Consider the following 72,089-nt stretch of genomic DNA (forward strand, 5'->3'; position numbering starts at 1 on the left):
CCAATGGAACAGTACTGATTACTAATAAATTATGGAACAACGCTTAAAAACCATATACGCACACAGCACGCTTAAAGAGTAATCTGATCCAAATATCAATCTCAGTTAGAAGGAATACGACTGCATTTCAAAATAGAACAGCATCGTTCATCAATTCAACAATCGTAAAGAACATAACTCCCAAGATAAATTCTGTAACGTGAATGAACAGGTGCACAACACAAAAGCTCTGTAATGGGATAGTAACAGTATTCTGTTAAGACTAGTAATATTCAATCAACTCTAAAAGGAACATTAATATGATGGAAAGTCAATACAATAGTTCTTTCTATGGAAACCTTAATGAATTAAACATAACCGAGCATGTGATGTAAACTTATAAAACATATCAGATTACCAAATAACGACGATAAGCAAACCACGCAGAAGCCAAATCGTAATAATATAGGAGCAAGTGTCCTCCAGGGTCGGGCCCTTAGCCTTCAGGGGTGCACCGCTTTAGGTTAATCTAGACTCAGAGATGAAGTAATCACCAAGTTTGTATTAATGCATGAAGTAAGATTACAATGAACCAATTCTTATCGAGACTCGATGATCAAAGTTTTGATCTTAACAAAAATTACATAAAGGCATAATCATGTCTAAACTCCCTCTGAGCTAACAGTGTTGTCCCTTTTATAAGGGTGACGGCGGAGATGTCTAAGTATAAAAATAGATAAAACAGCAATCCCTCAGGATCAAGGATCCTGAGGGATTCGTTGAACCGTTAATCCTTAATCATCTCTTTTCTCTCCTACGCCGAGCTAGTGTCTCCACCTCCTTTTCAGGGCTGATTTGCTTTGATCTGCTTAGCCTTGTTTGCATTCGGTCTCCCGTCAAAGGGACAGCAGTTATCTCGTCCTTGTCCTTTCCTTTGGAACGGAAACTCCTTGTTTTCACTCCTTCCTTCATGAGGAAATGACAAGTGTCAGTGTTTTAGTCTTGCATATTTAACTCACATGTTTTGTTATAATTCTTTATCGTTTTCCAAGTTCATGATGCAAAAAGGTTTGCAAGTTCTACTGAAAATATACTAAAATGATCATCAAAAACATACCTTTTTAGTAATCCACACACCCCCCTGCTTACCCTATTTCATGCCCTCATGAAAACGTTGTAGTTGACATGCAAGGCAGTGAGAGAATAGGTTGGAGATGGAATCTCATGCGAAGGCCTACAGCCATGATGAGTAACTAGGTAGTCAAAGAAATGGCCTGTCTATCCCTCGGGCATCTCATACAGGGCTTGGTACCCGGGTGCAGGGTGCCAAATAATTGGACTCCGGAACCTATATCCTAACCAGGATGGCCCTGCTCTCAAAATGCTTTGGCCATAAAGGTGCAAACGATTGGTAACTAATTTAAAATTTTCATATTAAACGGTTCCCTGAGTTGGATATTCGGATTAGATATTTGATACCGAAATTTAGCTGCATCAATGGCAAGGTCTTTGATAGAAAGAAAGTATTCTAATCCCTGTCGAATGAGTGCCTCATGCATGGATCCTAATGTTTCAATGACACCCAAAGTCTTCATGAGGTTTCTATGTGCTTTCCACAACTGTACCGGGTTCCTAGGCTCAGCCCTTACCCACAAATCTAAGTCGTTTTCTTGCCTTTGGAAAGTATTATAGGCTTTGAGCCATTTAATCTGATTAACCCCAAATGAGATGAATGCCTGCAATTGGATGTCTGCAACAAAGGGGCCAGGGTTTAGCTCAGTCTCCTGGTCTAGTACAAGGTTATGTAAATAGAACTCACACAGTAGTCTCTGGACTTTTACCCCATAGTGCTTACAGCAGTCTATAAAATCATTGACGGTGTTAATTTGTATGGGAGAACCTGCTTTAACAGCTTTTATTTTTAATTGCAAACACTGTTCCAGTAAAAACAGGGCATAGTTTTTAGCAGGGGCTCTACATGCTAAGACGTCATTGTATAAAGAACACAAGGTATCCATCTGCTTGATAACAATATCTAGCCTACGAGTTACCTTTGCAACTTTCTCTTGTTCCTTCCACCAACCTTCAAAAGCCTGGCTTTCGGATTGATTGACGTTCCTAAGTTGCTGCTGTAGCTCTTCATACTTTTCGCGAGGGACCGTTTGCTCTCTAAGCTTTTCTGCTTCTTGCTAAGCTTGCTTCAACCCCTTGCGCAGGGTTACTATTTTTGGATCTCTTCTCCATGCAGCAGTGGAGGCCGGGAGTTTTACCTGAACTTTCTTATTGCGTTGCTTTGAGTTCAAAACCCTTATCACTCCTGAAAGTGGTGCCTCCATCTGAATTTCCTTATCACAGGTCATCATATCATCCATTTCTATTTTAACGTGAATATTAGTCTGTTGTTGTTCCTTTTCAAATGGAATAGCAGTCTGTTCCTCAGCATCATTTGGAATAGCAGCTGGGTTTTCGACAGGGTTCTGAACAGCAGGATGAATTCTGATCCTCTGCCCCTTTGCCTTGCAGGGTTTTGCTGGACTGGTCACCTTTTCCCTTCCTGAAGTCCTTTTTACCCTCTGCCTTGATTTCAGGATCCTAATTTGCTGGTGGAGCTAAACTATTATGTTCAATAATCTCTTTTGTTCCTTTCGCAATTCTTTAATTTCCAAAATTTCGTTAGAAGGAACAGCAGGCTGTTCACTATGGCCTGGACTATGACTAGTCCCTGGATCTTCCTTCTGGGGTGTTTCTTCATTGCTCTGCTCTGGCTGTTCTGGGGTAGGAACCCTAACTGGTTCTATCAATTCTTGGGCAACTTCTTTTTCTGCCCCTGCTTCCTCCAGAATTTCTTCCGGTGTCTTCTGGTTAGGAACGGATTGTTCCTGTTCAGTATCTCCTATTGTTTCTTTATCATGAACAGGTAGATTTTCTTCTTCTGCCTCCTTTGCATGTGGTTTTTCAGGTGCATTTTCCTCCTAGGGTTTGTCATGGAGGTCTGATGGACTAGAAGGTTGGCCATATTCACCCATATTGGCCAAGACTTCGGCCAATTCATCTTCTCCCACTGGGTCCTGCAATGGGATACCTTCCTGCTGTTCCATTTCCTCCTCCTGCTCAGATTGCTCGGCTTCTGTTTCAGAATGCTCAGCTTCTGTTTCAGACTGCTCGGCTCCTTCCTCATTTTCTTCTTCGGATTGCTCTGCCTCTTTTTCTGGCCGTGAGGGTTGCTCATCTTCAATTTCTACTGGTTGGCTGGTGTTTTCCTAGAGATTTTCCATCCTCCCTCGTATTCGTGCTAACTGGACCGATTTCCTGCATTTTTCTGGCTGTTTGGGTGTACCGGTGGCATGCTTACGCTTTGCCGATTCCTTGCGTTTTTCTGGATGCTCGGATGTACTAGTGACATGTTTCTATTTTGCTAATTCTCTGCGTTTTTCTGAACACTCAGGTGTACTAGTGGCACGCTTACATTTTGGGGATGGTGCTGTCAACCCCCCATTTATCATTGAAATTAACTCTTCCCAGCTACTCTGCTGTTGGGTGAGGCTATGACTGACAATTAACCGAATTAACCCATGATGACTAACAACTGACTCTACATGCTGTGCCTTTTTAAAGCTCCGTGCAACGTCATGAAGTAACGAATTCAAAAGTGCAGGTAAATTTACAGAGCATTTCTGCTTTAGAACAACTAAGAGTTTAAGATGTCGTGGTCTTACCACGTCTTTTCTACCTTCACAGGTGATGTAGCTTTGAACGGTCCTTGCCAATTCTGCCCAAGGCTCTCCTAATGTTGCTGGCAGAACTCCCTTTCCTTTAATTGCCAGGCTCTGGCCTTCGTCCTGGAAGATTTCTATAATCTTCTGTAATCTCTCCTTTTTTAACGTCCATACAGGTCCGGTGGCTGGTAGTCCCGAGACTTCTGCGATTATGTCATCGGTGACTGCTATATGTCTCCCCCTCACTGTGGAGTAATCCTCCTGCAAATTCTGCAGGAATTCAATTGCCACTGTCTCGTTAGACTCCTGCAAGCGGTTGAGATAAGTCAGCCACCCTGCTCTTGCCAGGATTTCCCAGGCAGCAGCAGAGACTGTCAACACCTGCGGTTCCCTCCAGATCGCTCCTCCTCCCATGGTTTCACTGTGAACTCTCAATGGAACGGCAGCTGTTCGTGCTATTTGAAACACAAAGAGGGTAATAGACGCAAGACTTGTTTGAAAAAACAAAGTATACAACAAAAATGGCTTATGAACAGCAATTCGTGCAGGAAAAATAAAAATACTATGCCGTTGATCCATGCCATACCCTAGTACACAATTTTCCCGAATAGTAAGCTGACACGTAATCTAGGTAATAATGAGGCTAACCTCCCCCCCCACAATGTGATAGGCTATCCCAGCCGTTAAATAAAGGAGCAGCGCCCGTTCTGAAACAGAGTCATAAAGGAACAACGTATAAAAATATGCCATGTTTAGAAAAACAACAAATTACCGAAATCGAGGCGTAGAGTTAGATCACTTATTACATAAGAGGCTGCTATGATATGATGTGAGGCTGAAAGGAGAGGACATCTGTTGTACTTTCTAAATCTCCTGCGGTCATTGTCAATTACTCTGCCATGATTGGTGATAATAGATTTGCATGCGCTATATAATTCGGGAAATGATATATGATTAATTACTAAGGTGTAAGAAACAAAAGGGTGTTAATAACTCACCTATTGGTGTAAATAATGTGACTTTGATACCATTAACAGTGCTCTGCTGCCGACAGGTGTCCATAACCTTGGCAGAGTTGTTTATTTCACCCATGGAACCATGATCCTTTGTGTATACTTAGGGAATGTTGTGTAATGTCAAAATGTAGGCCATTATGCTGGCTTGGTGACTAATTAACCATAATTCCATTCACGAGGAAGGAGCGAAAAGTGGGCAGGCCGGCTCGTGATGAGACCTCCTGTTCCAAGGGTTGTTTATTTGATATACCTTTTGGACCATATCCCTGGTGTGGTGGCCATAGTGGGAATGCCACTTCGCTTTCGTCCTCATGATCATGGTAGGTTGGCTCTTGATGAGACCCCCTATCCTGCATTTAACAACTTATAAGTCATGTTTACTTTTTTCTTTATTTTTCACAAAGTACCTTCCCTTTTTTATACACAAGTAGTGGTTCAACACTCCTTAAGAGTAGGAATGGTGGAAGAGGTCTTAACATCTCAATAGGAAGATATAAACCCTTTGCTCTTATTCCTAAATAATAATCAAATAGGATGAAAAAAGGGTCGTCATGATAAAGATGAACAATCATAGCAGAATTAGTAGAACAATGACAACAAAAGATGATAAATAAGTGTGTCCTTCCTTTTGTCCTCTTACCAATGCAGAGCCTTATAAAGATAGCGATTTATGATTAGCTGATTTCAGTATGTTGAGGTTTTGTATCCATTGCATAAATGCATAGTTGTATCCAAAAAGACTTGGAAGAACGGGAGCAATAGGCATCCTCAATTTAGATCAGCAAAAGGAACAAGCTATTTCATAGGGAGAGCAAAAGCATGCAAGTGATGTTCTTTTTGGAGAAAGGGCCAACAAGAGACCTCAAATAGCAAAAAAATGCAAATGTCATTCCTTTGGAAAAGGAACAGCAGAACACACAGATGTTGTTCCTTTGGAAAAGGAACAGCAGGACATTCCAATGTCGTTCCTTTGAAAAAGGAACAGCAAACACGCGGAAATGTCGTTCCTTTTGAAAAAGGAACAACAATAACTAAAAATGTTGTTCCTTTGAAAAAGGAACAGCAAAAAGACGCAAGAAATGCCGTTCCTTTAGAAAAGGAACAGCGGAAATCAAAAAATGTTGTTCCTTTGGAAAAGGAACAGCAAAACATGCAAACATGTCGTTCCTCTGGAGAAGGAACAACGGAAGTCGAAAATGTTGTTCCTTTGGAAAAGGAACAGCAAAACACGCAGATATGTCGTTCCTTTGAAAAAGGAACAGCAAAAATCAAGAATGTTGTTCCTTTGGAAAAGGAACAGCAGAAACACACAAATGCCATTCCTTTTGAAAAGGAACGACAAAAATCAAAAAAATGTTGTTCCTTTGGAAAAGGAATAGAAGAACGCACAAAAATAAAGGAAAAGATCCTAATTACAACGAAATGACGGCTGATCCAAAGGGATTTGATCTTTTGAAAAAGGAACAGCCGGAAGAAAATGTTGTTCTTTTTGAAAAAGGAACAGCAAAAATGACAGGAAAACATTAATTCAAAGATATGTACAAAAAATGATTCAAAGGAAAAGAACTTATGTACAAATTGTAAAAAGAAATGAATTCCTTAATGAATTACAGGTGAGGAAGACTTCTCTTCCTCTCCCAAAATCTCCATATCAGAGTCTCGGCGTAGCTGCTGGCAAAAGGACTCCCGAGTGAGTGGTTTACGATAGAGGCGAACTCGGTGGCCATTTGCCTTGAAGGCATATCCAGAACCATCAATAGTGATTAGAGTAAGGGTCCCATTGTCATGTACCTTCTGGATTTCGTATGGTCCCAACCAACGAGTCTGGAGTTTCCCAGGGAAGTCCTGAAACCTGGAGTCGTACAATAGAGCCCAGTCTCCCTCGTGGAAGACTTTGTTTTTAATGAGAGCATCATGCCATTTAGCTCGCTGCTGTTGGATCAGGGCAGTATTTTGAAGTGCATAGAGCCTAATTTCATCCAACTCATTGATCTGCTGCAATCGATTAATCTGTGCCTCGCTTAGATCTAAGCCAAATTCCTGTGTTGTCCGTAATGTTTGGATTTCGAATTCTATAGGGAAAATGGGTTGTTTTCCAAACACTAATTGATAAGGTGAGTAACCAGTGGTGCTTCTCCATGTTGTTCTGTAAGCCCAGAGTGCTTCAAGTAGTCTGGTAGCCCAATCTCGTCTATGTGATGCAATGGTTTTCGTTAGAATTGCTTCTATTATTTTATTGTTGCTTTCTACGTGTCCATTCGCCTGTGGGTGGTATGGAGTAGTGATTTTATGCTAGACATGATAGTTGTTGAGTGTTGCAGCTAATCTATTCCTAGCAAACTGTGGTCCACCGTCTGTAATTATTTCTCTTGGAAGGCCATAACGTACAAATAGATGGAACAGGAACTGTATGACAGAGTCCTCTGTAGCTCTAGGCAATGCTTCTGCTTCAACCCACTTGGTGACATATTCTGTTGCCACCAAAATATATGTTTTCTAGTTTGATGATGGGTTGATAGGTCCAACAAAATCAAGAGCCCATCTCTCAAATGGTTCAATGACTAACTGTGGTTTCAGAGGCATCTCATCAGACTGACCAGGGTGTCCTGCTCGCTAGCAGCTGTCACAGGCTTGGACAAATTTCTTTGCATCTTTGAAAATCGTGGGCCAATAATATCCTGTCTGCAACACCTTGTGTCCAGTTCTGCGCTCGGCAAAATGTCCACCACATGGTCCATCATGACAAGATTTCAAAATGTCAAAGATTTCATCTTCTCGAACGCATCTCCTGATATGCATGTCTGCCCCTGTGTGAAACAAATAGCCCCCGATCCACGAGAATAAAGCACTCTTCTGAACAATCTGCTTCCGCTCATTAGGGGTTAGATGTTTTGGTAGTTTACCTACTGCGAGGTAATTGGCAACATCAGCATACTAGGGTGTTTGAACAGCAACAGCAAACAGATGCTCGTCCGGAAATTGATCTTAAACTGTTGTTGCATCGATTGGCTTTGGCATTCTTGAGAGAAAATTGGCTACAGGGTTTTCTTTGCCAGGTCGATCCTTGATTGTGATATCAAATTCCTGCAATAAAATCGGCCATCTAGTTATTCTGCCATTTGTGACAGGCTTATTTGCTAAATATTTTATGGCAGAATGATCTGTATACAAGATAACAGGATATCCAGTAATGTAATGTCTAAACTTATTGACAGCATGTATTACAGCTAGGAATTCTTTTTCAGTAACAGTGTACTTTAATTTAGCAGGGGATAAATTTTTGCTGATGTAATAAATAGCATATGGTTTTTTATCCTCTTCCTACCCAAGGACTGCTCCAATGGCTGTGTTTGAGGCATCAGATGATATCTGGAATGGCAAATCCCAATTTGGTCCTCGAAGGACTGGGGCTGTGGATACGAGCTTCTTCAAATCCTTGAAAGCACGTTCACATTTTTCTGTCCAAAGAAAATCAACGTTACCAGTTACTGCATATAGAGGTGCAGCAATGTGCGAATAATGTTCTATAAATCGCCTATAACAATCAGAAAATCCAAGAAAACTGCGTACCTCTGTTTGAGTAGTAGAAGTGGGAATAAGCAAAAGTATTTGGATTTTGGCCGGGTCTACCTGAATGCCAGCTGCTGAAACATAGTGTCCTAGGATGAGTTCTTCAGTCTTCATCATATAACATTTTTCGTGGCTTAAGCAAAGCCTGGTAGCAATGCAGCGTTGTAGGACTTTTTCTAGGGTGTCCAATGCTGGATCAAAATCATCTCCATATGGTGTAAATTCATCCATGTATACTTCAAGTCCATCATTTATTAAATCTGTAAAAATACTAAGGATAGCCCTTTGGAATGTGGAAGGAGCATTGCATAAGCAAAAAGGTAGAACTCGATAGGCAAATGTTCCCCAAGGACAAGTAAAATTAGTTTTGTCTTGGTCTTCAAGGGCAATCTGAATCTGATTGTATCCACTGAAGCCATCCAGGAAAGAAAAGAATTTCTTTCCTGCTAAAGTATCTAATACTTGGTCTATGAATGGAAGAGGAAAGTGGTCTTTTTGTGTTGCTTTATTTAGTTCCCTGTAATCCACACAGATTCTCCATTTCCCATTCTTTTTTGGTACCACCACAAGCGGAGAGACCCATTTACTATCAGAGATAGGATAGATAAAATTGACATCTAAAATTTTTTGAAGTTCAACTTTTACCACATCTTTTAGATGAGGATTAAGTCTCCTTTGAGGTTGACGAATAGGTCTAGCATCCTTTTCTATATAAATGTGGTGTGTACATAATTGGGGGTCAATTCCTTTCATATCAGGGTAATCCCATGCAAACGCTTCTTTATATTTTGTTAGCAACTGGATGAGCTTCATTTCTTGTTCAGGTGTGAGGTTGGCATTAATATTTAAGGTTTTTCCCTGTTCAATTTCCACAATTTTACTATTTGCAATAGAAGTAACAGGTATTGTTTGATCATGTGTATCTTTCAGAGGATCTTCTTCTAATTCATTATCAAATGTTGCTTCTATCACGTGACACTGTGTGCAGGATCTAGATTCAGTTTGACTAATGAAATTATTAATGGCATCATCTTCCGTTTGGTCTTTAAAATCAAGTGCCTCTTGTATAGTTAATGGATATCTAATGTTATCAGTAAGGTATGATACAGGGTGCTTATTAGTTTTGATTATTGTGACACTTGGCTACGTTGGAGGATATAGAACTAAATTCTTGATATTTGATCCTTTGGTTATGGTCATATTTCCTTGCCAGCAGCCAGTGTAAGCATCGGCAGTGGCAAGCCAAGGTCTACCTAAAATCAGCGGGTTTCCATCAAGTCGGGTTTTTGGATTTATTATCAGGAAATCGGTTGGATATTCCCAAGAATCAACAGAGACCATGACATCATGTAAAGTACCCTCCGACCTAACCACAGATCGGTCAGCCAACTCTAGCAGGGTAGAGGCGGGCTCTACAGATGTAATGCCCAGCTTTTGGCAAGTAGTGGTTGTTAAGATATTAATTGCAGCTCCTAGATCAACTAAGGCATTAGACAGGGTCTGACCATAAATTTGGAGAGTTACAATTGGATTTCCTGGGTCTTCATATTTAATGGGTGTTTCTTTCCCTGATAGTAATTCAGATAAAGTGCCGACTACTTGGACTCTTGGATTATTTGTTATATTCCTCCTTGGTTTCTTTATGCACAATTATTTGATAGTTTTTGCATATATGGGGATGTCTTGAATGGCTTGGAGGAATGGAATTTTTATGTACAGGTTTTGTAATTCTCCCAGAATTTCAAAATCAGGATATTGTATAGGTCGAGATATGACTAATTGTTCTGGGAATGGAGGAGAGGATGTGGTTGCTTGATTATGAGTTTGTTGTTTATTCACATCCTCTTGTTGTGACAGATGTTCTCTGGGTAACTGATCTTCAATCTGAATTGTCTTATCTCCCTCGGTTTCAATAATACGCCCAGATCTTAACTGAAGATCATTACACTCCTTCAGGTCGGGTCCTATTTCTGGTGATTCTATAATTTGGAGAGATTGGACCGGTCTGTTATTTGGATTGGGGTTGGGTTGGGCTGGGAGTTGTGGTCTCAAATTAGACTGGGGATTTTGTTGTAAGGCTGGCAGTGTAGGTTGAGGGAGCGGAATAGTTCCTACTGGCTGATGCATCGGTCTCTGCCAGTTTGTCTGCCAGGCTGAACTTTGTGAAGTAGGGGGAGTCCATTGCGGAGGATATGGGTTACCTTGCCAATATGGTGGAGTATAAGGAAAATTCGGCCAACCAGATTGGCTTACCTGATTCAGCCACAGGTTTGAAGAAGGAAACGACTGTGGTGACCAGTTTGAAAACGGGGGTTGGGACTAACTTTGCCACATACTATATTGTTGAGCATTATATTGTGGAGGCTGAAAAGAAGAAGTTGGGTCTGGAAACATACCAGATTGTCTCGACTGCCATTGACGGTGCTGGTTGATCAAATACACCGATTCTGGTTCTTCTTCCGCTTCCTTATATACCGCTTTCAATCCAAGAAGTGAGGGGCAGTTCTCTGTAACGTGATCCTTTGTACAGACGGCGCATGTTTGGACTGTATCCAGTGGAAACTCCTTGTGACTATGCTTTTTCCTGCATCGAGGACAGAAGATCGCCAAATTCTGTTCTACCTCCATTTGCTTCTGTTTAGCCTGCATAACATCAAGTTTTGTAGTTAGTGTCCCCAGAATATCAGTTTTAAAATTTTCCAATAAATTTCCAATTTCTACACGTGTTACTCCTTCTGTTGAAATTTTATTATCTCTTACAAACCGATCATGTTCTGCCGGTTTTACTCTTGTGCTGCCTCTCGAGCTCCTGATACATAAATCAATAATGTCAGCAAAATTTTCTTGATAAATATCCCCTTTTCCCATGATGTTTAATGTTTCAATCCATTGTTCCTTCATGCCCCTTATCAATGTTGTTTTCAACACATTATCAGGTAAAGGTAGTGATGCATAAGGAGGTCTTTGCATATTATACTGGAAACGTTCCACATACTCCTCTAATGTTTCATTCGGTCTAGCTGTCATCTGGAATATTTCGTCCTTTAGTTCTCTAGACCTGCAATAATCCTGATATTTTTTTAGAAAAGATTCTTTCATTTGATCCCAGTTATTTATAACCCCACCACCTAATCCCATAAACCATCTTAAAGCAGCCCCTTTTAATGTAGAGAGAAATAGTTTCAGTTTCTGGGGGTCGGTGGTGTAATCATATCCCCTGCACAACACATCAAATTCAAATAAAAATGCATCCGGATCTTCTGATGTGAGACTGTGAAATGTAGGGATATGTTGAAGAGGGATTGCTTTCATAGGCGCATTTGCTGCAGAATCCACTATAGGGTATTGTAATGTAGAGGTTTTAGTGTTTGGTTGATTTTGAGCCATAGGGTCGAAGATATGCCAATAACCTTCTGGGATATCTAGGAGGGTATTCCTAGGTTGAGAGGGAATGGCTTTGACAGGAATAGTTTTAATAGCACTTCCTCTATCTGGTATAATGAGAATACCTGATGTCTGAGGAGATTGAGTTTCTTCAACAAATATTTTTGCAGCACTCCCCTTGTCTGGGCTGTTTAATGGTTGATTTGTTCCAATAGGAGATCTTGGTTCCTCGGTTTCCCCTGTTTCTCCTTCTCCTTCACAAAGATTGCTGAAATTACCTTCCTACAATAGTTCTGGAGTAGAATTTTCAATTTCTTGAAAGTCCTGCACTTTAGTTTGACTATGCACCTCAGCAAAGGCTACAGATGGTGATCCTGTGGCCTAAAGGGAACTAGTAGGCTATATAGAAATGATTTCCTGGGTCCTACTGATAGCTGAGATTCTGCTTTCTTGTAGATTTCGTCTATGAAGCTCATTCGACCAAGGGTCATTGGCCCCTTAGCTTTTTCTGGCTTGGGTGGAGGTTTGGTATTTTTTTCTGGTTTTTTCTGCCTAGTCATGCACTCAAATGAACTACTAAATTCTATTCAAACAAACCAACAGCAAATCTGTTGGGAAAGCGGACAGAGGAGCTGGGCTTTTACATGCTTCGTACGTAGGTTCTTACCTTCCATTTTTAAAATCCAATTCTTCCCTAGCAGGTTCGTACATTACCTTGAAAAAGGACAAATGGCTACACTCTTCCCCAGCAACGATGCCAAAATGTAGAGCTATAAAAAGGGTCTCTTTCACCTCTAATTACCTCACATTAATATGTCAATCCGGGAGTGTTTTTTTATTTCAAAGAGTGTCTCAGTCTGAGGCTATCATTTGCCAGAGTAATGCTAGTAGTACAGTGTTCAGAAATACAAGAGTAAACGGATGCTTGTCTACAACTAAACTACTTCAAAAGAGTAAATCACACACTCAGAAGACTAGGCAACTTATCAGTCAAGGGTTTGGTAGCGATAACCCATCCCTTTGGAAACTGATGGAAAAGGAAATTAGAGAACAGACCGTGGATCTGGGAGCCAGACAGTAAATGCCAAGGCTCACTACAGCCTTAGATCGTCTCCCACACCAAAATAACAAACGCCAGCAAATGGAATGGCAGATAAGAAAATGGAACAGCAAATAAGAAATCGAACAGCAAGTCTGTAATGGAACAACAATTCTTAAATGGAACAGCAGCTATGAAATAGAAAAGCAACTAAGTCTCATGAGCAGTAACAAACTTAATCTACCAAATCAAATGCATTAATCATAATCAAATAGCAATCTTTCACTCTTGAGGCAGATCGAACAGCACACACCAATGGAACAGTACTGATTACTGATAAATTGTGGAACAACGCTTAAAAACCATATACGCACACAGCACGCTTAAAGAGTAATCTGATCCAAATGTCAATCTCAGTTAGAAGGAATATGACTGCATTTCAAAAGAGAACAGCATCATTCATCAATTCAACAATCGTAAAGAACATAACTCCCAAGATAAATTCTGTAATGTGAATGAACAGGTGCACAGCACAAAAGCTCTATAATGGGATAGTAACAGTATTCTATTAAGACTAGTAATATTCAATCAACTCTGAAAGGAACAGTAATATGATGCAGAGTCAATACAATAGTTCTGTCTATGGAAACCTAATGAATTAAACATAACCGAGCATGTGATGTAAACTTATAAAACATATCAAATTACCAAATAACGATGATAAGCAAACCACGCAGAAGCCAAATCGTAATAATACAGGAGCAAGTGTCCTCCAGGGCCGGGCCCTTAGCCTCCAGGGGTACACCGCTTTAGGTTAATCCAAACTCAGAGATGAAGTAATCACCAAGTTTGTATTAATGCATGAAGTAAGATTACAATGAACCAGTTCTTATCGAGACTCGATGATCAAAGTTTTGATCTTAAAAAAAATTACATAAAAGCATAATCATGTCTAAACCCCCTCTGAGCTAGCAGTGTTGTCCCTTTTATAAGGGTGACGGCGAAGATGTCTAAGTATAAAAATAGATAAAACAGTGATCCCTCAGGATCAAGGATCCTGAGGGATTCACCGAACCGTTAATCCTTAATCATCTCTTTTCTCTCCTACGCTGAGCTAGGGTCTCCACCTCCTTTTCAGGGCCAATTTTCTTTGATCTGCTTAGCCTTGTTTGCATTCGGTCTCCTGTCAAAGGGACAGCGGTTATCTCGTCCTTGTCCTTTCCTTTGGAATGGCAACTCCTCGTTTTCACTCCTTCCTGCATGAGGAAATGACAATTGTCAGCGTTTTAGTCTTGCATATTAAACTCACATGTTTTGTTATAATTCTTTATCATTTTCCAAGTTCATGATGCAAAAAGGTTTGCAAGTTCTACTGAAAAGATACTAAAATGATCATCAAAAACATACCTTTTTAGTACTCCACGCGACCAGTCGCAGGAAATCCTATGACATGAAACATAATGTCAAGTTTTGGAAAATAGTTTACAAGGACTGACTCAAGGATGGTCAATGTGATTGAAGGCTAAAATTTGTAAAGGGATATGAACAAAGGTTGAACTTCTCTTGAACACATAATGACACGACAATTGACTTGGAAACATTTAACTCAACAGTAATACTCAAAACCAACTAAATACATTCAATAAGGTTTGATTAACTGTAAGATAAATGTATTTCCAAAACCGGAGATAAATATGATGGAGTGTTGTGTTAAAGATTGACATAATACCTTTATGATGAATGTAAAATCAACACCTTTTCCCAATCCCCCCCGCCCATTACTGACAAGTACCTCTTAATTTTTTACAAGCTTGAGGAGGATAACATATGCTTGTCCTATAAGCTCATTCTTCGGACGAGTCCATCTTAGTATTTTTAATGAATCCTAAGAAAGCTTGGTGTTTTTCAATTTTAGGCAGTCATGAGAAAGACATAAGCCCACAATGTTCTTTTTCGTAAATCTAGTCCCTCAAGCCTGAAAAAAGATAAAATAATGTAGGAGAGAACTCTATTGACCATAATAAGTTAGTGTATACCTTGTTCGTAAATATTCCAATTCAATATGTAAAGGGGTAAACTTATACTGAGTGTACGGTTGTTCAATTACATTTACAAGTTTGAACAATCAAGTGCTTCGAAAAATTTTCATGTTTTGAGAATCTAAAAAGGGCTTGAAAGAGGACTCCTTGTTTTCGCTTTTTTCTAAGTTTTAACAAGTTCTAAAAAATGTTAAAAATGTACTCATATTAATGACCTTCAATTTAATTATCAAGAAGGAAAATATTGAAAGAACTAAACATTTTCATGTGTGTTTTACGAGCATGAAAATATAGAAAAAGACGAGCAAGATTTTCATAAATTTTCACGAGTCTTGAAAATAATAACTAAAATAGACTTGAGGCATGTTTCATTTTAACACAAGCTTGAAAAAAATAAAAATTTTGCTTGAGGGATGTTTCATTTCTACACAAGCTTAGTAAAGAGAAAACTATGCTTTAAAGTGGTTTTCATGCCCCCAACATAATGATTGCAAGGGCATATGCCCCCCCGAAATTCATTTAATTCACCTAAGTAGACTACAAGTTACTAATAGGTGGATGAAACTAACACTTGTTTATGAGATCCCATGAAAGACTTGACCTGAAATTTATGAGATATATTTAAATAGTCAACTCAAATAGGGGAGGATTTGTTTGATTTTTTAATGAGATTGACACAGGAAAGCAACTATGCTCATGATACCTATTGGATTTTTTAATGATGTTGACATAGGAAAAGAACTATCCTCAAGCGCTTGTTTCAATTTTTAACAAGGTTGACATGGTAAAAGAACCAACCTCATGAGACCCTGTTTCATTTTTCAATGAGGTTAACACAGTAAAAGAACCATCCTCGTATAACTTGTCCATGGCTTCCATATGGAAGAAACACATGTCAAGGGACAACCCTTGATAATGGTTTCCATTGTCTTCAATGTTCTACATAAATTGTTGTTGGTCAACTCTCATCTTATTGATATGATTGCTTAGCTGCAGATGCTCTCACGTTACAACTCTAAGCTCATTCATCATTAATGTGTTTAAGTTTTCCTTCAGCTTATGCACCGAGTCCGTTGTGTTGTTTGAATATTATACAAGACTTCCTTCAACTCTTTTCATTCCATCAACTTGGTCCAAATATGTATACCTTCCTCGTAAATACTTCTTCATTTTGCCTCCACTTCCTTGATTCACTCAAAGTCTAGTGTTGTTGCATGTTCCTTCTCCCTAAGTTGTCTTTATTTTGGTGGAGTGATTGGCTTGATTTGCAACTCAAATCAACTACTTTAGCCTTGAAACCCTAAATGGCCTCACAAATTATCATTAATTTCCTCCCTCTTGGTATATTCACCTAAATTAGGGCCTCGATGAGGTTATTTCAGACTTCCTCTACTAATTTTATAATTTTTCCTCTTCGCTTCACTACTTGGTATTTTATTTATATCCATTCTACCTGTAGCACTTCGTGGGATGTTTCTAATTTTTCCAATCCTACTATGGTTGCGCTTGTACAAAACTACAATTCTCGTGTGAAACTCAATTGTAGTTGATGTAAACTATTTAGTGATATTTGAGATAGGACCAATTACATTTGGTTGAACCCTTATGTGCATTTCTCCATTTCTATATTTGGAAACTCCATCAGCTTCGGAAATATTTTCAATGCATAATTCTCTCCTAGCGTCGATGATAGTTGGGACCACATTGTTGTTACCTTAATTATTGTGGGTGTAATCTATGCCTCTATATAATTAGTCCATGCTAGGTCTACTAAAGATATTCTACCACATTCTAAAAGCTATTATAGTTTTTGCCACTTCTCCTGCATCCTTATTTTTATTTTTTGTTGTTGTTGTGCTACTTCCTCAAGCGCCTCTTTAGTTTTCTCCTTGACTTGGTCCCCAATTTTCTCAATGTCATCCTGAGACAATGATTAGAGTTGGGTTGCCATTGGTTTCATTCATTTCCTTTTTTTCTTGTGCATGAAGTTATTTCCTCTACCATCTTCTACTACTTCCACTCATCCCCAACCTGTGTAGTGCCTCCTTGTTGGGATTCACCTGCACCATTTTCTTGTCTCGTCTCCTGCGCAATCTCATGAATAGGTTTCTCCTATTCCATATCCTTACTACCTTTTATTTTCTCCACATAGTCTATCCCTTCCACAGGGAAATTCTAATATTCTTCCCATTAATTGATGATGCTACTAACCTTTAATTCAGTCAGGTTATAGTTTCTCTTAAGCCATTGTTTAGTAGGATCTCTCTTCGACTAAATAAACATAACTAGTGGGGTAGCTTTAAATCATGTAATCACCTTATAGGATTCTACCACGTTTGGTGGTGTGTGGTATGATTTCTATTCTATTCCTAACTGCATCCTTATAAACATAAAATATATGGTTAATTTATAACTACCTTTGTTTTCATGGGACATACCATAATGAAGCATATCGGGCGCAAAAGTTGTTTGTGTGCCATTTCCATAAATTCTTTTTTCTCCAACTTCGTCCATGTGACCAAGATAATTAGAATGAGGAGTCATTCATAGTGGAACTCCACATTCTTTTCAAATTCCTCCCGAAAATATATCAACAACTAGATTAAAAGTAATGTGGCCTAGTTAATCTAGACTGCCAATGTGCACTTTGTTGCTACTGCAATTTTTCTTACTGATACCTAAACTCTTCGACTTTTGTTCAAGAGTTTGCATGCCATGACTTGGGTGAAAAAACATCTTCGTCATCATTAATTTTAGGGATATGAAAAACACACACACCTTTGTGTGTGTCATACTTATCCTTAACGTCTTTAGCTATGGAATTCACCCTAATTTTGGCCATAAACAAGGGTCTTGGGTGTTCCTCCATCATTGGTAACCTTATGGTCCTTCTAATAACATTTATGTCCATCAAAACCTGATGGTCTAGACACAGGAAAACCTTGTCTATATAGCTTAATAGATGATTCACATAAACATTAAACTCAATTCTTTTTCAAAAATGAGTAATTTCCAAAAAGTTTAAAATACCTGGCTATGTCAGCGCCCAACCTACGTGGCCAATAGTGATGTTTTCTAGCATTTTCCCACTTTTTATTCCTACTTTTTTTTTCAAATTCTTAATTCATGGTAATTGTTTGTTTTATGGTGAACCTATGTAGCCATAAATTATGAATACTATGAGACCTGCTCTTGTTCGTGATGCTCTTCCTCCCTATTTTCTACATGGTCCCCTTTTCCTTCTACTAGTAGTACTAGTAGTATATGTGTGTGTGTGTGTGTGTGTGTGTGTGTGTGTGTGTGTGTGTGTGTGTGTGTGAGTGTGTGTGTGTGTGTGTTGTCCACTTGTGTGTGTGTGTGTGTGCCTCTAAACTATTCAAATTCCTTGTAGCTAATCTCATTCAATGTACCTCTATAAATTTGGCACTAGAGCTAAATACTACAAAGATTGTTGTAACTTGTTCACATGTATCAATACAATTCCATTTTCTACATATATGTCATTCTCTATGTAGTATAAAATAGTTGAGAGAACATTTTGAGTGACATTAGTTATCATTGTAGCAAGCGAGGAGTGGTTGGTGGAGGAAAGACATAATATGAAAGCCTATTGCAACAAATTCAATTGGTGGACCATGTTTATTTATATTTGTAGTTGAAGGAAGGTGTTTTTACTCCAAGGGTGTCCCATTCCTCTAGTGCATAGTATTTTATCTTTTCATATTGATTTTCTATACCTATTTATGCAACATTAAGTAGTGAAGTTCAATAAAAGTAGCCCCTACTATTTATTATTACTCTACTAAATATCTCTCAATAAAATATATTAATATGAATTTCCAATGTTCAAATTCCATGCAACTAAGCCCATCTGATACACCTATCCAAATGTACCCATTAATTTGTATAGATAATTCTAGAAATTTACAATTTGAGGAAGTCATTGGATTTTCTATAGAAAAATTATCTCTAGTAAAGTTCCATGTTCTAGTTTTTAACCTACCATAGCAAGAAGAGGAACAAATTAAATGGGTGAATGGAGAAGGATCAAGTGGAAAAATAACACAAAGTGCAAATGCCGATAAACCAAATCAACCTTTTGAATTTGCGTGGGAGAAATGGCATAATTCCAATTATGGTTCTCATGAAAAAGATCCATACAATCCTTCAAAAGTAGATGAGTTTCCCATCCTCAATAGAGAAAAAATTAATAAAGTTCCAATGAAAAACTTGAAATTTAAATTTATATTTTAGTGGAAATCCAAACTTGGAGTGCATGGGAAAGAAGTCAAAAATGAATACACTACAATAGAGTCTCATGGTCAAAGATAGCTTTTAGAATCACTTGGGGATTCTAAGGAAACTTAGAACTATGGTGGTCTAATATGGAAGAATAAGATAAATTATATATCATGAATAGTGACATGCCAGTTGTCATGCTCATCAAGGTAGTACTCCATGAATTTTATGGAGAGACTAAGGTGGATGGTCGGAATATGTTGGTATGTTCATGACTCAAGAACTTTGTCATGCCAATAAAATTCATAATGTTTCCTACACCATGTTAAATATTTGTATAAATAAATGGATCCACAAAGTACAACCCATTTAAGAAAGTATTTTTCTGTTATGCCTTGCAAAATTGTAGACCTATTCATTGACATATTTAAAGCTAAACATATAGATATAGAAAATCTATCTCTTGTAGGACTCCATGAGAAAATTTACACACTGCAGAAGGAGTGCCTCCAGAAGAAGATATCCAATTTCATAAAAAAACTTTGGTTCAATCCATGTGTTTGTGACATTTTTGCATAAAATTATCATTTTCTCTGGTGCAACGAAATGAAGCATAGAAATAGAAAAACTATGGAAAATATTTCCAACATTGAAGATGTACAAAGAAGAACCAACACCGAAGGATTTTCCCTATAATACAAATATTTCAGAAGGTAAGAAAATTATATTTTAAAATAAGACGAAATGATTTCCAAATAAAACTTGAATGAACTTTCATCATTTGCAAGAAGTGAGGACATTGAGCCAATAAATATCCACAAAAGTCTAAAATTTGATTTCAGAATAAATTGTTTGGTATTTTTTCTAATGCTTATGATCCTACAGAAGGGGGGAAAGTTGACTAGCCTCCATCTAATGAAGAATATTTTCCCATTACTAATTTTGATGAATCAAAACCTCCATCTCCATAGTCTTAAGGTTCATCTTATTCTGAATACACATCTGATATTGAATTCATTTTTAACATCAAGATGTTTCATTTAGAAAACCCCTTAAACCTTCAATCTCAAATTGAATCGCTACAATCCCATTTTTCTACCCTCACCATTGGTAGAGGGTAGATAGAACCAATTTTCAGAACTAAAGTATTCCATGATGACCGAGGAATATGAATATGTGCATAAAGAAGTAAAAGTTTAGGATTGTGAGTAGAAAGCACCATAATGAATACTAGTAGATGTACAATTAGAAATAGGTAACTTATTCTTCATATGAAAGGATTTGAAGCTAGAATTGTTACTAGAATAGATGTCAAAGTCAATGCTTACAAGAAATAATCCCTATATTCCCAATTAGATGTAGGAGGTATGAATTCCTGTGGAAAAGATAATGCATTTCGAAAACCCACAAGTCTGCAGTTTATAGTTGTAAATAAAAAATTGATGACGATTAGATATGTAGCTCAATACTTTCCTATTTTTCTTAATTGAGTTACAATTTTTATAAATTAAATTTTTACAATTTTATTATAGCTTGTGATATGTTGTTAGGAAAATATTTTGTAATAAAAAATCTTCCCCTTGTTGTAGACAGAAAACACACTAGTCTCAACATCCAAGGAAGCACTGTAAAAATATCAAGTAAATCCAGTTATGTCAATAATATTGGATAACTTATTCCGTATGTCATTAAATTTTCTCTTGGAATGCTAGCAAAGATCTAAAAATATATAAGGAATAAAGAGCGCAATGTATTAGAGATATTCAAGAATACGTTAGAGATATAAACGAGAAAGTTGAAGCGTAATGTATTATAGATGCACCCAATTAATTTTTGTAAAAGGAAAAAATACTTTGTAGATCTCACTTATAGACAAAACTATTGTAGCACACCTAAGAAATCATCCACAAACCAGATCATGTCTCCACTAGAGATTGAAATTTTCAAAGTAGAGATTATTGGACTACTAGAAGGGAAGTTGATTAAGCCTAGCCGAAGCCATTGGGCTTGTCTACAATTTTATGTCAACAAAAATTTAGAGAAGAAAAAAGGTAAAACCCACATGGTTATTAATTACAGAGAACTGAATGATTCTTTTTTTCTATCAGGTATCATCTTCCATAAAAATAAGCATTGTTCCAAAATATCAACAATAACAATTCATTTATCAAATTTTGTTTGAGTGGATTATGGAAGATAGGAATCAAACCCTTCAACAAATATAACATAGGATTCATGGTGACACATAGCTTTACTCAAATTTCAAGTATAGAGACTCATTGGATGTAGAATTAAATTCCACATCTAATGAGTACCCATTATGCATACTTTTGAGAAGACCCACATTGATAAAAATTGAAGATACATTAAAAAAACCATGTTTAACATGGTTCTTTTAATGTATCTTCAATTTTTATCAATGTGGGTCTTCTCAAAAGTATGCATAATGGGTAGTCATTGGATGTGAAATTTAATTCTCCATCCAAGGAGTGTCTACACCTGTAATTTGAGTAAACACATAAGGAGCTAAGCCAACAATGCAATTAAAAAAAGTAGGTTTTCTTCTTTTCTCCGAAATATTTAAATTCACCTCTTTTTAAATTTAAAGGATTTTGAGTGGTTTACTTCTTATCAGACTTTGATAATGAAATTTCCTCTAATGAGTGCACACTTTGAATTCCAGAAATACATGGAAGACATACTTGGTGATCCAAAAGTTGTAAATATATATATATATCTATGATATGTTCATTTGTTCATTGGACTTAGAGTAGCACATAAAACACCGATATATTGTTCATCACAGGATCATCAAGCATGATCTAGTCCTTAACAGACCAAATTTTTGGGTTTTCTAAAACTGTAATTGAATATTGAAGACTAATCCAATTTTAGGTAATGGTTGAGCTACAACAACATGTGTCAAAGTTTTATCAGAGTTCCTAGTCATAATTCATGATAGCACACGAATACAAAGGTTCTTAGGGAGTCTTAACTATATCAAGAAATTTGATTAGAACTAGGCCAAGGATGTAGAAAAACTATAGAAAATATTCATAGTAGTAGAATCGACCCCAACTATGACATAAACAGTTAATATCATCAAACAAAAGGTCCAAAATATAACAAGTTTGGTTTTGATGTCACATTAATTTCCATACATATTGGAGACAAATGCCTTAAATGAGGTTTAGGTAGTTCTAATGCAAAAGCATTCCAGTGAGAGGAAGTTTGTTCTTATGCACCAATACGCCTTAATGACACTAAAGAAAATATCCTCCATCCCACAAGGAGATTCTTACTGTGAACAATTGGATTAAAGATTCAGCTTGTTTCTTACACCAATTAAATTTTGAATTGAACAAACCTTAAACATATGGCAAGAATGTTGAGAAACAACATATTTCTTTAATAGGGAAACAATAGGATATTGAGATGGATTTTATGGCTAGATAGATTCAATCTTAAAATAGAGTACCAAAAATCCAAAGATAAGTGTCTAGAATATATTCTTACAAGAGAAGAACCTCATAAATATGTCATGATGTCCAGTTTCCCATCAACCACAACCTCAACAACTACTTTAACACAACCCTTACTCTAGAAGGATTTCACCAGGTTTTATTATGTAAATATTATTTCTTTTTATTTCATTTTTCGGTAACTTATAGACAAAGTAAAAATAATCCTGCATAGGAACATATTCTTGAGAATTAGATTAATAACAATCACAACAATTTAATTAATATAATGTATCTTAGCGATTCACCCAAAATGTACCAAAGGGATATTGGGTTTGCACCATTTGCAGGAAAAAGATATATATTTATGCATGATCCATGGAGAAGCTATATAATATATTGTAAAATAACGAGACATTTAAAATATGCCAAGATGGTATGGTTGATGTTTGAATGTAGCTCTATGAGAAATACCTACAACAACTGGTCACTGTGGTTCATGATCTTACTATGCGATTGGTGTTTACGGGATGAGGAAATTTTCGACATAAACATAATGAGTTAATAAACTATATCTAGGAAGATACCCATACAACAACACAAACTGAAGCATGGTTTTACTTCCAGTCAGAACATCTATTTAGTATATTCATGATGCATAGAATCATACTTATCTATAACAAATATCTCAATTCCATAAATCCTGTAGATGAAAGTGTATCACAGATGTATGATTCTTGATTCTTCCCATGCTACAACTGTATGCTACCTCATGCCGAAGTGCATCCCTAACCAAGTCTTCAAAATTTGTGCTACTCCAATGACATTAGTGATTGAATGAATCTTTGTATGAAGCATGATGGGCTGTAAATTCATGTCATGTATAGCCACCTAACAGATAGTGTGACTAGTATCACAAGATTCCAATAATATCTCCATTGTGAAATCTTATGCTAGATTTTTAAGGCAATTGTGCATTGAAATATGATTGTGCTAAAATTATATGAGTCGCCATATGTCGAAATACTCCAAGGGATGATATAATATAAGATCATATCTGGTACCTCATTTATATTTAACGAAAACTTTAACATATTTTAAGAATCACCATTTCTATGTTTGTTTTACTAGTTTACCAAGAATAATTAGTATTAATAAAGAGTCAACCAATTCATTCCACATGGAGACTTGGGAGATAAAATATATTATGTCATTATTTGGTGTTTGTATGTCTAAGTCTCCAAAATAAGTGAAGGGTATGCTCTATGATTTGTAGCATTACTAATCCTATCAAACTAAAACCTTATTTCTTATATTAATTTTATATCAAGGTTGTAAAGAATCTATAAAAAAAATTAGTGTATGCTCCATATATATATTCAATATTGTGTGAAATTTTGGCTACTCATATATAGTTTTAAATAACTTCTATTGAAAAAACCCTCTATTGGCTCCTCATTTTGTTTTTCTGAGTGAAAAAACCCTACTTTTATCACATGCTTGTTCAAATTCAAGAATATCCAATGCATTTGAAGCATCCATGGATGATTCAAAAATTTGTTTCATACAATGAAAGATAGTCATGTGGATGAACTTTTTTCCTTTTATACGCCTATCATGCCAAGATTTTGCTCAGGATTTTTGGACATTTTGGTGAAAACTTATTCCTGCACAATATTCTGGAAATTGGAGTTGTTCTAACAATATCTTCTGTACCATTCCACAATTAGTAAAGTGTGTCAATGCAATAATGCGCAGACTTGGAAGTATAAATTTCATAGGAATCATTACTTCCTATCCATATATGAGTATGAAAGGTGTGTACCCTATCAATATTTCACATATGGTATGACAATCCCATATCACTATTGGAATACTTAGATCCTGGTCATCATGATTTAAATTGCATGCTTTTGCCAAAGAATTTTCTAGGATATTGATTAAGGCTTCAATGGTGCCATTAACTTGAGGATGTTAGGGTGTGCTCTTTTGATGGTAAATGTGAAACTGTTCTCTCAAGGAGGTGCTTGTATTATTTAAGGAGTGGGTTCTTTGATCACTCTTAATTAATTTGTAACATCCAAACCTTATAGCCAAATTATCGAAAAGAAACCACACTATTGTTTTTTTGTTGCAGCATTTGAAAAGTTCTACTTTAGCCCAGCTAGTAAAGGATTTTGTCACAATTATTATATACCGAGTTCGAGATTTACTTGTTAGCTAGTTAATAAGTCCAATGAAGTATACTTACCATTTATCAAATACTTTTAATTTCACATATGGAAATAGCGATGTTTCATCCCTTTTATATGGTTTCCCAACCCATTGGCATACATGAGATTTTTGACATAATTCATCGACATTCGTTTGAAGAGTTGGCCACCAAATTCCTACATGTAGTATCTTTTGTGTGATAGATATTTTTCATTTAAGCTTACTACAACTCCTTCATGTGCTTCTAATAGTATCAAAGTACTTTCATGTTCCAATACACAACAAAAAAGTATTCCATTTGTGATTAGTTTATCTAGCCAACTTGCTATGAGTTGATAATTTGCTGACTTTACCACCAACTACTTCTTCTGTGCTATTGTATATTCTATTGGAGCTACTCCTATGCCAAGGAACTAAACAATTTTAGGGAAATAACCATCAACCCTAATTACTAGAAACAAATTTTCATCTGGCAAGTTGCCATCAATATTCCCTGCATCTTCCCTATTCAATATACACAATAAATGATTGGGTCCTACGTTAAGCTTCCTAGGCTTTACAACTAACTCATAATCATATTATTGGAAGAGTAGAAACTGTTGGAAATAATACTGAGAGGGGGGGTTGAATCAATATTAGCAAGTCAATAATATTTCATTTCCATAATCAGATTCATATACGCTACTTCAATTAATGGAACTTGCATTTATACGCAACTATATTTAAGGCAACTAGCGTATATCCTGCAAATTTATGATTCAGTTAATTTATCATATGTTGATCTTTGATTAGTGCATCAGAACCATATAAACAATAACCACGTGCAGTAAAACAGGACAGACAGTCACACACACATGAACATAACATATAAGTTGGAAACCCAATGTGGGTGAAAACTAGCTACTGCAATCATCTCTATCTTCTTTTTAATAAGAAACTTCTTATTACAACTTTTGTACTGGTGTAGACTTATATCAGTACGCAGGCTTCTACCTGCAGAAGGCTACAACGTTCTCTCATTCTCCAGCTTCTCCTGGGAGGGAGCTACAACCCCCTAGCTCTTGTACTAGCTGATATGTTTACTAGTACATAGGTGTTTGCCTACAGAAGGCTACAACCTTCTCTGTTCTAGTAGTGGCAATGTTTCATAAATTTTCAGACTAGATCCATCAATAACATCTTTCAAACATCAAATACATCTACATCAATCAATCTCCTTTGCACCAACCACAACTGAATCAATCAATCACTTTTCATAATGGTGTAACCAGAATACAGTAACTACAAAATAGTAACCAGAATCCAGAACATTGTAGCAACAACCAGAAGTAGCTAAAACATATTTTATGAGGTATACGCTACTTCAATGTGTTGAACCTGCGTGCATACGGTTTCAAATTTAGCTTCTCTAATATCTGATGGAACTCCTTTTCTCATTTCGAAAGCAGTTAAGATTCTGTGCAGTTGTGTCATAGCAATAGTCTAAAGATACTGCTTTTCTTCTATGGTAGATACTTTTGATTCAAACTTAGTAGACAAGGATCTTAAAACATTTTCAACTAGAGTAACTTCTTTTATCTCTTTACCCAAGTTCTTCATGCAATTAACAATCTCATCAATACGTAAGAAGTAACTAGCGATACTTTCATCATTGTGCATTTTGAGAGTTTCATATTGAATTTTGAGAGATTGTTGTTTTGCACGTTTTACCTGATTGTCTCCTTCATAGCCTAGAATGATCTTGTCCCATATTTCTTTGGCGGTTTTGAGCTACATAAATTTGACAAATTCTGATTGTGAAAGACTCCCCAATAATGTATTAATAGCCTTGGCCTTGGTTTCATATTGCCTTTTACCTGCCGTATCTAAAGGAATTGTTGATGGAAATGTATATCCTCCTTCCACAATTTCCCAAACATCTGTTCCAAGAGATTGAAGATAGGTTGTAGTTCTTACCTTCCAATAAACAAAGTTGCTTCCATCAAAGATTGGTGGTCTAATGGATCCCTCTCTTTCGTAGTTACTCATGATGATAGATCTTCCTTCAAGCAATCAAGCTTCTTCTGAAGGACCTGCTCTGATACCAATTGTTGGAAATAATACTAAGAGTCGGGGGTGAATCAGTATTATCAAGTCAATAATATTTCATTTCAATAATCAGATTCATATACGCTACTTCAATTAATGGAACTTGCGTTTATACGAAACTGTATTTAAGGAAACTAGTGTATATCCTGCAAACTTATGATTCAGTTAATTTATCATATGTTGATCTTTGATCAGTGCATCAGAACCATATAAATAGGTAGTAAAATAGAACAGACAATCTCACACACATGAACACAACATATAAGGTGGGAACCCAATGTGGGTGAAAACCACCTGCTGCAATTGTCTCTACCTTCTCTTTAATAAGAAACTTCTCTTTACAACTTTTGTATTGGTGCAGTCCAATACCACTACGCAAGCTTCTACTTGCAGAAGGTTACAACCTTCTCTCATTCTCCAGCTTCTCCTAGAAGGGAGCTACAACCCCCTAGCTCTTCTACTAGACGATATGTTTACTAGTATGTAGGTGCCAGCCTACAGAAGGCTACAACCTTCTTTGTTCTTCCAGCGACCACCTTTCATAAATTTTTAGACTGGATCCATCAATAACATCTTTCAAACATAAAATACATCTGCATCAATCAATCTCCTTTGCACCAACCACAACTGAATCAATCAATCACTTTTCAAAATGTTGTAAGCAGAATATAGTAACCAAAATCTAGAACACTGTAACATCAACCAGAAGTAGCTAAAGCATATTTTATGAGGTATATGCTACTTCAATGTGTCGAACCTCCATTCATATGCACTTTTCTCAAGGAAAACCTGTGTACAAATCTGAAAATAAAATTTAAGATGTATATGTTGTTTTGATATGCAAAACCAATGTGTATATGCGCCTTTTCTAAAGTGAACCTGTGTATATATCTATAAATGATGATTTAATCTTTACAACAATTTTAGATTTCAGTTATACCCAGATCATCATATTTACAGTCTACAACATTCGCTAGTTATTCAGATAAAAGATCAAAACCACACAAAGATACTTCACTTCAAGCCTTAAGATCTTGACCCATCAATAAAACTTATCCTTCATCAAGTACTCAGGTTCATCCTTGATTTAGATCTAGCTGTGCACCATAATTCAATAACCTGTATTCTAGATCTTGCTCTTCATTAGATATTCAATACTTGAGTGCCTTTGCCTAATGATCTTCTCCTCCTTTTATAGTCTCAGGCCTTACTCAATACCATGGACCAAAACCACTTAGAACCAACACCTTGGAGCAAATACCTGGGGTCAACACTTCGGATAAGATACCTTGGACCAATAACATGGATCAAAATATGATGGACCAAATAGCACAGACCAAAACTAAGTTTTGCAACATGTACGCACCTTTCCTTCCGTGAAAGTGCTTGTGTACGCCATACATGTCCTTTGGTCTGCGAACCTGCGTGTACACATGGCTTGGTCAATAAGGAACCTGTGTATACCTCTCTTTCTTCATTTTGTGAGTCTAAACTGTGATCTGTCATCTAAGTGAGTTGCCATCAAGAACAACACCTGTGTCATAGTGCCAAATCTGCGTCATAATGCCAACAAAAACCACCTACATATTCTCTCCCGAACACTATATTTTTGACAAGGTACCTCAACAGAGAATGCTCAATATACATCTTTATGTGTTATCCTAATAGGTAATGTATGAACTTCCACAGTGCTGTCATACACCATTTCCAATATTTCCCACCATATAGTTTTATAGGTCTATTCAAAAATTGATATTTTACTACTAACAAATGAAATGGGGTGACCTATGTATCCTTCTCTTGTTTGTGCTAAAAATGAACCCAAAGCTATAGAAAATGCATCTACATGAACATGAAACTCCTTTCCTGAATCAAGAAAAAAAAAAAAATGTAGTGAATAATTCGAACAAGCTTAATCTAATGATCAAGGAGATTAGAAATTGAAATTTCCTTAATGAATATCCAAAGAACTATAAACCATTCATCATTTTAGTAAGACAATAAAATGGAAAAAAGGATTCATTTGTATTAATTCAAGGATAACAAAGAGCCTTACAACATTTTCCTTGATGTCATGAGGTTCCTCCCAGATGCCTCCAACCCTCCCCTTAGATGATAAGCATTCCAATCTCAAACCAATAGCATAAGTCTATCTTCCCTGACATCACCAATCCCTCTACCCTTTAGTCAATTTAGATCCCAAGAGGAAGAAGTTTTAGATCCAAAAGAGGAGGATGAGATTCCCTAATTGGGGGATTAGGGTTCCATGAGGAAAGGGAACTAGGTCCATCATCTGAGGGGTTTGGATCAAATATATATGACTTGAGAGCATTTAGTTGGGATATATTATCCCAACAATGCTTCTATATCTCACATTTTATTTTTACTTTTCTTTGATTCACATGCGCAGTCTATAATGGAAGATAATGTGCAATTTTGTGCTATTCTCGGGGATAAGCATAACGAATGCATAAAAACGTATAGGAAATATGTGCAAGTCATACTTACCAAGGCAGACAAGAATTTTTCCCCAAAAGTCTCATCTTCTTCAAGGGGTTGTTGACTGTTTTACCTCTAAGGTAATTCAATGAAACATGTTCACGAATTGTGAGAAATCCATTTATATCGATCAAGTGTCATGGTGACAAAATGATGTGTAACAGATTTCCCCTTAAAGTGTGAAGTTTGAAAAATAAGTTTTAAATATTGAAGTGCTTTATCATTCCAAAGATCAGATTAGAGACAATGGTCAGAAACCTACGAGAAACATTCAAGGACTACAATGCAAAAAGATATAATCATCACTGAGGTAAGCATTCCCATACTCAGAGTAAAGCTAACTCAATGAACAATTTCGGAAAAAAACAAGAATAATATAAATAATAGACATAGTATGGATGCAACCATCAACTATGAATTTGTCTACATGATAATAAATATAAACCTCAATTGATGAAACTAGAAACTTGATCTCCATCTCTCGATCCATAGTACGAATCTATCCATGCGAGTCAATGTCTCAAAGTTGAATATGGTAAAAACCACTTGATTACTAGTCAATGATGTGAACCATTAACAAGAGTGAGAGAAATCACCTATAATGAAAATGGCTCTTAAGCTACTCCTAGTAAAATCTATTAAGTAAATAAGTGATCTGAAGTTGAAAACTCATAGAATTGTTTGGTCGAAGGCCAAGGATGAGAACCTCTCATCAAAGGTGAGAAACCTGCCATTAAGACATGCAGACCTCAAGGTACTAAAGGTTTTTAGATCAACTTCCTAGATAATGAGTTGAAGTTGATAGGAAGCGACCTGTCACAGGAATGCCTATGACACAAAACACAATGTCAAGTTTTGGAAAATAGTTTAGAACGACTGACTCAAGGATGGCCGACACGATTGAAGGATAAAATTTGCAAAGGGATATGAACTAAGGTTGAACTTCTCTTGAACACTTAATGACATGACAATTGACGTGGAAACATTTGACTCAATAATAATATTCAAAACCAACTGAATACTTTCAATGAGGTTCGATGAACTGTAAGACAAATTGATTTCCCAACATGGACATAAATTTGACAGAGTGTTGTGTTCAAGAGAAACATATTTCATTTATGATGAATGTAAAATGAGCACATTTTCCAAATTCCCCCCCACCATTACTAGAAAGTACCTCTTTATTTTTTACAAGCTTAAGGAGGATAACAAATGCTTATCCTATAAGCTCATCCTTTAGATGAGTCCATCCTAGTATTTTTAACGAAGTCTAAGAAGGAGTGTTTCCATCTCATTATGCTTAATGAGTCATGTACTGTTTAATTTTTAAAAGTCAAGTAAAGGGGTAACTCGATGTTGTTTTCATGTTTAAATAGTTTGAAATAGGAACAAAAGGGAAACTCATTCAACTCTTTTACCATAAAATTTTAATGATCTCGAAGAAAGTCAAGGTCCGTGTTTTTCAATTTTAAGGAGTCAGGAGAAAACATAAGTAAAATCCACAGTGTTCTTTTTCGTAATTTAGTCCCTCAAGCTTGAGATAGGATAAAATAACGTAGGAGAGAACTCTATTGACCATAATAAGTCAATGTATACGTTTTTCGTAAATAGTCCATTTCAGTCCATAAAAGGGGTAAACTTATACTGAGTGTACAGTTGTTCATTTAATTTTACAAGTTTGAACAATCAAGTGCTCAGAAAAATTTTCATGTTTTGAGAATCTAAAAAGGGCTTAAAATAGGACTCTATGTTTTCACTTTTTTCTAGGTTTTAACGAGTTCAAATAATTGATAAAAATGTACTCATATTACCAACTTTCAATATAATTATTGAGAAGGAAAATATGGAAAGAAATTGACTTTTTCATGTGTGTTTTACGAGCATGAAAAGATAGAAAAAGAAGATTGGGATTTTCATGAATTTTAATGAGTCTTCAAAATAAGAACTAAAATAGACTTGAGGTAGGATTCATTTTAACACAATCTTGAAACACAACAAAATTATTCTTGTGGGTGGTTTCATTTTTACAGAAGCTTGAAACAAAGAAAACTGTGCTTGAAAGTGGTTTTCATGCCACCAACATAATGATCGCAAGTGCATATCCTACTCAAACTCAAATAGGGGAGGATTTGTTTCATTTTTTAATGAGTTTGACATAGGAAAATAACTATGCTCTTGATATCAATTTCATTTTTTAATGAGGTTGACATAGGAAAATAACTATCCTCAAGCACTTGTTTCATTTTTTAACAAGGTTGACAAAGTAAAAGAACCATCCTTATGAGACCCTATTTCATTTTTTAACGAGGTTGACAAAGTAAAATAACCATCCTCATATAAATTGTTCATGGCTTTCATATGGAAGAAACACACGTCAAGGGACACCCCTTGATCATGGCTTCCATTAGCTCTTCATCAGATGGAAGAATAGTTCCCTTGAAGGACCACATGTCAAGGAGATCAATAGGGAGAAGAAAAGAAGTCAGTTGCCAGATCCAAGTCAAAAGAAATCAAGCAGACACTAAGAGGCTCACTTTTGTTGGTAACTGAAAACATGGGACAGGGTGCGACATAATTAACCCATGGAAGGGTAGGTACCACTTCCATATAAGGAACATTCATGGTTGTTGTATGACTAGTAGTTGAAGCAAGATCAACGTATGAAATATAATCAGTTGTCACAATGTTTCCATTGTGAGGGAAGGACATCACGTGAAGGAGTGTCTATATGAAAACATTCATGGCATAAGCATAGTCTCACCCAAGGAGAAAATTAAAATCCAAAGGACCTTGGACTACCATAAGATCGATACAAACAATTTTACCTTTGAGAGTAATATGTAACTTAAGAAGGATCCCTAAAGGTTCACTAACAGTTTTATTAAAAGAAAACACATTCTGTGTAACAGTCACAAGCTGAGGAGAACCCAAAGCTCGTGAAATAGTCGAGGATAAAATACTAAGAGAAGCACATTCATCTACATTTGTGTGATACACATTCTTACCGAAAGCCTTCAGAATGATCTCGAAAGGGGTGGAAGAAGGAAGACGAGGTTCTATCAGTCTACTCCAATAAAAAGAAATAACTTGATTACTTGGATTGGGTTTAAAAGAAACGGATGAAATGCCCCCGTGTGTAGAAGAATTTTATGTAACATGAAGAACTTGAGAGGTATGAAGTTCACTCTCTAAAGGGAGAGTGGAATCGATTCGACCACTTGATCAAAAAATGGTCCGTCAACCTTAGTGACACATGTTTCACCCTCTAATGGGAGAGTGAGATTAAATATACTTGGAATTAGATCAGTCACTTCGTCAACTAACGGTAGGGGGGAAGAAAGTTTGCGGTAATTAATTGGAAGTTGTTGTTGTGAAACAATAAGTTTTTCCAACAATTCTAAGGCTTCATCCATGTGAGCGAAAAGGTGACTATGATGAGTCTCTTTTCATAACCTATAAGGAAACCTAGCTTTAAGCTCTTTCCATGGAATCTGAGAATCACAGGTTGATGGATCAATGGTATGTTGATGAGAATTATTTGACAATACTTCCAAAAACTTAGAAATACCAGGACAATTGATAAGGATGTGGTCACCCTTACAAAGTTTGCAAGGGTATTTTGTCTTACGATGCATTGTAGATGTTCTGTCAGCATTACCAATACTTACAATGATGGTTGGTTGGTTGAATACTTTCTTATCTTTCCTCTTCTTCTTCTTCCCTTTATTCATCTTCTTGCTCACTTAGTTACTAGTATCATGTAATTTACTAAGCGAAGAAGAAGAAAGTTAGGAGGAAATATTGGATGAAGAAGGTAAAGCATCAATAGTAGGTTGGTTATGTTGAGACGGGGAACTCAATTGAGGTGAAAAACATAGTTGGGATAGTACAATTGGAGTATTTGGAATTAAAGAAGTTGATAACAGCCATATAGGTAAACCTCTCGTGAATCCAGGAAGTGACAATGTAGCCATATAAGGAGGATCGACATTTATAAAATAAGGAAAAGGATTAGGATTCCCATTAAATGGGAGGTCTTTATTAGTACCTTATGGCATTGTTTTCATTAGATTCAAGCGAAATAATTTTTTATTATTAAAATTAAATAATATTCACAATCCACACCTAAGGTCTTGTAAAAAGTAGAAACAAACAAGGTAACACAAACTAAAAATACTATGGATTCAAACCATACAACCTAACTTGTCACAGAGATCAATAATTACTCGTTGGTGATGAAATCCAACATCGCAAAGTTCAAAGTGAAGTTTTTTATATATAGAACCATTTGGAACCAGTTACACTAAAAACCTACTTAATGAAATGATTTGGGGCATGTAACTTCTCTTATGCCATCTCGAGTAATGATTACCCTCCAAAAATTCCAAGTGAGTCTAGCCAACTTCTATTCCAGGTACAATAGGACCTTCCCTCTGCCGTCACCTTACGTTTATGGTAACTACATTTACCAACTACAACAATCTTACTTGTGGCGAGAGACGTAAATCAGACGTACATGCAAGGGTAGAGTAACAAAGCTCAATCCCCTTGAAATCTCCTCAACATGGTTAATTGGAGGTTTAGTTTCAAGTGACCCCAAGTACCTTTCGACTCCATTGTAATACATGAAAATCACTCTATCATATCCAATGGCATGGGTATAACGAATTCACCAGATCCAACATGATCTCGTTCTTAGCTCATGTATAAGAAGAGATTCAGAGACCAAAACTGAAATAATTGGATTTCTCTCCTTAATGCATGATTCTATCGTTTGTTTGTAGCTTTGGAAGGTTTACTCACTTTCCTATTTGAAATGCCTACGCTTAAGCTACTGTAGGTGGTAATATCCCTAAAAGTATAAAATTCTAATTGATTTTAATTAACGTTGTTTTATTAAGTTGTTATTTACTCAAGGGTAAATGGATGTGAAACTAATGGTATTATGACTTGACTCAAAACTCTAATGCATCAAATATGAAATTTGTAATCTCTTCATTTCAGTGAATTCTAGCTAGAGTAAGTAAAGAGTTTTTTCTTTAAAATATTAAATCCGAAATGTACCACTTGTAAGTTTTCAATGCACTTACAAGGCTCTAAGTTGCTAACCACACAATGTAATATATGTACAATTTGCTGGAAAACTATGTAAATCTAATCTATGCGGAATTTCCTTAAAGAATTGTTTAAATTAATGATGCCAAAAGTGTAATTACCAAGGAATTAAAAACTGAAAAGAAACAAATTCTTTTTATCATTCAGAAATGACAATCATTCTTCATAAAACACACTAATTTTTGAGAAACCTTAATTTGTAATTAAAAAAACAATTTCTTCACAAATAAGAAATATTGATAATGGATCTAGTATATTTGACAAAAAATGATAGGAATGCAGTAATCTTGAAGATAACCTAACTATTTTTTATCAGTCAAAAAATAACTTAGACAAAACCCTAACCAATTTTGGAAAAAATATTAATTCCCAAAAATACCTCACAAAGAACTCAAACAAGTTCAAAAAATGTATGGACAGTGAAAACTGTTGACACCTAATCTTCATGATTGGGTGAATTTATGTAAATAATTAAATTAGGAATTTGAACAGTCATCGGGAGATGAACTAAACAGTCACTCCCTATTGTATATAACAAAGACCTACCTAATGGAATAATAGACGAATTAGTTTTTGTTTTGTGGAGTTACTGCCTGGCCTGACATGGTATCAGAGGCAACTCCTTTTTAGCTCTCATGCTCCTTGTAACTCCTCTTTATGTCTGCCATATTCCTTTTACTTAGGCTCTCTGTCAGCTAGAAGGTGTCTGTCCATGAATGTTTGTTGTTCTACCATATTCCATTTATAAAACCTACACCTAGCATTAAACCGTCGCCTGACATTCCCCTGACATGCGTTGAACATTCTGCTAAACATTGGTAGCCCAAATTTCATGTGGCTATCCAATGCCATGAATTTTCACACGATGAACAACATGCCTGGCATTTGTTGGCCAGCTGATCTCCATAGAACAGGAATCCTCTCTAGTTGCTCTGCAAGCCACAATGGACTTTCTCAGGGCTACTAGGACGAGAGAAACAGCAGATAACTGAGCCCTGTTCACGCCATGAACGCCCATCCTAGAGGATTTGAATAGCTCTCGCCTGGATTGCCTTTGTCTGGCACAGGCCATTAACGGCTTTATTCTTGTTTCTGTCATTGTTTATTTCAAAGATCTTGAAAAGCTTAGCCTCGGCTGGCCTAGATTGCTTGGAGGACTGTTGCGTTGATTCACTATTGAAGCATGGGGATCCGAGCAAGAAAATAGTGTTTTCGATTTCTTACTTGTGGCCACGCCTTCGATTTGAAAGCCGTAGTAATACCCGATGCAATCAAATTGAAAGAAAGGGTCTTCTCCTTTAGAAACAGTGATAGCCATAGAGACGTCGTCCTTACCGTCCTCCACCAGCATAGCTTCAACTATTATATACTCCTTACCGGATTTGTCCCGCCGCATTATAACCGCCTTCTTGCCTTCTATCCTGGAGGGTATGTCTTCCGATTGTAGTTGCAATAACCTTGTGCGTATAGCGTATTAACTACAGATTGATATATATTGTATGACTGCCATTGCTGGGAATTGGATAAGAACTGTGGGTGATGCGCGCCATAAAAAGGATTTTTGTTTCTTGGTTTACAAGATGCAAAGATAGTATCCTCTGAATGCCATTTTGGAGGATCTCTTAGTTCTCTGGAAATTAAATTTGGAGAAGCACTTAAGATTTTTTGCAGTTTTGTGGCGTATTTCATGTGGCTTAAAATCAGAGATACATCTGTCTCAAATTATTCTAAATACTTCTCTGTATGACACAATATCTGAGAGTCCAAATTCGTCTGGACTACATTCTTCAGTTTTTCTTTGGTGAACGCAGTGCTGTTGAGGGTATTTTATAGTGCCATATTTTGTGTTTTAACATTGTGCAGAAGCATGCAAATTGATATTTGAATCTGCTGCCCCATTATATCATAGCTATATTTTTTTCCATTAAGAGTAAAATATTTGCAGCTGAAATTTTATTTGCTACAGTATGCATTCAATCATATCTATGGTGGGAATAGTTCTCACTGGCAAGGAGAACTATCCTGAATGGTCCCGGATGATAAAACACACCCTCATTTTCAATGAGTTGTGGAAAGGAGTGTGTGTCGGAGAAGGAGACAATGACCCAGTACAGCCTACCTCAGACAAAGAGCTCGTCATTTGGGAAAACAAGAACAACAAAGATAATGCATTAATCACAGCATCTATAAATGAAGAGGTGAGTCGCCATATTTCGTCATATTCAACTGCCTTTGAAGCCTTACAAAAGCTTAAAGAACTCTATGACTCACATTCTGCACTTGAAGTTGTTCAACTCATGATTAAACTCTTCACTCTTGAACTGCAAAATAATGATCCTCTTGCTCTTGCATCTGAATTAAAGTCTATAATGCATGATATCAAATCTACTAAGGTTGAATTGGATATTCCTCTTATCGCTTTTCTCAAGGCACTTTATCCTACTTACTCCAATTATCTTGAGTCATTGCAAGCAAATGGAAATCTCAAAGATATAACCTTTGACTCTCTTGTGAAAAATTTTGCTGAAAGAGAGAAAGCTTTTGGAAAGAAGACAGCCCCTGAATCTTCTGAGGAGACTGTGTGCCTTGCTCATAAAGAAAAGCATCCTGCTCAAGATTCTACAAGAGGAAGAGGTGGACAAAGAGGAAGAGGAAGATATTTCAGAGGCAGGGGGGGCAGACATTCTCAAGGAGAAAAGGTAGATTTTCACTGCATTCGCTGCAAAAGAAATGGATCACATGATGCCTCTACATGCAAGCTACCATGGGACAAAATTGAGCAGAAAAGAAACCAACATAAAGGTAAAACTGATGATACAGACAAAGATAAAGCACCTGAATCTGCTCACTATGTTGAGGCACAATGTAACATTGGAGTAAATGAAGATTTATTTAATGCTTCACTTGCTTCTTGGAAAAATGATTGGTTGCTTGATTCAGGAGAAACCTGTCACATGACTCATAGAAAATATTTTTTTGAAGATTTCACTAACAATGTTGATGGAGCAGTATACTTTGCAGATCAATCAAAAATCAAGCCATCGGGGCTTGGCACAATCAGGCTTAAACTGCCTGGTCTTCCAGAATTTCTTCTGGATCATGTTCTATATCTCCCACAGCTCAAGAGAAACTTGCTATCCTTGGTCCACATCCGCCAGCAAGGTCACTCCATTCATATGTTTGATGGCAAGCTTGAGGTAAGAAAAGCATCTGACCACTCACTTGTCATGAGGGGAATAGAAGAAGAAAGGCTTCTCAAACTGCAAGGAACATCTGCTCATGCACAACATTTTTCATATATTTCTCATCATGAAGAAGGTACACTTCCATCAAGTTTATTATGGCATGCTAGATTTGGACATTTGAACTATGACAGTCTCCACTTATTGAAGAAAAATGGTGTTGCTGGTTTGCCTACAATTCCTAGGAAACTTAAGCAATGTGATGCTTGCATTCTAGGAAAGCATAGCAAACAGTCTTTTCATTATTCACATTCAAGAGCACATAGGAAGCTTGAACTCATTCATTCAGATTTATGTGGTCCAATGCCTATTCCTTCTGCAAATGGAAATAAATATATCATGACATTTATTGATGACTACACCAGAATGTGTTGGGTTTATTTATTGAAGAACAAATCTGATGCTTTTTAAACATTCAAGAATTTTCATAAATGGATTGAAAATGATGCACAATCTCACATTGGGTCTATTCACACTGATAATGGAAAAGAATACACATCAAATTAATTTGAAATTTATCTTCGCCAACATGGGATCAAACATCAAACAAATATTCCTTATAATCCCCAACAGAATGGTGTAGCTGAAAGAATGAATAGGACAATCTTAAATATGGTACGATCCATGCTCTTCTTCAAGAATATAAAGATAATTTTTTGGGCTGATGTTGTTCTATGTGCTGCATATATAAAGAATATATGTCCATCTAATGCTATTAAAAACAAGACTCCTTATGAAATGTGGTATGGACATGTTCCTTCGGTAAAGCATCTCAGGGTCTTTGGTTCCACCTGTTATGCTTTGATACCAAAGGTACATAGAAACAAACTTGGTGCTAGAAGTCTTAAGTGTATCTTCCTGGGGTACTCAAACACCTCCAAAGCATACCGCCTCTATGATGAATTAAATAAGAAGTTTGTTGTATCTAGAGATGTAATTTTTCTTGAATCATCCAAAACTGACAATGTTGTTGAGCGGAAACTTGATCGCTTGGATAGATTCGCAAAAGCAAAATCATTTCAAGAATTTGATAATCAGATTCCACATATTGAAGGGGGGATTCCTATACTAGATCAACATGTGGAATCTTCTTCTTAATAACACTCTCCCCGGCGTGAAACTCCAACAACGAATGATGCCTTAAGTGATGTAATTGATAGAATTGGGAGACTCAATCTTGATTCAGTCCCAACTCAATCAACGGAGCAGCCTGGACCATCTCAAAAAGGTCTCCCAAAGTGGCTGACAAAGACACTTGAAATTGTTCATCCTGATGAAGTTGGAAAGATAGGAACCAGAAATTCAAACCGGCAAAATGGAGGTGATGTAGATGACTCTAATTCACCTGTTGATATGGATGTTTCTTATGATTGTGAATTGAACTTGTCTACAGATTTTGAACCAACTTCCTTCAAAGAAGCTGCTTCTCATGATGAATGGAAAGAAGCGATGCAAAAGGAGTATGATGCCCTCATAAAGAAAGACACTTGGAAGCTGGTTGATCCTCCATTAGGAATCAAACCAATTGGCTGCAAGTGGGTCTACAAGAACAAGTATAAAGCTGATGGCTCACTTGATAAGCACAAAGCTAGGCTTGTGGGAAAAGTTTTTGCATAGAAGGAAGGGGTCGATTATGAGGAGACTTTTTCCCCCACAGCAAAATGGGCTACCATCCGGACACTCTTTGCACTAGCAGCTCAAAACGGTTGGAAAGTCCATCAAATGGATGTAAAAAATGCATTGTTGAATGGAGATATAAAAGAGAATGTTTTTATGTCCCAGCCTAAAGGATTTGCTATGAAAGGACATGAACATAAAGTATGCAAACTTGTGAAGTCCCTGTATGGTCTCAAACAAGCACCGCGAGCCTAGTATGAAAAACTAACTGAGCATCTTTGAAACTCAATTTCAAACATTTTGATCTTGATGATGCAACTTTATTTGTCAAGAAAGTTGGAAAAACAGTTGTATATCTTGTGGTATATGTAGATGATATTTTGATGACAGGGAACAATGAAAGCTACATTGCATCCATAAAGAAGGAATTGGGGAAAAGTTTTGAAATGACCGATTTGGGCTATGTTCATTACTATCTTGGCATTGAAGTAACCCAACATCCAAAGTCCATATTTCTTTCTCAAAAGAAATACATTGGAGATCTGTTCAGGTTTGGCATGACAGAGTGCAATCCTCTCACTACTCCAATGGAACAAAACTTAAAGCTCACATCTATTGAAGGAAAAGAATTTGAGGATGCAACAAAGTATAGACAACTTGTAGGAAGTCTCAACTACATAACTACTACCAGACCAGACATTTCATTTGTTGTTGGAATTCTCTCCAGGTTTATGCAAAAGCCTTGTGAGGGACATTGGTCTGCTGTAAAAAGAGTTCTAAAGTACTTGAAGGGAACTCAAGACTTTGGAATCAAGTATACACAGGTGGACGACTTCAGCTTGAGTAGACAAAGAAACTGGGGTATCTACTTCAGGATATGCTATTAGTCTTGGATCAGGAGCTGTCTCCTGGAGATCACGCAAACAATCAGTTCCAGCAGATTCCACAACAAAAGTAGAATACGTGGCAGCAGCTGAAGCAACAAAAGAAATTGTGTGGCTCAGGAAAATTCTTGAAGATTTGCAGGTAAAACAAGTACAATCAACTCCACTCATGATTGACAATACCTCTGCAATAAAGTTTGCCAAGAACCCAAAGTTCCATGATCGAACGAAGCACATCAATACTAAATATCATCTAATTCGACATCATGTTGAGGCCAAAACAATCCATCTCCGTCATTGTTCCACAAATGAGAAAATTGCAGACATCTTCACCAAAGCGCTTGGAAGGGAAAAGCTTGAACGATTTAGAATGATGCTTGGACTCACCAACATCCCTTCAGATTAAGGGGGGGAATGTTGACACCTAATCTTCATGATTGGGTGAATTTATGTAAATAATTAAATTAGGAATGTGAACAGTCATCGAGAGATGAACTGAACAGTCACCCCCTATTTTATATAACAAAGACATACCTAATGGAATAATACACGAATCAGTTTTTGTTTTGTGGAGTTACTGCCTGGCCTGAAAAAAACAAATATGATGACACTTTCATCAATCAAAAATCAATCTTCGACTGAGAGAAAACCTAATTTTTAAAAAATTTCTAGGAATTGCGCAAGTAATGAGTGTAAAACAGCATGCATGCGCAAGTTGTTTAATGCACAAATTGCGCAGATATACACTCTATTTATGAATAGAAAACATGTAGTTATGGGAAATCCACCCAAAATAAATAAATCAAACCAAAAGGATATTAAATATAATAAATTTTCTAAGACTTAGGTCTAGCTAGACAAACAAGACTGGAAATCAAAATCAAGAAAAGAAAAGAGAACAATACCATTCCCCGGCACAGTCACTAATTTGTGAGGTGGATAAATCCTTCTCCCTGACAAGGGCGATCTCCCTAGATCCTAAAGGAAACTAGAAACACACAAACATTGTGTAACTCTTTCCCTAATCTTCATTCGAATTGTGAATACAAAAGATGGCAAATAAGCCTCTTACCTATTTGTGAAATTATTGATGAAGATCCCCGCTCTGTCTTGATTATTTTCTCAATGATTGAAAAGACCTAAAATGAAAAATATAAGAAGGATCAAAGGCATATGTAACATAACAATTCAAATAAGCTTAATCTAATGATCACAGAGATTAGAAATTGAAATTGCCTTATTGAATATCCAAAGAAATATAAACCATTCTTCATTTCAGTAAGACAATACAATGGAAAAAAGGATTCATTTGTATTAATTCAAGGATAACGAAGATCCTTACAACCTTTTCCTTCATGTTATGAGGTTCCTCCAAATGCCTCCAACCCTCTCCTTAAACAATAAACTTTTCAATCTCAATCCAAATACATAACTCTATATTCTCTGGCATCCTTAATCCCTCTGCCCTGTAGTCAATTTATAGGCCAAGAGGAAGAAGTCTCAGATGAAAAAGAGGAGGATATGATCCCCTAATTAAGAGATTAGGATTCCTTTAGGAAAGGGAATTAGGTCCATGATCTGAGGATTCTAGCTTGAATAGATATAACTTCAGAGATTCTAATTGGGATATATTCTCCCAACAATGCTTCTAGATCTCATTTTTTATTTTTATTTTTCTTTGATTTACATGTGTAGTCTAAAGTGGAATACGGAGCATAATTTGTGATATTCTTGGAGATAAGTACATTGGATGTGCATAAACTTATAGGAAAAATGTGCATGTCATACTAAAAAAGGTATACAGGCCATTTTTACCAAAATTCTCATCTTCTTCAAGGGGTTTTTTGTTGTTTGACCTCTAAGGGAGTTCAGTGAAACATGTACATGAATCGCGAGAAATCCATTTGTATCGATAAAGTGTCATGGTTACAAAATGATGTGTAATACTTCTATAACATAAATTTCATTATCTCTTAGTGTAGGGTTTCCAGGCTAGCCTGTGTCAAATCCATTTTTTTTGTTAAATAGACTTATATTAAATTTTTGAGGTTTTTTTGTTCCTAGAAGATGTCTACCATTATCTCTATTTGAGTGATAGATTTTAAATATCATGTAGGGTAGGGGAGGGATTTTTATTTGGTATTGGAATTTTGTAGTGATAAGTAAACTACATTGTAATAATTTTTTAGGTATATTAAAGAGGTACAATTTCCATGGCTCTGAAGTCATTTTCTTATTATCTTAGTTTTATATGGTGGGACAATGTTGTGTCTAAGGTTTTATTGTCATAAATACTGAATTATGAGGGTTTCTTTTGTGGTTTTGTTGATGATTTCCCTTGTTTTTTCTACAAAATTTATGGGTGTGTTATGTTGGCCATATTTTCATGCACCATGAGTTACTTATTTCAATGGTTCTATTATATTTTATCATTTTATTTTTAAGGTATGTCTTTTTTATTCTTACCTTTCCATTGTTGTTTGATGTACTTTTTCTTAGTTCTGTCAACTCATTTTGACATTGCATAAATTCAAAGAGTTTTTTTCCTTTATTCGATTATTTTTATCATTTTTATATACAAATGATGATGTGTGCTCCTAAATATCTTGTTTATATTATAATTCTCCTTTTTTTTGTCTCTTTCAAATATTTTCAATACAATTATTTGTCACTTCAGCAGTGCAACGATATACACCCATGCATACTCTATACAAAATTCTTAAAGTTGCAAGCCTTTGAACACCTCCATAAAAGTATGAACTACTTTTGAGTTCACTACTTCTCAAGAATAATATATTTTTCCATTATTATCTTCACAAATGACACTACCATACATTCCACTGATATTATAGCTATTGGGAACATTTTAGATGCTCCCCCTAGATTCATGTTATGTCAACTTTTATTTAAAAAATCATCTCTAAGACTTTAGGCTACTCGCCCCTTAAGAGATTCACTTCAACATGACCTCTACTCTAATATAAAAACTATATTTCATCCTTTATTTTCTTGAGTAGCTCCCCCTGAGTTGATGATGACTTCAATTTTTCATGGAATTCAAATGTTCTTATTCTTTTTCCTAAATTCTAGGTGGGCTACCTTCTAAATTGTGGATCACTTTTTGGCTTCTTTTGTAGTCTATTTTGAATCATCTCCTCCTTTTGTTTGTATTGACATAAGGAATAAGGAAATGTGCAACATTTAGCTACGTGACCAATATTATCACATATATAGCATCTTATGTGACCAAGAAAGGGGGAAAAATAATTGTGTCTTCTCATACTGTTATCCTCATATGACTTTACATTTACATTCAATCCACTCATATTCTTCTTTGGATAGTGTTTGCAATCGGTAGCCTTATAGCCAAAAGCATTGAATGAATAATAATTATTATAAAAAAAAAAATTGTACTTGGTGGCTAATGATATTTTGTAGGAAAAGACCTTTTTTTATTGCTTGTATGATTGATCTTACAACTTTGTTGCATATTTTGTTGATGAAACATGATTTGAATACTCTTACATTCTCCTACAATGTGTCCAAAAATATTACAAAAGTAGCATTCAACATTATTCATTAGGGGAGCAAAGGACCTCCTTTACAACCTTGGAAATTTTCTCAACTCATCTCCAGGAGTAGATGGCATTCTTGCAAATGACACTTTATTTGAATCATTCTTTTTTTGTTGGTTATGCTACTTGTTCTTGTTTGTTTCCTTGCTAATCATGGTGCTGGCATCTTCTCCTACAAGCCTTTTTGTTGTTTCTTTATTATCTTCTATGTCTTCCTTTGATTTACTACTCTTTTCTAACTTGTTTCCCGTGGAGACAGTCTTTGCTTATAATCTATGTTAACCATGGATGACCATCATAACTATTGTTAACCATGGTGGAGCTAGTTTGACCATGGTTGAAAATGGTTGCATTGTTAAAAGACATTCTAAAAGTATTGTTGTTGTTGTTATTATTATTATTATTAAGCATTTTTAAACCTTCACTATGGTTGACAATGTTTGACAATGGTTATGTTGGACATGATGTATATGGTTAACTATATGCATGTTTAAAATAATAGATAATGCTAATCATGGTTGAGCATGATGGCCATGTTGATTATGGTTTACCAAGTCAATCATGGTTGATATGTGACAATATATAGATTAATATGTTAATGTATGGCTTAATATAATGTGTAGATTAAACTATAATTAATATGTTATCATTTGTAGATAAATGTATTATTAATGTGTTAAAATATAGATTAATATATCATTTTATAGTTATTCATGTAGTTTTTGACGCATAAGGGTTCGACCGAGAGTTCAAAAAAAAATTCCAACAAAAATCCCTGTAGAAATTAGCCCCTTTGGAAATAACTAGAAGTAGGTGAAGTCTCACCTAAGCCATCTAGGATCGACTATAGGAAGCAGAATAGTTCTACAATCACAAAGGAGAAGGGAAGCTTAGGATAGGGTTATTCATGTTCAACATATTATTACCTTTATTTATAAAATAAAAATAAAGTATAGCCCAACCCTGAGAAACTGTGATTTAACCTCAACATCCATGCATTTGAAAGAAAACATAACGTAAAAATAGACAAGCCTTTAAATATTTCACAAATAGATAGAATATGTTAAAAATATATATTTCTATTATCATTATGAATATTCCATTACATTCATATCCATCGTGGCTCACCATCCTAGCAAATCATTCATCATTACAGTGTGAAACTACATAGATATGTTTATCGATGTATGTCTCACATATGTCAAAGGTGTCATGTTTATCACTTGGACTTGATCTATTTATAATTTTAAATGTCGACCCAAGGTGACCAAAAACTAAGAGCTATTAGATATTTGTATGGGCTATTATATATAAAAATAATCAAATACCTTTCCTTACTTTTCAGACAATTCCTTCTCTTTACAATTTCTACATGCTATCCCTTGGCTAGTATTCTTGTAGGGAACCTTCTCACACGATTCTCTTTTGTTTAGATCACCAAAACTTATGACCAAAAAACACTTCTCTAGTAGGCCCCCAACACTCACATATGGTTTATCCTCAACCCACTTAGTATTTCTAACATTCAAATGAGGGAACTCTCTCCTTCATTGTTGCAACAATTTTTTCGAGGTTTTCCTTTTAGAATCTACATTTTCCTTGACTTCCTCTGTTTTCCCTAGTATTTTTTCTGCTAATTGAACTGTAATGGGGGTCTTCATGTTTTCTTCCCCTTCCTAAACTTCCTTTTTAATGATTTGATGTGTGGTCCCAATATCATTCAATACCTTTAGTGCCTCATCCTACAAGGCATCAATCTTTTACATCAATTGTAGTTGCTCAGCTCTCATCTTATTGATATTCTTGCTTAGCTAAACATTCTCTCAAATTAAAACTCTAAGCTCATTCATCAGTAATGTGTTTAAGTTTTCCTTCAACTTCTACACCGAGTTCGTTGTGTTGTTTGAATATTTACAAGACTTCTTTCAACTCTTTTCATTCCATCAACTTGGTCCGAATATGCATACCTTCCTCATAAATATTGCTTCATTTTTCCTCCACACCCTTTATCCACTCAAAGTCTAGTGTTGTTGCATGTTCCTTCTCCCTAGGTTGTCTTTATTTTGGTTGAGTGTTTTTCTTCATTTGCAACTAAAATCCACTACTTCAGCCTTGAAACCCTAAATGGCCTCACAAATTCTCATAAATTTCCTCCCTCTTGGTATATTCACCTAAATTGGGGCCTCTAGGAGGTTGTTGTAGACTTCCTCTACTAATTTTCTTAATATTTTTTCTCTCTTCACTACTTGTTCTTTTATTTATATCCTTTCTACCTGTAGCACCTTGTGGGATGTTTCTAATTGTGCCAACTCTACTATGGTTGTGCTTGTACAAAACTACAGTTCCTGCATGACACGCGATTGTAGTTGATGTAAACTATTTAGTGATAGTAGAGATAGGACCAATTACATTTGGTTGAATCCTTATGTGCATTTCTCCATTTCTATAGTTGGAAACTCCATCGCCTTTGGACATATTTTTAATGCGTAATTCTATCCTAGTGTTGATGATAGTTGGGACTACATTTTTCTTGCCTCAATTATTGTAGGTGTACTCTATGCCTCTCTATGATTAGTCCATGTTAGGTCTAATACAAATATTATGCTAGCTTATAGAAGCTATTATAGTTGTTCCCACTTCTCCTGCATGCTCATTTTTATATTTTGTTGTTGTTGTGCTACATCCTCAAGCACCTCCTTAGTTTTCTTCTTGACTTGGTCCCCAATTTTCTTGATGTCATACTGAGACAATTATTAGAGTTGGGTGACCATTGGTTTCATTGATTTCCTTGTTTTTCTTATGTGGGAATTTATTTCTTCTACCATCTTCTACTACTTCCACTTATCCCCAAACTGTGCAGCTCCTTCTTCCTTGGATTCACCTGCACCATCTTCTTGTCTCGTCTCTTGCGCAATCTCATGAATAGGTTTCTCAAATTCCATATCCTTACTACTTTTTTATTTTCTCCACATAGTCTGTCTCTTCCACAGGGACATCCTAATATTATTCCCATTAATTGATGATGCTACTAACCTTTAATTTATTTAGGTTATAGTTACTTTTAAGCCATTGTTTGGTAGGATCTCTCTTCCACTAAGTAAACATAACTAGTGGGGTAGATTTAAATCATGTAATCTCCTTATAGGATTTTACCACCTTTGGTGGTGTGTGCTATGATTCCTATTGTATTCCTAAGTCCTTATAAACATAAAATATATGGCTATTGTCTAACTACCTTTGTTTGCATGAGACATACCATAATGAAGCATATCGGGGCACCAAAAGTTGTTTGTGTGCCATTTCCAGAAATTTCTTTTTCTCCAACTTCCTCCATTTGTCCAAGAAAATAAGAATGATGAGTCATTTATAGTGGAGCTCAACATTCTTTTCAACTTCCTCCCAACAATCTATCAAAAACTAGATTAAAAGTAATGTGGCCTAGTTAATCTAGACTTCAACTGTGCACTTTGCTACTACTGCAATTTCTCTTACTGATACCTAATCTCTTAGACATTTTTTCAACTGTTTGCATGCGATGACTTGGGTGAAAAACTATCTTTGTCATCATCAATTATAGGGATATGAAAAACACACACTTTTCTGTGTGTTATACTTATCCTTAACTTCTTTAGCTAGGTAATTCACCCTGGTTTTGGCCATAATAACATTTATGTCAATCAAAACCTATTGGTCTACCCAAAGGAAAAATTTGTGTAAATAGCATAATAGATGATTCATACAAACATTAAACTCAATGCTTCTTCAAAAATGAGGAATTTCCAACAAGTTTAAATGATCCGGACTTAAATAGGAGTGCAAAAAATTACAGAGATAACAATATACACAAAGATGCAGCAGAAATAATACTTCATTTCATTAATGGAAAATACTGAAATATGCTTACAACCAGAAATTGAAATAAACCAACTAGGGCAATGGTAGCTTATCTCTGAGAAGAGATGTGGTGGCTACATGCCTCTAAACTATTCTACAACTGTGTTACAATGAGGCTCGAAGGCCTATTTATTGTTTAGAAACAATGGAAAACCCTTAACATTCCAAAACCTAACCCTAGAAGATGAAACACCAAATTGTGGGCCCCGTTTGGGTAAATTGGTACATCAATTTCCCGGGGTCGTAACTTTGTCATACGATCTCCGTTTGACGCGTACAATAGCTCGTTAGAAAGATCTATCCGAGCACTACAACTTTGGGAGGCATCATCAATTCATGGACCCATGTTTCCCCAAATTTCCCAAAAAATGTCGTTTAGGGCCTCAAAACGGCTCCGGAAGTTTAGGACCCGAAAAAATGCTAAAAATAGTAAACTGTGCTACAATTTAGGATACTGAAAAAGCTGAAAGAGACAGTTGTGGGGGTCCAAATTGGATAGGTGTGTGGCCACCAACATCCACTTGGATCATTCCTCCCCCCTTAGGAAGCAATGGTCCCCATTGCGTTGAGTTCCTCCCTGAGATGAGGAAGCTTCTGCTGAGCTGGGTCTCTGGTGAGTTGTTCTGTAATCTCTGATGTGACCAGAAATGGTGGGAAGCATGGTCGACGATGGTCCACATTGAACACTCGGTGCAAGCGAAGGAATGGAGGAATGATGTGCTTCAAAGCATTGTTTCCCGTAGCCTTGGTACTGGTGTAAGGACCATGTCGGAGTGGTCGAAGCTTCTGATGGGCTCTTGTAAGGCGTTCTTTCTACAGATGTAACCAAACTTTGTCGCCCACCTGAAACTTGTGTGGTACCCCTGTGGGTGAGGAGAAGTTGTTCCTGTGTTCTATCATGACCGTATCCCTTTGCTACTATTGCTGCGTGGAGGAACCCTTTGCGAGGGTCATGGATGTATCAATGATCTTCCCCTTACTTTGGGAGTGAGCCAGATAGATGAATTTCCTGGTCTGGGAGATGAGCTTGCTCCCTTTCTTAGCAGTGATCAAGGAGGTGGCGATAGTTGGGGCTACCTCCGGTATCCTGTATAATGAATCACCCAAAGAAATAATGACAACGCGAGGCCTTGACTCATACACAGCATGTCACCTCCACAAGTATGGCTGGGCTAATAGTACATCGCAAACATCCAGAGGTGTAACATCATACAATACCTCGTCTATGAAGGGCTTGATACTGTGGGGAAGGCGGCACTGCTGGCGAACTTTTAAGATCTCGTCCTTCATGAAGCCACTCGATACTATACAGCTGCAGGTGTGTTGTAGTCGGTAGGCCCAACCGCTTCACAACCTCTGCTGAAACAAGGTTCTTTTGGCTGCCACTGTCAACAATGAATTGCAGTGGTGAACCCTTCACCCACATCTGTGAGTGGAAAAGACGCTCCCCTTCCTCTGGATTTTTGGACTCATTTTTTTGGATCTTGGCGGTGGCAACAGTGGCACTGGGATCCGCATCAATGATCTACTTCCCTTTGCCATTCCCCTTGTCAGGTTCTGGCTCAAGGTCGGAACATGTATCTAATTTGGAAGCCTTCAACTCGGCCACCAGCAACTGCTTGGTCTGACACTCACTTGTGTTATGAGTGGGACTCTTGTCGAACTCACACCACTTTCCTGTGTCCTTCTTCGGCTTCATGGTGTTTTTCTTTTCATGCGGCTTCGACGGGTTGTCTTGGGTCACCTCGCCTTGGATTTGTCCTTTGGGCTTCGGATTGGCAGATCCAAAGTCTCGCTTCTTCTATTTGAACTTTTGCTCGATTTTGACAGCATATCGGTACGCCGTGCCGAGTGAGGAGATGTTCAAGAACTCCATCTCTTCCTAGATGTATCTGTGCAAGCAGCCGCAGTATTTGAGTACCAGATGCAGCTCAGAATCTTTGATACCCAACTGTGTGCGAAGGGTATGAAAAATGTTTGTGAACTCTGGCACATCTTGGTCTCATCCCTGCCGCAGTGTGGTCCATTTGATGTATTTGTCCTCATAGCTTTTGACAGGGTAGTACTGCTTCTTGATGGCATCCCGGACGTCATTCCAAGTGGGTGCGGCTGAAAATAGTGAGCCTGTTCTTTCATCCTTCTACTTGCAGTAGGTTTCCCACCAGTCCTTGACATGGAGGGCTGCTTTGACAAGAGCGAAAACAATCTTTTACCGACTTGAAAATTCATGAATAGAAAAATAACCCTCTAGCAGATTTAACCATTTATCTACGGCATCTGCGTCTATTTGACCCTCGAATATGGGGATTTAAAAATTAACTTGTACCTTAAAGGGCATGGTGTTTCCAAAGTAGCTACTAGAAGTCGATGCGTCACTTTTGGGTAGCCGCTGAAGGATCTGGGCAAAGCTGTCCATCATCGCGTTTCGTTGTCGCTCGAGGGCTTCTTCGAGCAAGATTTTGATAGGATCTCCTGCTCCCTCATCTTTCTTCTCATCTGCCATGGGAGGCCGTTGGGATTTGCGAGGCTGGTCTTGCAAAGGTTCGACCAGTTCAAGCCCTAACTCCTTATATCCCGACCTCGTTGGGGACATGCAAAGAAAAATAGAGAAAAAGCAGACCGCTCTGATACCACTGATCCGGACTTAAACAGGAACACAACAAATTATAGAGATAACCATATACACAAAGATGCAGTGGAAATAATACTTCATTTCATTAATGGAAAATACTGAAATATGCTTACAACCAGAAACCGAAATAAACCAGCTAGGGCGATGGTAGCTTATCTTTGAGAAGAGATGTGGTGGCTACATGCCTCTAAATTGTTCTAAAACTCTGTTACAATGAGGCTTGAAGGCCTATTTATTGTTGAGAAACAATGGAAAACCCTTAACATTCCAAAATCTAACCCTAGAAGATGAAATGCCAAATTGTGGGCCCCGTTTGGGTAAATTGGTACATCAATTTCCCGGGGTCGTAACTTTGGCATACGATCTCCGTTTGACGCGTACAATAGCTCGTTAGAAAGATCTATCTGAGCACTACAACTTTGGGAGGCAACATTGGGTCCTTGGACCCATGTTGCCCTAGATTTCCCAAAAAAACGTCATTTAGGGCCTCAAAACGGCTCCGGAAGTTCAGGACCCGAAAAACTGCTAAAAATAGTAAACTGTGCTACAATTTAGGAAACTGAAAAAGCTGAAAGAGACAGTTGTGGGGGTCCAAATTGGATAGGTGGGTGGCCACCAACATCCACCTGGATCATTAAAACACTTGACTATGTCTGTTTCCAATGTGCATGGCCAATAGTGATGTTTTCTGGTGTTTTCCCCCTTTTTATTCCTACTTTTTTTTTCAAATTCTTAATGCCAGTAATTTTTTGCTCTATGATGAACCTTTGTAGTCATAAATTATGGATACTATGAGACTTGCTCTTGTTCGTGATGCTCTTCCTCCCCATTTTCTACATGGTCCCCTTTTCCTTCTAGTAGTAGTAGTAGTGTGTGTGTGTGTGTGTGTGTGTGTGTGCATGTGCGCGTGTGTGTGCGTGTGTGTGCATATGTGTGTGTGTGTGTGTGTGCACACGTGCGTGCGTGCGTGTGTGTGTGTGTGTGTGTGTGTGTGTGTGCCTTTCATCTATTCAAATTCCTTGTAGCTAATCTCATCCAATGTACCTCTATAAATTTGGCACTAGAGCTAAATACTACAGAGATTGTTGTAACTTTTTCTCATGTATCAATACAATTCCATTTTATGCATATATGTCATTCTCTATGTAGTCCAAAATAGTTGAGAGAAAATTTTGAGACACATTAGCAATCATTATAGCAAGTGAGAAGTGGTTGGTGGAGGAAAGACATAATATCAAAGCATGTTGCAACAAAATTAGTTGGTGGACCATGTTTATTTATATTTGTAGTTGAAGGAAGGTGTTATTACTCCAAGGGTGTCTCGTTCCTCTGGTGCATATTATTTTAGGTTTCCATATTAATTTTGTATACCTATTTATGCAACGTTAAGTAGTGAAGTGCAATAAAAGTAGCATCTACTATTTATTATTACTCTACTAAAAGAAAAATATCAAAAGAAAATAAATGGTTCAAGAAAATATTGAACGAGTCAGTGTTGGAACCTCCGTATGATACGAGAGTTCAATTTTAGTAATACACCCCTAAACCAAATTGGAGGCTTCCTCAAATATCTCACAATAAAATATATTAATATGACTTTCCAATCTTCAAATTCCATGCAACTAATCCCATTTGATACACCTCTATAAATGTACCCATTAATTTTGTATAGATAATTCTAGAAATTTACAATTTGAGAAAGTCATTACATTTTCTATAGAAAAATTATCTCTAGTTTAGTCCCACATTCTAGTTTTTGATCTGCTATAGTAAGAAGAGGGACAAATAAAATTGGTTAACAGAGAAGTAGAAGGATCAAGTGGAAAAATAACACAAAGTGCAAATGGCGATAAACCAAATCAACCTTTTTATTGCATGGGAGAAATGACATAATTCCAATTATGGTTGTCATGAAAAAACTCCATATGATCCTTCAAAAGTAGATGAGTTTCCCATCCTCAATAGAGAAAAAAATGATGAAGTTCCAATGAAAAACTTGAAATTTAAATTTAAAAATTATATTTTAATGGCAATTCAAACTTGGAGTGCATGGGAAAGCACTCAGAATTCAATAAACTATAATAGATTCTCATGGTCAAAGTTAGCTTTTAGAATCACTTTGGGATTCTATGGTAACTTAAAGCAATGGTGGTATAAGATGGACGAATCAACTAAGCTCAATATCATGAATAGTTACATGCCAGTTGTCATGCTCATCAAGGTAGTACTCCATGAATTTTATGGAGAGACTAATGTGGATTGTCAGAATTATGTTGATACATTCATGAGTCAACGACTTTGTGATGCCAATAAAATTCATAATGTTTTCTACACCATGTTAAATATTTTTTATAAAGCAATAAATCCATAAAATACAACCCATTTAAGAAAATATTTGTCTCTTATGCCTTGCAAAATACTAGACCTATTGATTGAGAGATTTAAATCCAAAATTATAGATATAGAAAATCTATCTCTTGTAGGACTCCATGAGTAAATTGTTTACACATTGCAGAAGGAGTGCCTCTAGAAGAAGATATCTAAGTTCATAAAAGAAAAACTTGGATTCAATTGAAGTGTTTGTGGCAATTTTGCATAAAATTATCATTTTCTCTGGTGCAACAAAAGGAAGCATAGAAATAGAAAAACTATGGAAAATAATTCCAACATTGAAGATGTACAAAGAAGAACCAAAACCAAAGGCTTTTCCCTAGAATACATATATTTCAGAAGCTAAGAAAATTATATTTTAAAACAATACAAGATGATTCCCAAATAAAACATGAATGAACTTTCTTCATTTGCAGCAAGTGAGGAGATCGAGACAACAAATATCCATGAAATTGTAAGACTCGGCTTCATAATAAATTGTTTGATATTCTTTCTAATGCTTATGATCCTACAAAAGGGGGGAAAGTTGACCAGCCTCCATCTAATGAAGAATATTTTCGAGTTACCGATTTTGATTAATCAAACCCTCCATCTCCACATTCTTAAGGTTCATCTTGTTCTGAATACACATCTGATTTTGAATTAATTTTTAACATCAATATGTTTCATTTATAAAACCTATTAGACCTTCAACCTCAAATCAAATCCCTACAATCCCATATTTCTACCCTCACCCCTGGTAGATAGAAGGAATTATCAGAACTAAAATATTCCCTGATCACCAAGGAATATAAAGATGTGCATAAAGAAGTAAATGATTACGATTGTGAGTAGCAAGCACCATAATGAATACTAGTAGATGTCCATATAGAATTGTTGGGTGCTAAAAGGTGTCTTTTAAAACTCCTAATTGTCTCACATTAATTATCAACCTGGGTAAGTCCTTTTGTTTCAAGAGTATACACAATATGTGCAAACTATAAATCCAGAGAGTAATGCTTTTTAAGTTGAACTATAAAACTTGATACAAAAGTAACTGGATGCAATCATAAATCTCAAGTTGTAACTTTTAAAGGAAATAATACATCTAAACATGAAGACTTAATCTCAAGAAAAGCAATAATCAAATCTGAAGCAAGAAATTCAATTGAAAATAGCATCAACCAAGAGCATAGTAGAAATAACCAATCTCTTCTTAGCTTATTCAATCTAAATCACACTCAATCTCAACTAAGCAATCCAAATATAAATGATGTCAACCGAGAGTTCAATAGCGATAACCAAACTCTTACAAGTGATTAAATCAATAGGATTCATTGTCTTAATGGCTAAATAATTTGGTCTACAGGAAGCATAAATAAAACCAAATGACAAAGTTGCAAAGCACATAAGGTCATAATTAAACAAAGTTAAACTAACTATAATATATGAAATCGGAAAATAGCAAATAAGATAATCTAGCACAGAATGGAAAAACATCAAACCAATTAAACTCGCGTGACTTAGAAATATATAACACAGAGAATTGCACTTTGATGCAACAGGGGCTGGGCCCTAGCCACCAGTGAATACTGTTGAGCTACTTCAAAGAATACGAATGAAAAATAACGTAGATTATGTATTAACCATTGAATTCAATCATCATTAAAACATGATGCGTCCTTCAGAATAACATTCTGTATATTACAATTGAGGTCCCCAGCAAAATGTTAAATTCCTCCATTATATCTTGTCCTATCCTATCCTATCATATCTATCTCTAATCTAATCTATAACCTCTAATAATCCATCCCCCCTCTTTGATCTCTATTCTCATTTAAATACACAAAGAGAAAAGAGAAGTTATAGTTGAGATGATTACAATATGATTCCCATACAAAATTGGATTCTTCACAACAAATTGTTCAGCAAGATCATATCTAAAATATCTTTCCATCAGCATTCAACAGGAACAGGTCAAATTTGGTATTGTAACTGAGATAATTTGGAAACTGGCTGCAACAGCGAATCTCAGAAAAATGTCTTCAAAGAACCTTTCATTTTTCGTAATACAGACTGAATTTGGGAAAATGGTTCATCACAAAACTAACTTGGTCTGTTTTGAACAAAACCCATGTTTCGGATTTTCTATATTCTTCTCCATTTACCCGAAAAGCCCAATAAAAAACTATCACTTCTTATTCCAGGGAATTTCTTAGTTGGCATATTTAATGATGAGTTGGAGATCAAATCTACAATCTTGAAAATATCTTGGAGGGTAAAATGGTGAGTGATGTTACAACAAATTTATTAATAAACCATCATTGGTAAAATCATGTATAATAATTATCAATTTATTAAAAATAAAGGAGAGGAAATAATATTTATCCATAAGAGCATAAATAATTATAAAATGGAATTATATGATAAAGTATGATAAATGACATGATAAAGAATGGTAGAAATGGATGAAATAGGCGTTAAAGAGTGATAATAATAATGACAAACTAGCGGCCCAACATACCCCCAAACTGAATATATTGCATGTCCTCATGCAACCCAAAGCCTCTTTATTAACCAAGCAATAATACAAAAATTGTTCATCCCAACTCATGAAATGGATGGAACAAATGAATTCTTCCTCAAATAATGAATATTCAATTTTAGCAATCTTGATGAAGGCATAACAATTTTTACATTGACGTTCAACTATATGTATATGAAGTTGCAGCAAAATATGATATAGGTAACAACAAACTCCATTAACCATTTTCTCAAAAACTACAAACCAGATTTTGCTGAAATTTTGCAAGTAGATTTATACTATATTAATGCTTCTATGATCCAAAAATCAAATCATTTTGATGCACGGATCATGAGATATAAACAAAATGGCCGTAGGTGATAGTGCATGATTTTTGAAATTTTATGAACTAATTTAACTTGAAATTATCTGGGTTTCTATATTTTAATGATACCTTTTCGTTTTCTAGAAATCACAAGAATTCAGTTCATCATTTTAAAGCTATACGCAAATCAATGTTTGCACTGTATAAAAATGAAATTGTATGCCTTAAATGAGAAAGAAAGTAGAAAACATTCATCATGTGTAACAATTCCTCCCCCAAACTGGAGAGTTAGCATGCCCTCATGCAGTGCTAGAAAACAAATTCAGGCGGTTGCTACAATCTGTTGAACTCTATGCTTGGTGTAAAACAAAATGGAATAAGGGAGGTGTTGAGAATGAATAAGAAGATCAATGGATGATAAAGGATATTAATGACATGGTCATAAGAAAGAAATGAATGAAAGTAACACTCCCCCAAACTGAAAGATTATATGTCTCTAAAAAGGGGGAAGTGGTAAAGATGTTGAATGAATGATGATAAATACTGCTCAATCGATTTTCATAAAATTCTCCTAAATTCATAATAAATCAGAAAATTATGTTATTTTACCTCAAGTTTTACGTCCGAAAAGATAAATGTGCAATGAAATGTATGGACTGGCATTTGTTGAAGCTCATATAGGCTGAGCGGATACTAAAAGTGATGCAAAAGGTAGAATCCAGTCAAGCAGATCATGTATGAACAATTGTTCGCATTCACGAGTTTCTCGAGCCTCTTCTATTAGTTGCAATAGTGTGGTCGTGCTACGAATAGAATTCTGCCCATACTTGTTGTTCTCCTGTAAACAATTCACTATTCGGCATGCAATTTTCTTGAATCCACTATGTTAGTTTTCAATAGCAAGAGATAAGATGCATGCAATAATTTCAATCAAGAAAACTATTGTATAAATGCGATTACTAATACTTTGTCAAATCATCAAGTTATGGCAAAGTTTAGTAATTATATCGCATGCTATTCCATAATGCATACATTCACCCCTCTAATTGGAAAATGGATTCCTTGACCATAAAGCATATGAAAGGTGTTGTGCTATCGGCAAGGCAAGCTAATGAACAATACAACAATAAATGAAACAGAGTGCACATATCAATGATAGGACGCCGAGAGGTATGGTTATAATGAGAGCAGAGTGTGTAAACATAGTTATGAAGAAGAGATAAGATGCTTTGGATTGCTGATAAGTTGTGCGAAAAAGAAAAAGGATAATAATATGCCAAAAAGATGCTTTGCTGATGGTATTCTAGCTGAAAATGATGTGATTGATTGGAAAACAATTTCTCATGCGTAAAGGTTCAAAAAAGGGAAAAATTAAGGAAATAACTTCTCCAATAAAAAGAGAGAATAAGAAAAGGGTATTATAGTAATAATTGACGATAAGATATAACTTCAATACCATAAGCTGAGCCTCTGCTACAAAGACGCATTCATAGCCTCGATAGGGTTGCTTTTTAACCCGTATGAGCCAGGATTCTCAATTTATAAAAGGAGAGTTCCAATGTTGTTCTACAGAAGAGATTAGTGTACTGGCATGGTAACCAGATAACCACACTGCCATTCACTGGGATGTAGCAAAAGTGATCAGGCCAACTTGTGATGAGACCTCATGTTCCAAGGATATTTTGTCTATCCAATGGATCATAATCCTAGTGTGGTGGCCATAGTGGGAATGTCACTTTGCTACATCCTTATGAGCATGGTAGGCTGGATCTTAATGGGACCCCCTATCCTCTATCTGTAGGTAAAATTTTGCTGTTATTACACATTTTTATGATAAATAGAGGGAGGCTCAGTACTCCTTAAGAGTAGGGATGGTAGAAGAAGTTGAACATGTCAATAGAAAAAAATATAACCATAATCTCATTTATTACAGACAGAGAAGATTATAACGAGGAAGGGTGGAACCAACATGGTATTAAGATGATCAGTTAGTATCATGTACAATAGAAAATAATGCAGTAAAGTAGTATATAAATAATTGTGTCCCTTTTGAAAAGAATCTATCATCAAGGAGTTGTTCTATTAAAGATCATAATGTGAATAATATTAACTCGCTTCAATAGAATCCATAATTCTTGTCCTCATAAAAAATAGTGTACTTCATGCCATGAAAGGGAATTAGTAAATTGTGGTTGAGATGAACTAGGAACAATCCCACAAGAGGAAAGAAGGGTTGTTCTCAAAAATACTCCAAAAGTGTTGTTCCCTTGAAGGAACAACAAAGGAAAATACACACAAAAATGTTGTTCCCTATAGGGAACAACAAAGAAAACGCACATGAAAAGTGTTGTTCCCTATAGGGAACAGTAGTTGTTCCCTGTAGGGAATAGCAAAAAATGCACACGGAAAAGTGATGTTCCCTATAGGGAACAACAAAAAATGAACAGGAAAAAGTGTTGTTCCCTATACGTAACAACAAAGAAATGCACATGAAAAAGTGTTGTTCCCTGTAGGGAACAACAAAAAATGCATGCGAAAAAGTGTTGTTCCCTAAAGGGAACAACAAAATATGCACACGAAAAAAGTGTTGTTCCCTGTAGGGAACTATTATGAAACCAGCTCACAAAAATATAGAAAAGATAGATCAACGCCTTAGAATTCAGCCTCTTCGAGAGAGCAACCTCCTTTACATTACATAAATGAACAATTCTTGGATAATTCAAATGAAAAAACCTCCTTTCTATATATAGGGGTCTAAGGGGTCACAATATAACCAAGCCGACCTAACAATAATAATATAAGGGCACAAAAATAACAAGAGAGGGATTCTATGGGGCACAGTAATAACAATATGGGGACAATAGGGGCACAACAATATTCATCTTAGCTTCTACACCTTTCTTTAAACCATTCATCTTAGATTCTGTTACTTTTTGTGCAAGTGACACTTGTTGCAGTTGGTCTCGTAATTTTGATATATCATGTTGCATTTCTTCCTCTTATTCATGAGTCATGCTAGAGCTTTCAGGTTGCTTACTATGTGTTTGCATTTTCTTTCCTCGGGGCATCAATTATCGACAATAATGCTTTACTATGCGCTTTGAATTCCTTAAAACTAATTTTTCAAACCAAGCTTATGAAAATATTTAAAAAAACTACACACCTTTATTCACTTTGCAGGAGCTTGATATTGAATATGATGTATCTCTATAATTTTGGATCATCCAGTTCTGAAATTGCGATCTGTAGTAGCCCTCTGCATCCTCTTTCCAAAGCCACCAGTCTAATCCAAATTGGATTCTCCAAGGAAGAGTTATGCACAATCTCCCAAGATGACCTAATTATAGACCTTTCTAGAAGATCAAACTTGTATGAAGTGCCACATGTCACTGTTTCGACCTTTAGCTCTGAAAAATATATACAAGAAACTACAGTCCGTTCTCTTTCTGTACCTTACAAAATTTCAATCCGATGCTCAAAGAGAATGTTATGACGACTTCCCCAGGTCACCTGTTTGGAATGTAATTCAGGAGTCTGCAAAAAGACCAACTTCCTCAGATCATATCTCCACACATATAGTGCGAAAAGCTCTGAAATTTGGACCAAGGTTCAGTGCTATTTCATCTCAAATGGTTTTTTTTCGCTTCTGTAACGTCACAGAAAAGAAGCTATAGCAAAAATGCCATGATGACCTATTTGGAGCAGCGAAACCCTAGAATCCAAAGCTCTGATACCAAATGTTATGAAACCAGCTCATAAAAAGATAGAAAAATAGATCAACACCTTAGAATTTAGCCTCTTCTAGAGGGAAACCTCCTTTACATTACATAAATGAACAATTCTTGAACGATTCAAATGACAAAACCTCCTTTCTATATAGGAGTTTAAGGGGTCACAATATAACCGAGCCGACGTAACAATAATTATATAAGGGCACAAAAATAACAATAGAGGGATTCTATGGGGCACAGTAATAACAATATGGGGACAATAGGGGCACAAAAATATTAATAGGGACCTAAGAAGAATAGCAGTTGTTCCCTGTAGGGAACATCAAAAAATGCACACGAAAAAGTGTTGTTCCCCATAGGGACCTAAGAAGAATAGCAGTTGTTCCCTGTAGGGAACATCAAAAAATGCACATGAAAAAGTGTTGTTCCCTATAGGGAACAACAAAAAATGCACACAAAAAAGTGTTGTTCCCTGTAGGGAACAACAAAAAGAAAACAGGGAGAGAAAAAGAACAGAGATAAGCAATCATCCCTACTGCTCTAAACAATAGAAGGGCAAGCATACAAAAGAAAGAAAAGGAATCGAGAAAAACAGAAAAAACAATCACATGTCTCAAAAATAACTTTTTACAGAATTAGGGTTGCCGAAGAGTTGCCTTCTGCAACTGAAACTTGCATGGTGGGGTCCTCATTGTTCAATCGCCAGTGGAGCAGAAACTTCAATTTGAAGGAAGCAACATCTGAAACACAAAAACATAAGAGAAATTAGAAAAGAAACAACACTATATTTAGAAACAGTAAATAAATAAATAAATTAAGTTACAACAGCTATGATGTTATTTCCTAAGGGAATATCAATCTCTCAATGGAAAAATATGATCTCTTGGAAAAATATTTTTGCAGAAGTAATATGAATCTTCGAATAGAAATCAATTTTTCATTTCTTCTGTATGAATCCATTAGGTAATGAATTATATGAAATGCCCTTGTTTCATTAAAACTTCTTTCAATAATCGCTCATCCATAAATTGACCTTCTTTATTCTCTTAAGACCTGCAAAAAAACGAGTGTCTACATGTAGTAAAACATTAAATTATGGAGAAAGAGAGGTGATTGGGCTCCCCTAATCCAAGAATTATGAAAAAAACTAACAAGTAGTTACTCTATAAAACAAATCCACGAAAAAATAACAAAGTAAAATTTATTTTCCACCTGTGGGATAGCAGTGGTCGACCATACTAACCAGTAGTGTTTTAATCACAACTCCTTTGTTTTTTGTCCAATTTGAGTGATTCCAAATCCAAATGAGAGCTAATTCAAATATATATCGCCACTAGAAACAATTTTTAAAAATTCAATGATATTATATGTCAATTTTACTTAGAATAACCTGCAGAACAGAGTCATTTTTTATTTCCCCACTTAGAAAAACAGTGGATATTTTAAGCATAGATTTTTTGTTTGATGACGGATTTGAATGATTCAAATTGGAATGAATTTAGATTCATTTATTTATTTATCTCCAATAGAATCATGTTTTGAAGAAAAGAATAATTGATAGGTCAAATACTCTAATGAACAGCCGGAAAAATAGAGTTTTAAGAGTGTTGATTTACGATAGAGAGTCAATATTTTTGTCATAACTTTCTCATACGATATCAAAAATGAGTGATCGAAATTTCCTTGTAAACTATATTATTAGGGGAATATGCTATAGAAACAGGCTAAAGTGTTTAGCGAGATATTTGAAGAAGTCCATATCAATTACCACTGATAAGGTCATAGTGGTTGATACTATGGTCAATCTATTTTCCATAGCTTTTGTAGGATCTACATTCTCTAGAACCACTGCACAAAATATAGAATATTTAGTTGATGAAGTAAGGGAGTTAAAAGAGAAATTGGTAAGGGCCCATCAGGAAAATGACACGTTGTGTGCTAACAACCACACTCTATTAAACATAAGTATGAACAAAGAATATTTCAAAGTAGTGATCTTTGAGGAAATCAAAGAAATAGAAGTTATCAAGTGGGTTTATTAAGGAATGATCATCCTTCATAAATAAATATCTCCACTATCAAAAAGTGTAGGGATTGCACCCATAACACTATTTACCCACAATTTATTTATATATTTATATTAACTACCTCCAACATGGGTAAATAACAATTTAAGAAATACAAGACACTATATATATTATTTTAACAAAATAGAGACTATCATAAGATACTATATTACCAAGAATTAGACAAATTAGGAATTTCCCATTGTCATTCATTTATCTAGGAACCATAGCTATAAGCGAATCACATAATAAACCATGCATCAATATGCAATACACATAACACTTTAAGGTCAATTCATTCATAATTCAATTATACAATTTAATGTACTGCAATAAACATGTAGTGAAAATTATGTAACCCAAAGTATTGTTCACTGAAGGGATGGAGACTCGACTCAGCCTTGCTAATACTTGCACTATTCCTTGTGGTTGTCCACGTACGGTTGTGAAGGAAGAAATGTCCTTGATCGAATGTCACTGACTCACTAGTTGACCTCCCACTCTACTCCTGGGATATTCTTCTTCCCCATGGACCCCTGAGCTGCAATGAAGATGTAAGATAATGGAGATGTGCTAGCCAACGAAGGTGAGCACTCTTTGCTCAAGATTCCCCCTCTAAAAAGAAAACTTCCACTATACCAAACTCACTATAGTCATATTCACTATCCAACTAGCATTATCTAGTTCATCCAATAATAGGGAAAAAAGGGTCCCTTGTAGAAATTGCAAGTTATTTGCTACTGCTAATGAAATCAAATTGAAATCAAGAGAAAAAAAAATTCTTCTACTATTTTGCGGAAAAGAAAACACAAGATAGAAACACATGTAATAACATGCAACCATCAAAACACAAGGAACACAATGATTTTACAGGGGAACCCCACTAGGAAAAACCCCTCCTCTATTTGTATTATATCATATGAAAAAAAAATGATCAAATACAATGATTTCTTCACACATGAAACATACCCTACACTGCAATTCTAATCTCCTTCTCTTGAGACTTCTTTGCAAAAAAACTTAGCCAAATATTGGCCTCCTACTCTTCCTATTTCCTTGCGCAATTCCTGATGAAATTGGCTCCTAAATAATAGGAGAAGCCCCTATTTGCTTTCACAATTCCCAAGAGAAGAGTCTCACCCAGTGCATATAAAACTATATACACCCTATAGTATACAATAATAAATACATTGATGCCTTTTTCCTCCACTAAACTAGGCAATTCAAATTCCATGCATTACTCGGTCTATTTTTAGTAAAGTGATTAGTTAATTGAGAGATTAGTGAGTTAACAACGGTTATAACTACTCAACAAAACTCCTATTAACTCCACTAAATACTAGAGCTCAGATACCTAAGTTTAACTAACAATAACTCCACTAGATTGCTAAACCTTAGCAATCAACTCATGCACAACTCTACTTCTAGCCTACAACTCAATTTTATTGATTTAACTAGGAGACAAGACCATGACACTCTAGCTAACTGCAATCTAAGTCATCCCACTGATGTGGAAAACCGAATTTATCCATTTGACTAAGGCACAAGTCAAATGATGCCTTTTCTTGCTACAATTCCAACACTCCCACTTAGCAAGAAAAGGGTTATGCACAACCCAAATCCTACTCCTGTAGGAATATATTGTAGCACAATTCCCTCTCATTGTTGTTGTTTCTACTACAATAACTGCAACTGAGAAGCATCCAAAATACTGAATCAACTGTGTCTCTGAGTTGCAATCCTCTCCTAAGTCTTTGACTGTTACTAGCCTGCAACTGTCATTCAAGATCTTACTGCATCAACTAACATTGATCCTTCTACTATTGAATACTATGGGCCCCTGTAGTAAGGGTAATGATCCATGAGAAGTGTATACTACAACTGTTGTTGCTCTCCTATGGACCTTGCCTAAATATTTTCAACTTTGGGACTAAGGCTCTACATCACGCAACCTCACTCGTAGAGGTATAGCTGCATGCATGGTGAAATATACCTCTAGCTTGTAGAGTTTTTTTAACTCTAACACCATTTTGTTTTACTTTTCTAGTAGACATATGCTTCAGGAAAGTTTTCTCCTTACTAAACACCACATCATATCCTATGTCCTCCAATACAACTACAAAAATCAATTTTATTTTCATCCCAGGAACAGTCATTACATTTTTCAGGTAAAGATGGGAGCTTGACTCCCTCTTAAAGGTGACAATACCAATCCCTTTGGTATTATACCTCCCATCATCTCCAAGTTCTATGTGTAATTTTAGGTCCTTCTCCTCTAAGATGTTCAAGAACTCCTTATTTCCTATAAGGTGATATGAAGCACCAAATTATAAGTACCACTTTATTCCTCTTGCTGTGCTTGTCATGCAAGCATTGAGAGTGAAATATAACTTGAATCGAGATGTCAGAGCATCTCCTTCTACTCATGATATAGGCTCCTTGCTTGATTTCTTGTACAAAAACTTGGTTGCATAGTGTCCATATTCATGACAGTGAAAACATTTTATTTTGTCGAGGTCCTTCTTCTTTCCATTGTTTGGATGGATTCTGCCTCACCTTAGGCCTTCATTCCTTTGACCTTATTCCATTTCCAACTAGAGCATACTATTCTTCCTTATCTGTAATGGATGTGACACCATCTCTTGTGTTTCTTCTGATCTCCTCTTGCACCAAATTAGACCAAAGTCTCTCCCAATCTAGTAGCTTGTCTCTTCCATTAACCAAATCCTGATAGTTGTGCTAGGATTTGAGAAGGCTAATGAGTGCTAAGCTCAAAAGTACATATGAGGCCACATTTTCTCCTACTCCTCCAATTTCATCTCGAACCTGAGTGAATCTTGATAGGTATTGAGGAATGGTTTCATTTTTCTGCATGCCAATGTTTCTAAGTTTATCTCTCAATTCCTATTTAATGGCATCACCACTGATCTAGAAGAGATTTGTGAGAGTTTTTACATTGCAAAAGGAATATCCTTTGCATGCAAGTTCAAAACCACATGATCTTTGACACCCTCCAAAATAATCCTCTCGTCTTTTGCTGTGTCTTTCTTCCACTGAGCAAGTGCTTGTGCATTTGATGTTACTTGTTTTGGAATATCAATTTGTGTATATTCCCATACTCCATTATCATCCAGGACAACTTCCATCCTATCTTTCCAAGCATGAAAATTCAAGGTGCTCTCCAATGCATACTCCAACCTTATCCATTGAAAGAAATGTTTCCTGCACTAAAGAGAATCTGCACCAAAAACTTTGCAAATTGAAATTTCTTTGGGAGAAGATCTGGAACAAGGTTTATATGTAGTCTTCCAAGGCTCTGATTCCAAGTAGAAATTTCCATAAATTAGACTGAAATCAAGAGACACAATTTTATTCCACTATTATGTGAAAATGAAAACACACGATAGAAACACATGCAATAACATGAAACCATAAAAACACAAGGAACACAATGATTTTATAGGGAAGCACAACTGGGAAAAAACCCTCCTTTGTTTGTATTATATCATATGAGAAAAAATGATCAATTACAATGACTACTTCACACATGAATCACGCCCTGCACTACAATTCTGATATCCTCCTACCAAGATTTCTCTGCAAAAGACTTAGCCAAATCTTAGCCTCCTGATATTCCTATTTCCTTTCGCAATTCCTGAGGAAATTGGCTCCTAAATAATAGGAAGCCCCTATTTTGCTTGTGCAATTCCCAAGAGAAGAGTCTCACATGATGCATACAAAACTATATACACTCTCTAGTATATAATAATAAATACATTGATGCCTTTTTCCTCTACTCAACTGGGCAATTCAAATTCCATGCATGACTAGGTCTATTTTTAGTAAATTGATCAGTTAACTGAGAGATCAGTGAGTTAACAACTGTTATAACTACTCTACTGAACTCCTATTGACTCCACTAAAGACTAAATCTAAGATAACCGAGTTTAACTAACAATAAATCCACTAGATTGATAAATCTTAGCAATCAATTCATGCATAACTCTACTTCTAGCCTACAACTCAAATTTGCTAATTTAGCTAGGATACAAAGCCATGTCACTCTAGCTAACTATAATCCAAGTCATCTTGTTGATGCGGAAAATCAAATTTCTCCATTTGACTATGGCACAAGTCCAATGATGCATTTTCTTGCTACAATTCCAACATCCCTTCTCCCATAACTTGCCCCTTTGTTTATTGGAGGCTTCATGGGTGACACTTGGCGCTTCATGCATAAATAATTATTTTTGTTAATCCAAAAGTTTGATTATTCACCCTCCCATATGTCATCGTCTCAAAAAGGCACTACAAAATTATTTACTTAAAATTTAAATAAAAAATGATATTTTTTCTCACCCCAACATGACTCCCTATTTCTTCTCCTAGTTGTCTCTTGATTCCCCCTTTATGTTCCTTGATTTGTGTTCAACATTGAAGTCAATTGGTCGGTCTCATATTTGGTCGCTAACTTAACTCAATTTGACTCCTAGTTGGAGATATTTATGTTGGCTCTTGCCACATGGAGGTTCTCTCATGAATTTAAAATTCTCTAATTTAATTTATTATTCCTTGTGTTCATTCACCACCCTCTTTTCTTAATGAGGTTAAACTTTTATGATTAATCTTTATAATTAACTCTATGTCCCTTTCCCCCTATTTTTATTATTAAAACACTTATGCACATTATCTCCCTAATATTTTCCAAACATGGGAAGGTGTTGACAGTGTTGGACCCACCAACATGTCAGGGGATCTCCCTGGTAAAAATTTCCAACTAGACCTCAGACCATTTAGTGTAGGAGTCCCAACAATGGGTCGTACAGTATCGCCTTGACCGCAGTTGCGCACAGAGGCAAGTAATATTTTCCTATTGGTAGCAAGGGTGTGACATATGTGATGAGTCAAGGAAGGTGCATGAGTAGTTCTAACACACGGAGGGTGGGGTGAGTGCGCCCCTTGGAAACCTATGAAAGAACAGAGTTAATAAGGGAACACACGAGCAAAGATGCATCACAAACTAGATGGAAAGTGAGCTAGCAATCCAAAGTGATTGTTAAACACACAACACATCTCAGTTAGATTCATACGTACATATACAAAAAATAGCTACACATCCATGTGTAAGCAAACATATACATATATCATTTAGAGTAAACAACATAACTAAAATACAATACAACATATGCATGAAACATGATAGCTCTGTTATATTAAGAAGTGTAAGTTCTAGTCATACAATACTACCATGACCAACCACTGGTTCTGACAGTGGAACATTACAGTCACTGCCGCCTGCTCCTCCAAAGAGATATACTTGCTTTGCACAGTGGAGAAGCCAAGGCTCGTTACAATATTGTCCAAGCTTTTTCTAAGATACTCCTATTGGAAGCTTGGCTGACCAAAAGCCTCTACAATGAGTTATGAGGAACTATTTATAGCAAAGGGTGGGGTGACCCTTGACATTCCCCTTTGTGACCGTTCATCTATCCTCATGACTCTTCAAATACTCTATGACTGTTACATTTAGCTATCGACACTTGAACTTCCACTTGACAATACATTACATACAATTTGCACATGTACCCATGTGAGACAAAATGGCTTGAGCAAGCCATGTAAGACATCACTAACACTCGAACCATTGTGGTGAGACCAACTCTTTGACGTCTTTGTGATGGTCGATGATGGCGAACACATTCCATGCTTGGTCGTCTGTGACGGTGTCCGTGCGCTCAATGGTGACATCCTGTTGAAAGCGATTTTTTTTCCTCCGTTGCATCTGGGTACATTGATATGGATCCTTTGTCCAAATCTTTTGATAGCATGTGCATGGTCATCCTAGGTGTGACCGAACTGGCAGCATGTTGTTGCATAGTTTCTACACTAATCTCCAAGCATGTTTTGGTTGTCATGCACATCAACTTGTCAAAATACATTCGGCTCCAGTCATACTTGCTTCTTGTCTTCACCTAGGTGAATGTGTCAAATGGGTGGGATCACATGCATATGCAAAATGACATGCATGTTGCTGAATTCCCTTGCATGCAATTGACAACACTATTCACCTTGTCTACTCCGTGCCAGCTGCTGGGATGGATCTATAACTTGTATGGGTGTAGTTTCATCTGTCTTTGCATGTTGTGCCCCCTACTGTACTTGTTCTTGCTGCAACTCATTCTCTCGTCTGTGCAATTGTTGTTCTTCCTTGAGTTGTTGATTTAGCAGATGGAAATCCTTCTATGTTTCTCTCTCTGCATTCACGTGATCTTCGTGTCACACCATCACCTCATAGCCTCAATCTCCAAAGTTGCTTTCGTCATGAATGGATCTGCTTTGAACGTGCAGTGTTGCTCTGCCTCTATGCTGTCAACAACCTTCCTCTTGTATTCATCACGTGCAGGTGTGTTGCCTTCTGCTGCTATTGATGGTGCTGCTCATTGTGATGCCTTTGCCATTCATCTTGATATCCTTGTCCATGAACAACTTGATGTCTTCGTGGATAGGCAAGTTCATAGGCACTTGATCGATTGCATCCCCAGTTGTGCTCTTAACAGTGTCTTTGACTCTACTCTCCTGGAAACCATTGTACATGTGCTTTTGGGAGGTAGACAACACCTGTGATACCTAGAGACATAGCAACACTCATGGCAAACAATCTGTCATCTCAAAACCAAAACAAATTGGAGGATTGACATGCAACATAACTATGTGACTGTCCGTGAAGATTGCATAATTTTCACCGGGAAGTTGGGAGCCTGATTTCCAAGACTGCAGATGACAAAGTTCAGGTTTCCAGGAGGCTGACTGACTACTGGAACTATGCAATGGATAGTCTAGCCTAGCCTGTTGAGGACTGAAACTGCACAATGTGTAATTTCAGTCAGTAGTGACATGCAACCAGCAAGCTACATTGCGCAGTTTCTGTGGCCAGCAGGACACTTCCTCCAAGAATTGTGCAATGCAATCTTGGAGGTTAGTGTTGGGCCAGACTTGTGCAATTTCTGGAGGGAAGGAAGAGCCTTCGCTTCTGAAAATGCGCAGTGCTAGCCGAGAAAGGCATGGTTCGAGCCAAGGTAGCCCAGACCGGCTGACAGGCAATTGAAAACATGAGAAGTCTAAATGCACGGTGATACTAAGTGTAAATAAGAGTGAATGATCATGCATGCAAACAGTAAGTGCATGATTCAGAAAATGACAAAGCATGCATGTGTGTGAAGCGAGTTTCCGCAACGATGACTGTTAGTGCAAAAACAATGTCATGCATGCGACGACAGTGAGATGCGAACAAAAAATGAAATGATGCTTCTACAAGCTAACATACATAAAAAAAACAACAAGCAGTCACTGAAATCAAGCAGACAACACTCACACAAGCTGAAACACAAAAAGCGATAGAAACGCAGCGTAAGACATGCAAAGCGGGCTTACCCTGAAACAACTGAGTTGAATGTGCCGAAGACTCCTATATGCGATGTGGGATGCCAGAGCTATAAGATTGATGTGAGGAATGAACTCTGCAATGTCTGGAAAAAGATTTTTGATAAAATCGAGGTTATGACTCGCATGCCACAAATCTAGGAAAAGCGACACTTGGTGGGAGGTTTCTAAAATGAGCATTTCATGTAACCTCCAACTGCCAAACATAGATCCCTAAATCAAGGGATGCCTTTGCATGTTTCCTTGGGAAAAGAAGTCCATGCATGCAAATCAGTTTTGCTTGGTCCCGGAGGGAACCGGTCAACCTGAAGGCACATGCATCGGTCTACGAGCCTAGGATGAAAATTTGCACAGTTCCTGGGCTGAGAAGAGATGGTTGTCCTAGAGGGATTGTGCAATTTATGGGAGGAATAGGTAACTATCTCCCAGGATTACGCAATTTCTGGGCTAAGCAGCTGTCTTGGGTCAGATTGCGCAATTTTCTCAAGGAGGCCTATCTAACTACATTGTGCAATTTCTTAGCCCAACAGGATGCCTGGCTGATTTGCACAATTTATGCTAGCTATTGGGCTAGCTATCCCAGATGGATTGTGCAATTTCTGGGAGCAGTAGGTGACTGCTGCCCAAAATTTTGCAATTTATGGGTTGAGCAGTTGTCTTGGGATGAATTGCACAATTTTTGAGAGGAAAACTGTCAAGAAGAATTGTGCAATTCTGGAGCCCAGCTGGGTGTCCAGATGGGTTTACACAAATTCTGGAGGGAAGGTTGGTTCCCCTCCAAAATTGCACAATTCCTAGAGGGAGCTACACAACCAGCAACTGACACTAAGTCCGGAAATCAACCTATGAAGGAGGTGCAACAAACTTGCATGCACAAGCTGACAAGACTCTATGAAACAGCTGAAGCTAATGTGCTTGACAATGCAAGACATGCTGCTAAGGATGGTCAGTAGGGAGGCTCCAAAATGAAGCTAAGGAAAAATTTTGGAGGGTGGTTGTAGCCACTACAACACTTGGCAACACACTGGTAGAACTTCAATTCTTTGTTCGTCTTGGTTTCCACACTTGCTTGATTGTAATATGTCACATCTACCAAGCCCTTGGTCGGTTGACACACATTCCATGCCAAGCCAACACAGTTGTTTCGATTGGGGATGAGGGGTATATTGATGCACAATCCTTATGGTCGCTAGAGTTTAAGTTTTCATCTCTAGTGCTGCTCCACTGCCAGTAGACCTAGACAGTACCCCGATGGGGTCATGCAGGAACACAAGCATCGCTCCGCTACCAGCGAGCCTAGTCAGTACCCTAGTGGAGTTACTTGTATCACCTCTCTGTGTAGGAAGCCTTTCTGTTCTTTTTCCTTATTCATTTTTCATTTTTTTCAATTTTTTTTTCACATTTTCATTTTTTCATAACTGTGCATAACACTTATTCTTTTCAGAGGCGAAAGAGGGATCTCGACTTATTAAGAGAAGAAGAGGTTGTTCCTTTAGAGAAGTAGTTTATATATACCTCTGACGTGCTTGTTAATTCCTCCACCCCCCCCCCCCCCCCCCTCACCTTACTCTACTTGACTAAGCTGAAAAGGATTAACCCAAAAAAAACCGACTAGTGTAGGTGATACTAGTTCGCACGCAAGTGTATTGTTTTCACCAAGATTCACTTGGAAGAGTGCGTATTTTCCATTGATGTATCATGGAATGAAGACAAAAAGTTCTTACATAAGAGGCAGGACGACAGATAACCAAGTATTGATAGTTGTACAAGTCCTCTTGTACATTACCCAGGCTTATTTCAAAAGTCGCACACGGTCCATGCAAAACTAAACTATGAGCGAAAACAAGCAAACAAAAAATGCAAAGCAAGAAGCAGAAGCAAATGCATATGCAAAGTGAGTAAGCAAACAAACAAGAAAGCAAGTGAACACACAAATAAAGAAGCAAATACTACTCCTACTCCTAAACTAACAGTGCATGGGTCATCTCACGTGAAGTGATACTTCCAATACATTCATCGGCGCATTGGTCGACCCATGTTGGTGAAGGCATGGTTCGCAAATATCACAGTTGCACAAACCAGCAAGCATGAAAGATATAACGATGAAGACGTACACACTCTGAGCTTACAAGTGTCCACAAAACAAAAATGAGTGACATGCATTCTGTGGATTTGCCATGGTGCTGTGCTACACTTCGTGAAGATGTTGAGTGTATGCATTCTCTTGAAAGTGACATGCAAGCAAACGTGATAAAGGTAGACCACTTACGTTGTGCAAGTGTGCTTGCTGTGTAAAATTTTTCCAATGCATGAGCGATGGAATCGTGTAGTTCAAGTGGAGGAAGTGAATTCTGAGTGTTAGATTGATCTTGAATGCAGGAGCCTTGTGTGTTTCAATAATTTCCTGATCAGAAGAAAAACCAATCAGACAACATGGGCCTGACATAACCATCACTCGAGCTAAAGTGCCTCGATAGTCTGTGGGGTTTCAAATTCGTCCACAGATAAATCATTGTAGACTAGTGGCTTAGATGGATTAACAATGAGTGAATGAACATCATGATCGGATGAAGAAGTAGAGAGATCATGAAAACCAAGATCAAAATATCCAGGATGTTCGTCGGCATCCTCATGATTTGATGAATCATGCAGAGGGGTAGATGAGAAGTAAGGATGTTCACCCTCTGTGTTTTTAGAAATGACAGATGACAGATTGGATGGATTTTCAGAGGAAGATTTGTCCTCTCCGCAATGTGATGACAAACTGACATTTGACGTGTCCTGTGAACAATCAGAAGTAGAAACATCCGGAAATGAGTTTTCATAGGGGAAATCAGCTATGGCAGAATCAAAAGGGATGTCAGGCTAAAGCGGATGAGGTGTGGATGGAAGAGAGTCATCCTTCACCTCGGGTTCTTCTCTAGATTTCCACACACACTCGTCATGAATGATGGTGCAAGTTGGTTGCATAACACCAACTCCGTCGAAAACTTGATCCTTGTTCATAGCAGGTGAGGAGTTCGGAATGGAAGAACACGAAACAATACAATTTGGAGGATCAACAAAACACAGGGACAAAGGTTGAGGGAATGAATTCAAGTGACAACCAACAAGATTGCAAGCCAAATCTATGTAGATATCAATAGCAAATGGGGTGGGAGGATGTGACAATTCAACAAATGTGTGTGCATCATCTACCACATAACCCTACGGTGGTAGCGTTGTTTGATGAGGTGAAGGTGAACTGTCACTTGTGACAACAACTATGCCTGCCTGTGATTGCACAACTCCATCATTGAAGTGTGCTGAGTGGGGTTTGAGTGATTTCAAGAATTGCGGATTTTCAGATATGTAAAGAAGATACTCAAATATTCCATCAAGAAATTCCCAATCAATTTCATCTTCGGGAAATCGGTATGCAAGATTACAA

The sequence above is a fragment of the Pinus tabuliformis genome, chromosome 3_2, assembly GCF_031772625.1.
Source record: "Pinus tabuliformis cultivar Carrire ecotype Pingquan chromosome 3_2, CPIR1, whole genome shotgun sequence".
Taxonomy (NCBI): Eukaryota; Viridiplantae; Streptophyta; class Pinopsida; order Pinales; family Pinaceae; genus Pinus; species Pinus tabuliformis.